This window comes from Eschscholzia californica, unplaced genomic scaffold (genome assembly GCF_041429995.1).
Source record: "Eschscholzia californica isolate CP2 unplaced genomic scaffold, dmEscCali1.0.p SCAF_2, whole genome shotgun sequence".
Classification (NCBI taxonomy): domain Eukaryota; kingdom Viridiplantae; phylum Streptophyta; class Magnoliopsida; order Ranunculales; family Papaveraceae; genus Eschscholzia; species Eschscholzia californica.
The window spans coordinates 42,699,601-42,771,689 of NW_028238309.1; the positions used below are offsets into that span (position 1 = coordinate 42,699,601).

A 72,089-nucleotide genomic window follows, 5' to 3' on the forward strand; every position below is an offset into this window, starting at 1 on the left:
ATGTTATTTTCTTTTGTGACAAATCTATGTGTACAATTTCAAATGAAAAATTGTCGTCATGTGCACATCAGATAATTGATTTGACTTTTGGAACAAAATACAAGAGACGAAAAGATTTGGAGTTTACTGTCAGAGATGAGGTCATGATGATAGTGTCGTCTATGAAAGGTGTCTTACGTTTCAGTAAGAAAGTATATAAAGCTTTAAGCAAATACATCTTATGAGGACAAACCCGTTCGCCTTTGTTGTGCCCAATCGGGGTTAATGTGAACAATACGAGTAATCAAAGACAAGCAATAGGAATAGTAAAGAACAGAACACAGAGATTTACGTGGTTCGGTTGGTGAGACCTACTCCACGGCGATAACGGCGCGATGATTTCCACTATGATAAGCAAAAAGTTTACACAAGAGATTCGTGAGATTGTGTCTTACTGATATCTCCTTAGGGTTTAGTTTATATAGCCACTAAACCCTAATCCCACCGCCTCACCGACTCTCTCTTTACAACCGACATTATACACGAATAACACTAATCACCGACATAAGCCTAGCTTCGCATTCCAGCTCTGTCTCGGAGTCCAGCTTTGCCTCAGAGCACTGCTTCGCATACCAGCTCTGTCTCAGTAATCAGCTCCGCTAATGGGTCCAAGCTTCGGTAAGTTTAACCGGGTTCGATACCAATCCATATTCGAGTCACTTTTAACAATTCTCCACCTTGACTTGAATATGCTCCTCTTGACTTAGATCTGCCACCATCATAGCTCAGCACCTCTGAGCCATCGTCGCTCCAGCCCTGCTAGGGCTAACATATGGGAATCCCAATCAAGTCTAAGCAATGCTTAAACTTGAAAGTTGTAACTGCCTTGGTCAGCATATCCGCTGGATTCTCTGCCGTAGAAACCTTCTTCATCGTGATCTTCCCTTGTTCAATCACGTCCTTGACAAAGTGATATCTAACGTCAATGTGTTTAGTTCTCCAGTGATACATTTGATTTTTGGTCAAATGAATAGCACTCTGGTTGTCGCAGTAGACCTCTGTCACCTCCTGCTTCAAGCCCAAATCCCGAACTAAACCACTCAGCCATATTGCCTCCTTCACCGCCTCTGTTGCTTCCATGTACTCAGCTTCCGTTGTAGACAGCTCTACCACCAATTGCAGCACTGCTCTCTAACTAATGGCACTCCCGCAGAGTGTGAACGTATAGCCCGTCAGCGACCTCTTCCTATCAAAATCTCCCAAAAAATCTGAGTCTACAAATCCAACTACCGAACCAGAAGTGTCAGCCCTTCTGTCGTAAACCAGACCAAACTCTGCAGTTCCTCTCAGATATCCCAGTATCCATTTCACAGCCTGCCAATGACCTTTCCCAAGTATGCCCATGTATCTGCTTACTACACTAACAGTATGTGAAATATGAAGCATTGTGCACACCATAGCATACATAATGCTACCTACTGCTTTAGCATAAGGCACCCGAGACATGTACTCCGTCTCATCATCAGTTGTTGGTGATAGTTCCCCCGAAAGCTTGAAGTGTGCTGCCAATGGAGTACCGACAGGTTTTGCCTCAGTCATACCAAAAAGTTCCAACACCTTCTCGATGTACGTTTTCTGAGACAAGAACAGTTTCCCAGCAGATCTGTCTCTCCGTATCTCCATGCCCAATATCTTCCTTGAGGTACCCAAGTCTTTCATCTCAAACTCACCCTTTAACTGACCTTTAACATGTGGATTCCGACTTACCGTTGCAAGCTATCAGCATGTCATCCACATATAGGAGTAGATACAAATAAGAACCATCAGATAGTTTCTGTGGTACACACAACTATCATACCTGTTTCTGTCATAGCCGTTTTTAACCATAAACGTGTCAAAACGATTATACCACTGCCTAGGAGACTGTTTCAGTCCAAACAAAGACTTCTTCAGCAAACATACCTGGTCTTCTTTCCCCAGAATCTCAAACCCTTCTGGCTGACGCATATAGATTTGTTCCTCCAACTCTCCATGTAAGAACACTGTCTTAACATCAAGCTGCTCCAATTCCATATCATACAAAGCAACCAAAGCAAGTATCACTCTAATAGAGCTATGTTTGACAACAGGAGAAAATACCTCATTGAAGTCTATTCCTTCTCGTTGTGTAAACCCCTTAGCTACTAACCGTGCCTTGTAACGTGCATCTTCCACCCCTGGGATTCCTTCCTTCTTCTTGAAAACCCATTTGCTACCAACGATCTTCTAACCCTTAGGCAGCTCGGCTGATTCACAGACTTGGTTCTTCCGAACAGACTCAATCTCTTCATTCATGGCAATAGACCACTGTCGTGAATCATCGCTCCTCATAGGTTCTTCATAGGTGCATGGCTCACCTCCATCTATGCTTTCTCCCACACTAAGTGCAAATGTAACCATATCTGCCATCCCATACCTTTCTGGTGCCCGGATGTCTCTCCTTCCCCTGTTCCTCGCAACGCTGTACTGAACCAGCTCTGGTTCAGCTTCCTCAGCTTGTTCATCTACCTGAGGCCGAACCTCTGGCGGAGTATCTATCTCAACCTCCACCTGCTCTCCATGATCTTCCTGCTCCACCTGTTTACCAACACCCTTCCGAGTATCTACAGGCGTTACCTTCTGAGTTACCATGGCTAACTCATCAAAAGTAACATCTCTACTTATGAGAAACTTCTTCAATTTTCCATCCGGATTCCACAATCGATAACCCTTAACTCCAGGCTCATATCCAAGAAATATACATTTCTTAGTCCTCAGATCAAGTTTACCTTCTTTAACATGTGCATAAGCCGAACAACCAAAGATCCTCAAGTTCTCATAATTACAGGGATAACCAAACCACACCTCATTAGGAGTTTTACGCTCTATAGATGTACAGGGTGAAATATTCATCAAATACGCTGCCCTGTTCACTGCTTCAGCCCAGAACACCTCCGGCAGCCCTGCATTCGAAAGCATACAACGAGCTCGTTCCAATAGAGTTCTGTTCATACGTTCCGCCACCCCATTCTGTTGTGGAGTCTTTATGACCGTATGGTGTCTCACTATCCCTTCGTCTACACAGAACCTATTAAACTCGTTTTCACAAAATTCCATGCCATTATCAGTCCTCAAGCGTTTGATCGATTTTCCAGTCTGCTTCTCGATCAAGGTCTTCCACTGCTTGAACTTGACGAATTCCTCATCTTTGCGTTTCAGTATGTAGACCCATACTTTCCTGGAAAAATCATCTATCAAGGTTAACATGTATCTACCCCCACTATGTGAGGTAACCTGAGAGGGACCCCAAAGATCTGAATGGATGTAATCCAGAGTTCCTTTGGTATTGTGAACCTCTGTACTGAACTTTACACGACACTGCTTCTCGAAGACGCAATGTTCATAGAATTCCAGTTTTCCAACCTTCTGCCTACAAAGTAAACCCTGCTTGCTCAGTATAGTCATCCCCCTTTCACTCATATTCCCTAACCGCATATGCCATAGCTTGGTAGTCTCAACTTCCTTGTCTGATGATGATACCGCTACAGATCCGGTAATTGTGTTACCCTGTAGCACATATAAACCATTCTTTTTCAACCCCTTCATAACTGTAAGACTCTCCTTAAAAATCCGAAGAACACCACCTTCACCAACATATTTGCAACCATTATCATCCAGAGTTCCCAAAGAGAGTAGATTCTTCTTCAAATCTAGAACATGTCTGATGTCTGTTATAGTTCTCACAACACCATCATGCATCTTGATCTGAATAGTACCTATTCCAACCACCTTACAAGGAGCGTTGTTTCCCATTAACACCTTACCGCCATTAATGACTGTGTAAGTGGAAAACCATTCCTTACGGGGACATACATGGAATGTACAACCAGTATCCAAAATCCACTTATCTTCTGCGAAGCAGACATTGATCGCCTGAACCATAGCTTCATCACATTCTTCAATGATTGCCAAGACACTACCATCATCTTCTTCGATGACTGCTGCCTCTGCTGGCTTCTTCCTAAGCTCAGGACAATTCCTTTTGAAGTGCCCCTCCTTCTTACAGTTAAAGCATCTGCACTTCTTAGGTTTCGATTTAGACCGTGACGGTCCTTCCCATCGACCAAATGCTGCGACCTTCTCCTTACCACCAAACCATCACCTGAGCTGCTTTCTTCCATTGACCTCCGTCTCAACTCCTTCGAATTCAATGCTGCTTTAACATCCTCAAAGGTTGTAGTTGTTTTTCCAGACATAGAAGAATCAACAAAGCTCTCATATGATGGTGGCAGGGATGCAAGCAATAGTACTGCCTTATCTTCTTCGAATTTGACATCTATGTTTGCCAAATCTAAGACTACTCGGTCGAGTTCATCCATATGGTCTTTCAACGATTCCCCTTCTAACATCTGTAAACTAAATAATTTCTTCTTTAGATACAATCGATTAGTTAGAGATTTCGTCATATACCTTGTCTCCAGCTTACTCCATAGCCCATCGGCTGTAGTTTCCGTCGCTACTTCCCGCAAGACCTCATTGCTCAAACAGAGGAGAATCTGACCATCAGCTCTCTCCATGAGATCTTCCTTCTTTGTTTCTGAAGTGATTCAACGAGTGTGGCCTTCCCATTCAACGTCTTCAACATACCCTGTTGAAATAATACTGCTCGCATCTTAATCTTCCAAAGATTAAAATCGTTACTTCCATCGAACTTCTCTATCTCGTATTTCGCCATCACAGAAACTTCAAAACCAGAGCTCTGATACCAGTTTGTTGTGCCCAATCGGGGTTAATGTGAACAATATGAGTAATCCAAGACAAGCAATAGGAATTGTAAAGAACAATCAAGAACATAACACAGAGATTTACGTGATTTGGTTGGTGAGACCTACTCCACGGCGACAACGGCGCAATGATTTCCACTATGATAAGCAAACAAGTTTACACTAGAGATTCATGAGATTGTGTCTTACTGATATCTCCTTAGGGTTTAGTTTATATAGCCACTAAACCCTAATCCCACCGCCTCACCTACTCTGTCTTACAACTGATATTATACACGAATAACACTAATCACCAACAGCATTGTTGACCGTAGAGAGAGTGTAATCCATATTCAAGTCACTTCTAACAGCATTGTTGACCGTAGAGAGCATGTGACTATTCACACGGTCAAGGTTCGGTGGCATCATCAAATAATAGGAAGCTACTCGTGAGCATGAGGATGATGTGCAATTTCGTTATCCTCATATTTTCCTATCGTCGGGTACACTCAATTTCGATGAGGAAATCCCCTCCAAAGATTTACATCCAAAACATATTCCCATAGACCTGCGTACTCACATAAATTCACAAACCTCTGGCACACTCCCATAAATTCAAAAATCTATGTGAACATATGTTTTGATTTATGAATTTAACATGAAGTTAGATAGGTGAATTTATTATGTGAACATATTTTGATTAAGTTCAAAAGCCTGCATATTCACATAAAAATAAATAACTTATTTTGATCTTCTAGGTGGAGGCGTCCGTAGTAGTGGAAATACTGGGTTTGCTGGGTAAATTTAGGTCGCGAATTTGGAGAATGACAGTTTTGTAAATGGAGCATCCAAGATTTTTCGACACAAAATCTTGGATGCTCTTATTCTCTTTACGTTGGAGAAGGGTCATCGGCAGACTGTCATTGTTGTGACCCTTAAAGAAATCTTTCTCCCCTTTCTATCGTCTTCTTTCTCCTCCGCCCATCACCACCAGTAAGGTGAGCAAAAATTGAACCAACCGGCCGAACCAAACCAAGTCGAAGACCGATCGATTTTTAGACTGAACCGATCACTGTTCGACTCGGCTCAGTCAAAAAATCAATCAACCCAAACTGGTTTGCTTTGGTTCGGCTTGGGTTTCTAGAAAATGCCTTAGCCGAACCGACCGAATACTAAGGGTTTTATCATAATAAAATATTTTATATAAGGAGTAGAGAGTAAGAAATACTAAAATCTAGTATTAAGTTTCAAATTATCCTTGTTATCTTAAGTTAATAATAATTTAATGAAGTTTTAAAGTGTTAAACTAAAACAAATTTTCTTTTAATAAAAAAACAAGGAATTTAATCCTTATTCAATGAAATGAATACCAATATTTTAACATTTTCTCTAAATTGTGTTCGGCTAAACCGATCAACCGAGCCAAATGAAACTGGGCCGAACCATGTCGGCCGACCGAATGATCGGTTCGGTTTCGGTCAACGATTTAGTCAAACCGCCGCTTATTGGTTCGGCTTCGACTCGAGCTAAAATAAATAAATAAAAAACCGACAGTCGCTCACCCCTAACCACCGACAGACTGTCGTAAACGACCTTATAAAAAATCTTTTCTTTCCTCTCTCTCCTCCAACCACCGCTATTTTCTCCCCTCTCTCTCTCTCTCTCTCTCTCTTTCATCTAATTATCCGGTTAAGGGATATGAGTTCCCATTGTCGGAACCCCCTTTGTCTCAGATGAAGGGAAAGAATTTCAAGAAAAACCGTCATGGAAGGTTCCAATTGAAACCCTAAAATCCTTTTCAAAATCTTTTATTGATGGTCGAAAACAATCGATTGAGGGTCTAAAACACTTGGTCGAAGGTCTGAAACCTCTAGGTACAAAAGAGAACCATTCCCTTCGCTGGAACAGTGAGAGGAGAGACAGACGGTTAGCATCCATTATTTTCCCGCTCTATATTTGGATTCCCCAGTTACAAAACGTTATTCCTGAAAGGTGCAAAATAAATTTAACTTTTTTATCTTTTTCAACAAGACTAAGTTATTCGATTATTGTTAAATATTATTTTTAACATTAAGTCCTTAACTGTTTTATGAATAAACTAGGCACAACCCCCGCTCTACGGGCGGGGGAATGCCATTTACGCACGACAAAAGAATAGACATACAAAATACGATCTTAAAAGTTTCCGGAACATATTTAATTAACATTTTTTTAAACTAATTAATGACCTAAATAAAAAATATCTAAACTTGATAAAAGTGACACTTGAAATTAAAAAATATGTATAGCACAAAAATTTGTAATGACGAAGTCAATATAAAATCAATAATATAGAAAAATAAAATGATGTTTGCCATTTTCGGATGCAAATAACTATATACTAATTACTAAATTGTGTTACTAAAGAGAATTTAATTTAGAAATAGTTCCAGAACCTTGTCATTAAACCAGAAAAATAGAGAAAGCATCTACCTTCTTCACTACCGACAAGTACCTCGCACTTTGAGGTCACTAAACATTAACCTGTTTGAAGAACCATTCACTACTATAATAATTAAATTAGAAAGGCATTCAACAACGATTTTGAGGTTTGTAAAAACGCTTTCTCCAGCTGCAGTGGTAAGGAATATATTGCCTGATTTATATTCTTCTCAAAAGAGACATCAAGAGCTAGACGCCTTACCACATCAGGAGAACCGGTTCTTGTAGTATCTTGCCTTGGCCATAGGAATGTGTAAAACAAACAAACAAATAAATATAAATAATTTAGTTTCTTGTTTCAGTAGAAGATGATTGATATCCATTGCACGCTTGGCAATCCGCACAATCACTGGCTTCCTTTTGTTGTTCTAGTCGTAGTCGTGCATCATTCGCGTGTCTCATAACATGTATGGGAGACATAGGTAGCATACTTTGATGCATTAATCATGACGTAATCGGCTAGAGATATATCACTGACCTAAAAGACAAACAGAAGAAAACATAACATTAGGATTTACCGAACCCCAAAAGAATTTGGAAAAAAAGTACACAAAAGAAAGTAAACCGATTTCTTAGTCCTGAAGACAAACATATTTGACCCGAAATTCTCTTACACAATGCTACCAAATAATAATATTACTGGAGAAGATGTATGGATCTTTAGACTATACGAAACTGAAGCAGCTAGCTTATTGTACTTCTATTATTTATTAACTACTAAACATAAACACATAAACCTAAAAATTAATTCATGACTATACGAAACTGACGCAGCTAGCTTATTGTACTTATATGATTTATTAACTTCTAAACATAAACACATAAACATAAAAATTAATTCATGACTCATCAATGTGTCATAGGTTCATGTGTTTGACAAAACACTGGCCGAAGAATACTTGACCACGGTTTAAACTAACATAAACTAACAAAAAATAATCACGAGCCCACAACATAAATCTCACCCTGTTACAACAAAATATCATCTTCTTGACACCAAGGGAATGAACGTGTGCACGGGTGTGTCCATCCTTACAAGTACCGACCTCAATACCTCAAGTGGTGGAGTGAATGATAAGGGAAGTACACTCCACTTGAGAGGTACCAGAAATCACGGTCTTGATAAAGTTAAGATGTCCGAGAGCATCAACAACCATACATTAAAACTTGGTGGTCTCAAACTTCCACAAAGTAATGTCGACGGTACCACCGCGCTCGCGCTCAACCTTGAGATTGTCAAGAACCAAAGAGACTTGAATGACCTCTTAAAAATCTAAGGAGACTCATTCTGGAACCTCTCGACAACACAGTTTCCAATGTCTCCCAACTTGTAAATCAAGTGACCAACGGTGGTCGAATTTCCAAAGTTGTTGTGTCCAATGTCAGTGATACTGATACAACTCTTTTCTTAACCCATGTTTGTTTCGTCATATAATCAAATAATATTTCAATAAATCTATTGTAAGCCTAAATAATTAAAAAAATAATTTGGCATCTAGTAATCAACAACAAACACTTTAAGTAAGCAAATACGCATAACATCGTAGTACGTTCAACGCGTTTATGATTCCCTGAATGTAATTAATGTTATTGCACAACATTGTATAAAACTTCTTAAATAAAAATAAATAAAACTAAAACTTACCCAATAATATATAATGAAGAAGATGACCCTCTAAGAACGTTTATAACCCCGAAAATAACACCTATTAACAAAATAAATAAATTTGAAAAATGGATTAATACCTAGTAAGAGAAGAAGAATTTAGAACATATAAGAACATATATTTTCTTTGGAACCTTGAATGGAAATATATTAAAAATAAGATTTTGGCACGATAACCAAAGAAGTATTATAGTGATGGTTGTCGGACACTGGAGCATAAGGCATGGAAAGTAGAAAAACTGAATTGTAGCTTTCAGTGTTACAGACATCCGATTTGCAAAATATTCAACTAAGATGGCAATTGATGTTTTCAATACTATACCACTCACAATCGTAGTTAACTAAATGATTATGTTCCAATCATTACTTTTAGTACATTTGAGTAGGTCGCAGAACAGATGATTAACATGACATTGTTGTTTCAATAATCTGACTTTTTTATATTTACGGATGTTGGAAAAAACAAATTGTACTTAGGAGTTGGCGTTTCATATAAACCAACTCCATCCATGCTAAAATATGACCTTCTCGAGGCTGAGTGAACATCATTTATATTGTCTGGACATAATAATGAATCAATGATTGAGTTAAAAGTAGTCTAATCACAACCATTAATAAGTACATATTGTGCAAATTATTTTACTGCAAAGTTTTTTACCTCTCCAAAGTTTATCATCAACCCAAGGCTATATAGGAACAATGTTTTTTGATAAAGAAGTTGAATTCCTAGAGGATTTACTTTTGGGTCTGTTAGCAGACACAACATAGTGTTTGGTGTTTAAGACCATCTCTTCTTGTTCTTCGATTACTATGATTTAAATCTGTAACAAAAAAATGATATTAAAAAGAACTGAGCGAGAAATTAAGACTAACTATCCAATCTATTCAGTCTGGGAATGAGAAGGATACCTTTAAAGATCAACTTGGCTTGTCCTTGGATCTATACATTTGGTTCTAATTATGGGGGACTAATTTAAACTAAGAGACTGACTTTAATACTTGAATTTATCAAGAAAAAAATGATATTAATTACCTCAATTGGATTGGCTTGACAATCTGGGAGGTACCAACCTCGTCAACAAAGTCACTAATTTTGCTTGATAATTTACTATATATATATGAAAAATCCATCATTCAAATCATACCTAACAAATAACGAGAAGGCACTGTCCTTTAAAAAGACAACTATTGTTTTTGTTTTTTCTCTTTTCCTATTCATTTTCAATCTTCAATTGATTTAATTTTTTTTTTTAACACGGGTGAATTTTTTTTTTCATATTCTCATGAGTTTAAATTCAATGTAAGTCTTGATTAGATTTTATAAGCCTTGATTAGATGTAGTTCTTAATCTCTCAACTATAACAAAAAAGTATATCATGTGATGAGTTTAGTTAGACATTTTATCGAACAGTTAGTGTGTGCCAAATGTTTGCATCATTACCGATAATAGTAACAACGAAATGAGTTTAGCTAATCGGTGATTAAAGATTTTCTCATAAGACTTTATAATGCGAAAATGGGTACTAATTGTTCACGAAATTTACATGAAAGGAAACCCAATGAATATATTTTTTGTGAAGAACCGCTTACCTTTTCTGTTCGACTTCCTTCTCTGTCAACCACTTCTTGAGCTTCTCAACCTTGCTGAGAACCTGAAAAATCGAGCCACAATTGTTAATTATAAGCTTTTGTACTTAAAGCCGAGTAACAAGTCAGGCAGATGATTGTTGAAGTACCTCATTAGTTCTGTCTTTAGGAATCCAAGGTTTGCTTTTCTCCCAATCACTTATAATCTACAGAAGTCTCGAAGACGTTAAACTAAAAACTACTCGAGGAAAAAAATACCAACTGGTTCCACACAACCACAAGTTACTGTTGAGCATATTTCCAATTTAAAATAGTAAGTAATAACTCATGGTAGATTTGTTGTGTTAATAACCCAAAATACATCAAGATAACTCCATAAATGACACCATAAAAGTAAAGATAGGAAGCAAGCAAAATACAATTGGGTGACAGATAAGGAAATACCTGGGTAAGTATAGGCGAGAGATACCACAAATTGCAACAATAATCTAGATTACAAAGAACAATAACAATTACAGAGAAGAAACATAAGTTAATTAGAGACGGATCAGAGAGAAGAGTGAGTACCTTGAACCAGTAAAGTATTCATAGAGCTTCCCTTTAGTAGAGAAGAGAAGCTCAACTCCTTTAACAAGCTCAGGCCTTTCGGGGCCAAATTGGCAAGACCTGTCCGAGTTTTTGGTTTTATAAATCATGTCTTCGTTAAAAGTCTGGCAGACTTCAACCTATTCTTATAAAACGTCATTTGATTAATGATTCAGAGTATACAACATTAAAAGGTTGATACTATAGAAATAAAAATACAACTGCTCATATTTCACTGTAGGAATCCTATTTTTTGTGTCTTTCTATACTGAATAAGAACGAAATGGGAATACTGAGTTCATCCAGTCAGGTGCTATTCAAATGATTCTGGCTCATCTCCATGAATCATTCTGCAGTCGAAGTGGGTTGTAAGAGGAGATTTTTACATTTATGTTAGAAGAAAACAGTATAACATACCTGCAAGAATATCGAAATGATTTAGAAATTTTCTAACTTGTTATCCAATAGAGCTACATAGACATGGCTTATGGGTTTTCTTCATGAACCCCAATTTTGAATATTGGTTGTTGCTTCATTCACCATTCTCACAAGAGTCACCTGCAAGAAAATGTTAATTTTGAATTAATTTTTGCTTTACTTCTGCTTTGTATTGGTCAGTGTGCCTCGAATATCGGTGTTGCTTCATTCACCCTTATTTAACACTCGAGCACCAAAATATAGAGAAGAATTCGATACGAAGAAACCTCAATAGAGATGGGAAAGATTAACTCTCCTATGGAATCTTTTACTCTGTAGGTCCGATCTCCCACTCATGGTCGTTTCTTTCGTATAACTTACAGGGCGATCACTTCACATACCACCGAAAAAGTGGAAGCACATAGAATGGAGTTTTTATGAAGTTCTAGAGCACAACACGCTGGCAAAGACGCCATGAGCTTTGAAAATACTTCAATTTCTCGTTTACAACCATAAAATACTACTCTAATTGATATATGCAACTTCATATCGCTACAATAAAGGACTTAATAGTTAACACCGTTATATATTTCTAACTCCATAATTCTTTTTCCACTCATTGTATGAGTCTTCATACCGGTAAAGGATAGCAGTATGGCTTATTTCATGTTCTTGGTTGCACCTATATGTAGTAAAACTCAGACAAATAGTTCTACAAGATGAAGAAACATACAACACTTTCTGGTATACCGGGGGGAGGCATTGGAAGATTTTTTCAGGGTGGGGTTCGATCATATGATCTTTTGTCGAATCTCTATTCTCCAATTTTCCCATATCTTACCCTAGAATCACAACATGGAATGTTCATTTCAATCATCACAGACCAAGAGAAAAGCATAAAGAAGCAAATTATGGACCATTGGGTGATACCTTCATGTCATAGTCGCATCCATAAGTATAATGAATTATGAACTTCTTCCCAATTTCCCATGGAGGCTTTATATCGAACAGGAAACCAATCATAGTTAGTTCATGATAACCAGAAAAAAAAAATTGGTAAATTAAACATGAAAATTTTAGAAACTTGAAGTATGAGGTTAAGGATTTTTTTTGGAAACGGTAACATTCGAACTCGAGTCTCTCCAGTGGAGAGCCATACATGTTACTACTCAACCAATGCAAGCTTCATACGAGTTCTGTATTGGTTGAGCTCTTTCGTGAAACTTCATTTAGTTCTTTTTTACTTTTAGAGTTTCAGTAGACTAAAATAGTTCCTTCTTGTTTCATAAGGAAAACAAAACGACAAACTTATTAGAACTAAAACATGAAATCCTTGTACAAGATGTTACCCACACTGTGGAGAGCAGATGAAACAGCATAAGCATACCTAGATATCAATTCAGAAAAACGAAAAGGAGTATAAGAAAATGGTGACGAGTGTGTTAGAAGACGATTAAAAGTTCAGTTAATGAGGGAAAGTACGCACATCTCAAGCACCCAACCGAAAGCTTTATTTGCCTTAGGGTTCTTCTTCATTGCCAAAGAAACATTCATCCATATGGGAGCGATATTTCTGAGAGATTCCTACACCCATTCGATGAAATAAGAATACAAACTGGACACTCACGTATACAGCATGGAAAGCACATTCTTTTTTTCAACATTATTCTATCCAAACAATTAGGGTCCAAACTGCATCATAATTGAGTCCTTGAAATACTTCTTCAAGGAGGATGTATTTGTGTGAAAGAGAAACCTAGATAATTTATACCCAGGAAAAAAAAGTACCTTAAATAACCACTAATGAAGAGTAGGAACCAAAGTTAGTATCTATAGTAGTAAGAAAGAAACAATCAAAAGCCTCCAACAAACTGCGAATCATCAGAATAAAATTACTTGAGAAAACGAAAAGAAACAGCGCAACTTTGGACTTCTTTGTCAGCTAGAAGAAGACGCCTTTCTGCCAGGATCAGAAACATTAGGGGCCATCATCAACTTTAGGTCTATACATATACCATATATATAAACATGTAAAAAAAAGATGGATAGAAAACTAAGAATAAAAATCTCATTATCATTTATCATTAATTTTGTTCGTTCGTACAAAGTAAAAGGAAGGTAAGATTAGTTAGACTAAAACTATAAATTTCTAACCCAAAATTGTGATTTTTGAACTGCAATTAGAACACTTAAAATCAATCAAAGTAACAAGTTTCAATTTTATGATGTGCTCGACGGAAAGTTTTCTTTTTCCCTCCTTTTGATAAACTTCTTAGAAGAAAAACAAAAATAATTATAGAAGCAAAAAAAGAATTTAAAAGAGAATACCAAACAATTGACTTCAAACCTCTAAGAGACATAAAGTTAGTGGTAAAAAACGAAACAATCTGATTGATTTTAACACCTTGAGACATAAACTCAAGTTGAATATCCGTTCTTTCACCTGGGAAAGGAGAAAAGAAAAAAACTTATCAGTTTTGCAAATAATCAAATCTGTGACAACTGCAAACAATGAAATCAAATAGACATAAAAAGTAAGCAATAGATTCAATTCCAAACCAATTAACAAAAAACCCTCTAATGTGAACTACAAAGTCAGGATACCTTTTATCAAATAAACATATAAATGGAAGTTAAGGAACCGAATGATTATTAGCCCTAATTGATTGAGCCTTTAAGACTTCGATTTCTACAAACAAAATTAGAACCTATCTTAGGAAGTGTTCGAACTATATGAAAAATCTATTTTCCATTAAAACTCACTGAACTATTAGTTTTCTTATTAAGTATCTATGAAATCACGCAGGTTGATTCGAATTGAGTATCAATGTGATTTGTTTCTGGTGATTCGCCATGAGTAAATTGATTTGTGGATACTCTTTGATTTTTCAATGTGATTTACCTTCAGTGTGTTGGAGAGAGAGAGAAGAAAAAAATTGTAGAAAGAAAGGGAAAATAGAGGGTCTGACGTTATGAAATAATGGAAAATAGCAAGTGAAGGGACATCGAAGAATGAACGGACATATTTGGTCTTAGAAGAGAAAATGGATGGTTGGATTTGTTTTTGTCCAGTGGTTGTCCTACTTGGCTGAAAAATGTATTAATTTATCCTAGTCAGATTGCCAAGTCACATTCATTTACATTAATTTTGTCCTAGTCACAAGTATCTGTTTTGTATAATAGACTAGGCATGACCCGTGCCTCTGGCACGGATGATTTCATATAGGATTGTATGGTAGTCACAAACCCAAAAATAGGAAACAAGAATCAACAAAAAAAAAGGTCAGGCCAAATGACAATTACAAAACGTAGGTACAGATTTATAACTATGTCTATACAATACTTCTTAGATTATCAAGTACTATAACATGGAGTTACTAAGTGTTTATACAGTTCTGCAAACATTTTATCAGGTATCAACCAATGTTTCGACCAATCGCAATTTCAGTGAGTTAATAAATGAATACATTTCAACCATAACTTTCATCACCTTTGAGTAGGTCATGTAAGAGAAACTGGAATAGTTTGCAGTTTCAATGATTTGAATTTTTTATACTTACCGAAGTTGGATGAAACGAATGGAACCTAGGGGTTGGCCTTCCATCTGAACCAGCTCCATCAATGTTAAAAATATGACCTCCGCTGATTGAGCATCATCTTTATCGCCTATATAATGTAAATTGAGTCAAAATAAGTATAATGATAACCATTCAGACATACACTTTTTGCAGGTTATATTGCTTCTTTAGTTTCTTTTACCTCTCGACAACATATCATCAACCAAAGGTGTTTGCTGTAACAACTTCTCTGCAAATACAAAAAACAAAGCATTAAGAACAAAAATTGTTGATAGTACATGGTTAGAGCAGCGTAATCGTCATAATGCATAGCACATTATCATCTCCTAGTCTCGCTCCCAATGTCAAAGGTAAAACTCGATATTTAGCCATATAGATAGAAAAGTCAGTATTTATAAATTATAAATATTATCTCATTGTATCTATTAAAACTAAGAAAAAATTATTGATTTAGCGGATCGACTCTTCTGATATGTTTCAATCCCGTAATTTCTATCTTACTTGATATAAACTTAACCAGTGATTAATCATTCATTACCCACAAAGAGATCGAACTTACCCACAAAGAGATCAAACTATTACTAATTAACCATGACACTACCAGGAATGTTACACTGACCACACTTACATAAGATTTTCATGTGAAGTTTCCGCCAGCGGCCTAAAGTTGTATGCATTTTATCTCGCACTATTAATCTGCATTCTTTCTCAACATAAAGAAAGATAGAAATGAGAAAAAATTTAGAGGTAGTTACCCATTACCTTCAAATCACCCATAAATATAAAAAGGCAAACTTTAGTATACTTTGACCTTCCCATAGTAATAATCAGAAAAAGTCCATCATAAGCCACATTATATGAATCACTATAAGGGTTTTATACATCAAGACAGCATTAAAGTCAACTAAATCCAAACAAAACAAATTGTAAGGGACGACAAAACCCATTCATGAATAACTCTCTAAACAGGACTTCTCATGAAATACGGTGCCTTAATATTCAATGAGAACAATGTACTGTAACATAACAATAATAAGGATATAACAAATTAACAATTAACAATAACTAAAATGAGCAATGGATGTACAAAACAGTTCCGCGGATATGGCTACATAGGTAAATTAATAAGGAAGACGCCTTATTTGTAAGTAAAACACGGGAAAGAGACCATCCAGAATTCCTAAGTTTTATATATGATTCAAACGAAAACTACATGTATCTATAAGAAGCTCTATACTTATAACAGTGTCTAACTCTGATGGAAAATAAAGAATTTGAATTCTGATATACATACCCATATATCTATATGTTTGAGGTTGTCGCGTGCAAATGCCACTAATGCATTTACATCCTCCCATTTTCTAACATCACAGGTAGTACCCTGAAAAAGAAAGCAATAGATCATTTCTCAAGTAAGTCACAAACCAAACTGAATAACTGGCAAAACATTCAAACAACTGAAAAACTAAGCATAAAAGATATACGATAACAGAGACGAAAGGGGTACCCACACACGTTGGTCCCCAAACGCTTCCCTTAGACCATCAACTGCAGATTCCACCCTTTCAGCTGATAATAACAGATAGAGAAGTATTTGACATAAAACACAACCTCCAAACTCCACTAAATTTATCTCTCTATATCTCATCTTTTCCTCCCATTGACTCTGTTTACTTTCTCATAGATTTGTTCTCCATGTAATATCAAGAAAAGTAAAATAAAATAAAGTAAACGGTGAATCAGAAGTCGATGATCGAGATAATACATGATCTTGAATATATTAGTACATTGTCAATTGCTTTCAGAAACTCCCTAGTAAGGGCATATCCAATACCTAAATAGAAAAAAGTTGAAAGTAAAATGAAATCCAGAATTGTATTATTAAGTAGGCCTCTTAAGATTGATTAAGGATCTAGGTTTCTACTCTCAAGCAGTATTAATCTAACCTCACAATGTGCTCTGAGAACAAATTCCAAAGGCTTAGAGAAAATTCACCAACCATTAAAGAAAAGAAGGATGCATTTGAATATTTGATTATGAAACATGACTCAATTTGTTAAGAGTACAAACTGAAAATAAATTGCAACAAAAAGTGTTTCTTTTTTGAAACATACCTCTCCCCAAAACTAATTATAAAACTATTACAAAGATAAACTGAGAGTCATGAAAAATATGAAGAAGGCGAAAAGAAATAGGATGGATTGAAACAGACCTATCTTGAAATAGGACTTGTCTAACGCATTTTTCAGGCACCTATAAACAAAGGGAAGGAAGTAAGGTGAAAAGAAATATCGTAATAGGGAAGAAAGTTTAAATGAAACACACCGATCTTGAATTCGTCGAAATGTAACATGTTTTTGATGATCTTGTAAGGGATTGGTTAGATCTGTTCTTTCCTTTAGAATATTGGTTTATAATTCATGTGTTTCCTTTATAAGATCATCGACTACATTGACTGAACTTTGTTATCGAGGTACAAAAAGGGAGTTAATTGAGTGAATATTGGCTTGAGTACTCTAAAATAAAGAGACTAATTTCTCAAACTGGTGAGTTAATTGATTGTCCGGGAAGCAAACAGTGAGCTATTTGTTGCGATAAGAACAGTTAGTCAAAATTCTACAATCCAACTAAAACTAATTTTTTTATGAATGAACTTTCTAAACCTAAAAATAAATTCTTCTTTATGTTTCACAACCTTGTAGAGAGACACAGCAGTAACTTTCTCTTAGAAATTGTTTGAGAATTTAGAAAAGATGTAACTAAATGAAAGATAACTTATGTAGGTAGTAATGATCCATTTGAGTTCAATGGTAGAGTTGAATGATCTTACAAACAGGAACAACTCATAGATGCACTTAGTTTGTGATGTCCAAATTTAAGCTCCAACGGTGGTGCAAGTACTGATGGAATCCATATCGCTGAATCAATCGATGCTTTGAAAACTGCAAAATAGGAACAAGTAGTAGGCCATAATAACTAACATTTGCATACAAAATATTATACAAACAATCAGTAAAATGACCATTTAGGAAATTAATCGAACACATTACACTCAAAAAAAAATATATAAAACAACTTCACCTTGTGAGTATTTAGTTCTTCAATTTTCGATTAAGTTTCAGAGAAATTGGGAACATGCAGTGTTGTGTTCAATAGGGTTGGAGCTAAAATCCCAAAACCAGAAGAAGCACAAAACCTGCAATAGAACACAGAACCCCAACAATAGACGATTTATAAATGAAAATCTGCAGACGCGGAAGTGGAAAGGCAGACGCAAGAAGAAAGATAATTGACGAACAAAATCGAAAATCAGTTGTTTTTTTAACATGACCTGAATCTCCGAGGAAGCCCTAAACTTGTGCCTGAGTGGACAATTCTAGAACAGCTGGTCGTATGATTTCTGTGGGAAATTTTACCCAGTTTCAGGTTATTCTGAATGCCTCAGCTCCGTGAAACCACTCAAGACTCATTTAAAACTTGGAAATCCAATCCCTTTTCTTCACAGGAAAAAAATGGAGATAATTTGTTCTCTCTCTCTTCATGAAATTGGGTTTTTCATCTACACTTTTAGCTTCAATTGTGATCTTCGTCTTCTCTTCTTTCTCTGGCAGATATGAATTCTCCTGAATTTACAGATTTCAAACTCCCAGAAGAAAGTCCTAGAGATTGAAGAAATTAAAAATTTTAACGTCCTTAAAGATTGAAGAGTCACCCGGGTGTTAATGAGAGAAGGTGTAGGGTTGTATTGTTCTCAATCGTTGGATCAAATAATGGAGGGTGAAAACAACAATCCAGTTGGCTTTTTTTTGTTGGCAATTGTTTTTTATTTTTGTCCTAGTCAGCTTGTCCTAGTCACAACTTTTGTGTTTTGTTATATAGATGAATCTCCATGGATGTGTATTATTTAAATCATTTCACATGTTAACAAACATATGAATGGGCACAATCAAGTTTTGTGCTTGTATTTTTTGTGATATGTAGGATTCGTGTACGATGTTTATGAATTTATATGAGTATGCAGGTTCATGTGAAATATATTTTTATGAATATAAACAGGGTTTTCATCTTTATTTTGAGAGTCTTTGTTGTTGCAAAACTAGTGTTAAGGGCACCTGAATTTCCAAACTTAGTGTTTCGGACATCAAAAGTAAAAACATATTAGTGTTCGGGGCATCTCATGTTTTTGGACGAAGCAAAAAATTAACTAATGTTATAGGCTACTAAATGCAGTTACTTGTTGGATGGTAAAATTAGTCCAAGCCCTAAACAAAAAGAATCTTCATGCCCCAAAATCACCACCGGATACTTATGATTGCTCCATTCTCAAAAAGAACTCTTAGAACAAAGCAATTGTTAATGTGGAAAAAAATGAAACAAGAAATGGAAGAGGGCCATAAGTGAGTGGACAGACGGACCCTTTGACTCGGGTAAATCAACTTTGACAGTGAGCTCTATTAGCTCCTAAATCTTTCTGCCCTCGGAGTGTCCTATCTTAGAGCATGCTTACTCTCGCAGGCAGGTTAGTTAGAGAGCTCAGTCTGAGCTCACTACCGGATTCGGACACTATGCTTAGTTTCTCAGAATCTAGTGAAGATTTTGGAAGAAAAATTGAACTAAAAATGAAGAGAGGAGAAGACGAAGAAAAAGTCACGAGGCGTTGGGTGCTTAGACTGTCGGCTGGTAGCACTTTTACAAAGAGATATGAGAACCATCATCTATGTTTCCCGGATACCTTTAGCAGCACCCAAGATGGAAAGCCAACCAATAAGTTAACAGAATAACATCTTTAACAAGTTGATGGGACATATCAGTATATTATAGAATTCGATCACTAGCCATATTTTTTCTATATTTAATAAAAAAAATGATCACTAATAGTATTATTCTTAGGGTTTTTCAAGAATTTAGGTGACTTTTATATAAAAGGAAAAATGTTGGGGTTCCCCTACTTTAGTCCAACAAAATCAATAGTTAACGCGGCTTCTTTAGCTGCAACTTGGGAAGAAGTTCAAAACGTGATATGGGATTGAATAATATAACTTCTAGAAGTTCCCCAAACACTGCAAGATAACACCAAAATTGACCTTCTAGATATCTTTCTTATTTTGCCCTCTTTTCAGACCAACTAATAGTTCATAAACTCTAAAGTTTAATTAAGTTGTTATTTATAAATTAATAAGAACAAATAATTCAGATAGAAATACTATTAGGAGAGAAAAGAAAGTGTCTTTCATCTCTTGATTTGGAGAGTAAATATAACAATTTATAGTTACACATACGTCTGTCGGTCTGCGTAAACTTAAGATGACTACTTCGAAATGGTATCCAGCTTAAAAGAAATCGTTTGAATTTCTTGAAAATATTTACCATAAGTGACGCAGCGGAAAACTAATAAAAGAGTCTTAGATCTTCTTCTAAAGACTATAGAACCGAAATTGATAACAAGATTACTAAAATACTGAATTTTATTGATTGAATGAATGACTGAAACAACTTCTAAGTCCTCTTTATATAGACCTAGGGTTTCCTAATCTTGGTCAAACTCCAATAGCAACTCCTAATAAAATAAAATACTAGAATAGTAGTAATCCTAAACTGATAACAATTCCAAAAATAGAAAAAAACTAGTAAAAGTTCGTTTTGAGGCCCTAAACGATGGAATTTGCCCCTCAAAGTGGTTCCGTTGTGGCAAAGCGACAACAAATGACCGGAACGCTATTTCGCACCATCCCTCAAAATTTCGTCCAATTCCGACACCCGTAGCTTCGGTTTTGGCCGTTTTAGTCTGTCACCTTTGAATTTAGCCGCTTCTATTTCATCCATGTATTTCTCGGCCAATTCCTCTACATCAGTCTCCTCCACTTGAAAAGAACTCGACCTCGAGTTATGGTTATGGTAAAGTGGTACATCTGGGTAGAAGGTATAGATATCAGCAACATTGAAGGTATTTGAAATTCCCATGTCTTCAGGAAGATCCACCACATAAGCATTGTCATTGATTTTCTTCAGAATCTTGAATGGACCATACTTTTTAGGTTTCAACTTATTATAGGTGCCTGCGGCAACACGTTCTTTTCGTAGGAAGATCATCACTTCCTCACCCTCTTCATATACCTTCTTCCGACGATGTTTATCGGCAGCTGCTTTGTTATTGGCATTAGTCTCCTCGGGACGGAGTCTCACTTCGTCGTGCATTGTTTGAATTTGTTCTGCCATGTTTTCTGCTGCTAAACTAACTCCTATTCCTTTAGGTAACCTCGCTAGATCCACAGCGTGATTAGGAGCTTTCATGTAAACGACAGAAAATGGAGTTCTTCCAGTAGCACTATGCACTGTGTTGTTGTAGGCGAATTCTGCTTGAGGTAATGCATGATCCCATTGCTTGGGTTTATCTCCACATATACATCGAATCATGTTACCTAAAGTTCGATTTGTCACCTCCGTCTGTCCATCTGTTTGGGGATGAGCTGTAGTACTTCTATTTAAAGAAGTGTCAAACATCTTCCATAAAGTGACCCAAAAATGGCTAAGAAACTTTGAATCCCGATCAGAAGTAATCGATTTAGGTACTCCATGTAGCTTGACTACTTCACGAAAAAATAATTTTGCTATATGGGTAGCATCCGAAGTCTTCCTACACGGAATAAAGTGAACCATCTTCGAAAACCTGTCAACAACCACAAAAACCGAGTCTACTCCCCTTTGTGTTCGAGGAAGTTCTAACACAAAGTCCATGGATAAATCCTCCCAAATAGTTGCTGGAATGGGGAGGGGCATGTAAAGACCCGTATTTTGCGCCTGTCCCTTTGAAACTTGACAGACATAGCACTTTTGAACGTAATTCCCCACATCTCTCTTCAACTTTGGCCAAAAATATCGACTTGATAAACTAAGAACGGTTTTATCTCTTCCGAGATGTGCGTCTAATCCACTAGCGTGTAACTCGCGGATCAAACTTTCCCTTAAGGATGTTTTGGGAATACATAAGCTGCTGCCCTTAAATAGATAGCCCTCCGAAATAAGGTAATCTGACACTGGTTGACCCTCCTTACACTTTGCCCAGATTTCTTTGAAGTCGTCATCGTCTTCGTACAATTCCTTTAGTACTTCAAAACCCACAACTTCTTGTGTTAACGTTACCAACAGTGTGGCACGCCTACTAAGGGCGTCAGCGACTCTATTCGTTGCTCCAGATTTGTGCCTAATAACAAAGTTGAATTTTTGAATAAAAGTGGCCCACCTGATGTGCATCTTGTCTACTTGCTTCTGACTGTTGATGAACTTTAGGGCCTGATGGTCTGAGTACAAGACAAACTCATTTTGGTACAAATATACCTCCCAACGTTGTAATGCTCGAACTACTGCATAAAACTCTTGATCATAAGTACTCCACTTTTGTCGGACTTCATTCAATTTCTCACTAAAGAAGGCTACAGGTCGCTTTTTCTTGTGATAAGACTGCTCCAATTCCCACCCCACTAGCATCACACTCAACTTCGAATGGTTTATCAAAGTTGGGTAAAGCTAAGACCGGTGCATTGCATAATTTCTGCTTAATAATGGAAAAGGCTTTGTCAGCTTCAATCCCCCATTCAAACTTTCCTTTCTTCATGCACTCACTGATGGGTGCCATGATAGTGCTGAAATCCCGAATAAATCGTCGATAAAAAGTGGCTAAGCCATGAAAACTGCGAACTTCAGTGACTGTCTTAGGAGTCGGCCACTCCTGGATAGCTTGTACCTTCTCGTTGTCTACATGAATTCCTTCTGAACTTATTACAAAGCCCAGAAATATGAAACTAGGTGTGAGGAAGGTACACTTCTTCAGATTCAGGTGTAATTCATTCTCCTGCAGAACTATTAATACCTTTCGTAGGTGGACCAGGTGTTCCTCCTCAGTTTTACTGAAAATAAGGATATCATCGAAATAAACAACAACGAATTTTCCAGTAATACAAGGTTCTAGTACATGGTTCATTACACGCATAAAGGTGCTGGGAGCATTGCTAAGGCCGAAGGGCATGACCAACCATTCATATAGCCCATCTTTACTTTTGAACGCCGTCTTCCATTCATCTCCTGGTCGGATTCTGATTTGATGATATCCACTCCTCAAATCAATTTTAGAAAAGATTTGGGATCCTTCTAATTTATCCAACATATCATCTAGTCGCGGGATTGGAAAACGGTACTTGACAGTTATTTTGTTGATAGCTCGACTGTCCACACACATTCTCCAACTTCCATCTTTTTTTGGAATCAACAAAGCGGGGACAGCACAAGGACTCATGCTTGGACGGATGAACCCTTTGCTGAGTAACTCTTCAATCTTCTCTTTTAAAATCTCATCTTCCTTCGGACTCATACGGTAATGGCGCATGTTAGGTAAGCTTGCTCCCGGGATGAAATCGATATGATGTTGAACGTTTCTAAGAGGTGGTAACTTTTCAGGTAAATCTTCAGCAATGATTTCCTGAAACTCTCCTAATATTTTCTTTGCCGGTTTTGGAATTTGGATTGGCGGTTTAGGGGCTCCTTCTTCTACTGCTGCTTTAACGACTATGGCATAAACTCCTTGCGCCTCCTTTACATCAACAAAGACTTAGTCCTCTGACCTGCTCAAAGTAAGAAAAGTTTCTTTAGGTGGGGGGGTAGGTGAAATACTTTTAACCTTACTTCCGTGGGGCACCATGAGAATTTTGTGTCCCTTCCAGTCGAATGTATAAGTGTTGGCTCGCCCTCTGAATGTACAATCGGTATCCCATTGCCATGGTCGTCCGAGGAGGATATGACTAGCATCCATATCTGTTACATCACATACGACTTCTTGTTTGTAGTACTTTCCGATAGAGATAGGAACTCGACACGATTTGACTATTTTCTTAACATGTCCGGGCTCTATCCAACCAATGTTATATGGTGAGGGGTTGTCCTCTACGGGTAACTGTAGATACTCAACAAGTTTTCTCGAAATAAAATTCTCGAAACTTGCGGAGTCAATAATTAACGAACACACCTTCCCTTTGATGGTACATTCAGATCGGAAGATCTTTCTCCGTTGACTACGATCTTCCTTCATTGGCGTGAGTAAAACAGGATGAATCATGCAAGCTACTCGTTCACCTTCTTCTTCGGCATACTCATAACCATCGTATTCTTCACCATTCTCTCCGTCTTCTTCAGGTACCTTTTCTTCCCCATTCTCGTCTATGACATTCACTGTCCTCCTATTCCGTCCTTGAGGGCAATTGCTGGATGTGTGACCAATTTCTTGACAAGAGTAACACTTAGTACCACGGAATTTTGCATACGGATTTGGGTTGGTTCCTGTGTTCGTCGGGGGTCTCTGATTAGTATTACTGGGATTGGCCTTTGGTGCACTTCTTTGGATTTCAGTGTTTTCCCCGAGAGTTCCTTTGCCTCGTTCAGTATTTAGTCGGGGTTGTTCTTCTCTACGAAAACCAGAATTCCGACGATCTTTCTCCCAAGCTTCAGCCTTCAGTGCTAGGTTGTATGCATCCTGAATAGTCCAAACAGTAACTATTCCAATCTTTTCTCTCAGACTAAATTTTAGTTCGTTCAGAAAACGATCCACTAGAACATTATCTGATTCTGTCACGTTTTCCATGCTATTTCTCTGGGCCAATCTTGAAAATTCTTCGAAGTACTCACCCACCGAACGCAACCCTTGTCTACAATTCTGGTAGGTCCTAAACAAGTGTTGTTGATAATCAGGGGGTAAGAATCTCTCTCTCAGGATTTTTTTTATGGACGGCCAGTTATGGACGGGAGCCATTCCTTGTCCCACTCTTTGACGTTGCAACTGATCCCACCAAACAGCAGCACTACCCTTGAGTCTACATGCAATAATCTTCACCATCTGCTCGCTAGGAACAGTAAAAGAAATATCGACTTGTCGTTCAACCTCATGTATCCAATCAAGGAACTCTTCGATCGGTAAATAGCCATTAAAGATTGGTATTTCTGCCTTGATTTTATATTCATCATAGTCTCTACGTGGGTATATGTGGTTTTGATAATTGTTGCCTTCGTCTCCTTGGTTATTAGCATATTGATGGATTGGTGGTGCTCTTCCTTCGTGTCTATTAACAGCATGGTTGTGGGCGAATCCCTCAACACGTTCCCTGTTAATAGGTTGCCTAGGGTGTGCATTGACATTAAGGTTGTTAATCATCTCCACCAATCGGTCTAGTCGATGATTCAAACCGTCAATGGCTACCCAAACAGCATCAATACCTCGTTCTTCGTCGAGGTTGGTGTTTCTTGCATCGTCTTCTGCCATTAAGCCAGGAGAAACCTCGCTCTTGATGCCAACTGACGCAGCGAAAAACTAATAAAAGAGTCTTAGATCTTCGTCTAAAGACTATAGAACCGAAATTGATAACAAGATTACTAAAATACTGAATTTTATTGATTGAATGAATAACTGAAACAACTTCTAAGCCCTCTTTATATAGACCTAGGGTTTCCTAATCTTGGTCAAACTCCAATAGCAACTCCTAATAAAATAAAATACTAGAATAGTAGTAATCCTAAACTGATAACAATTCCAAAAATAGAAAAAAACTAGTAAAAGTTCGTTTTGAGGCCCTAAACGATGGAATTTGCCCCTCAAAGTGGTTCCGTTGTGGCAAAGCGACAACGAATGACCGGAACGCTATTTCGCACCATCCCTCAAAATTTCGTCCAATTCCGACACCCGTAGCTTCGGTTTTGGCCGTTTTAGTCTGTCACCTTTGAATTTAGCCGCTTCTATTTCATCCATGTATTTCTCGGCCAATTCCTCTACATCAATAAGTAGTACAAGAAAGCAAATGTTCTGAGTAGTGGAAGGCCGATCTCACATTGTATGACAGTGTAGCGTACGTAGTTAAGTAGCAAATTTAGAGAACTTCTAGCACACGATGAGATATATATTCCAATTCGAGTCATTTCCTTGTATACCGGCCATAGAACTATTGGGGTCATTGTTTAGACATCAAACTAATAGCTACACCAACTTCTATGCACTATTTGCATAGTTCTTTTTAAAGTACAAATAAACTATCAATTAATCAACTTTTTCTAAAGGAACCTAATTTTTCTGTTTTTTTTTTGTCAAAAGCAAATAAACATTATTCGCCTTTTTGTCCCCTTCCCAAATACAATGTCTCTTCATATCTTTAATTAATCGAACATATACTTAAATCATATTAAGATAATCAGAATACAAAATTCTAATTATTTCGTACTTAAAGAATTTCAACACGCTATTATAGAACAAACCAAAAAAAATAAAAAATAAAAATCAAATTCCAACAACATTGTGTGACTAATATCTTGACCATTATAAAAACAACCATTGGGGAATTCAACAAACAACTAAAACTAAGACCAAGTTTTTTGGAGTATATATAAAATCTGGACTCCCTCTTACGTTTTTGCAAAATCAGGAAAATGGCTTGTAAAACTTCTTGTAGTAAGTTGATGGCAACCTGTTGCTCTTCCAAGAAAACTGTCCTCGTTACGGGTGCTTCCGGTCTTACTGGTAATAATTTTCTCTTCATTTTAGTTTCTCATTCAATCTGTTCTTCTCTCTAAATCTTGGTCGTCCACGTTTGAGTGTCTGTCTGAAATTCGGAACAGAATATTATTTGATATTTTACTATGTCTGTGATTGATGATGAGACAGGTCAATTTGCTTTTAACAAGTTGAAAGAAAGATCAGACAAATTTGTTGTAAGGGGATTGGTAAGATCAGAAGGAAGTAAGAAGAAACTAGGTGGAGGGGATGAAATTTATATAGGAAATGTTATGGATCCTAAAACCCTTGAACCAGCCATGAAAGGAGTAGATGCTTTAATCATACTTACCAGTGCTATACCCAAGATGAAACCTGGTCAATTCCCTGAAAATAGTAATGGTGGTGGAAGAGCTGAAGATATGATTGATGGATCATTTGAAGGTCCAATGCCTGAATTCTACTTTGATGAAGGACAATTCCCAGAACAGGTTCTTTTCTCTTTCCTCCATGTCCACACTAGTGTTTGTTTTTTTTTTCTCAGGCGAATCAGACATCACGAATCAGATGAAAATAAACAATTTGAAATATGACTTGAGCAAATTTAGAGCTCGACCAAAACTTCAAATCTGACTAGGGGAAAAACAAACTCTACACATAAAACTACATATTGATGAAATTTTGTTTGGGTATGTTTATATTATTATTAGGTTGATTGGATTGGACAGAAGAATCAAATTGATGTAGCTAAAGCTTGTGGAGTTAAACATATTGTTTTGATTTCATCAATGGGTTCTGGTGACCCTAATCATCCTTTGAACAGTCTTGGTAATGGAAACATATTGGTAAGTTTTTGGTTTTGTAATAAGAAGAAATGATTTGTATTTTTTTCTTTTTTTCATTTTAAATGTTCCAAATAAGAAAATAAAATAGTAATTAAATGAGTTTGGTGTTTTTTACAGGCTTGGAAGAGGAAATCTGAAGAGTATTTATCTAATTGTGGTGTTCCATACACTATAATAAGGTGATCCATCTCTATTTGATTATCAGTTATTCAGTTACTTTATAATTTAGCAAGATTACTTATCCTTGTAAAAAAAAAAAAACTCTAATTTAGTCATGGGTTAGTTCGCCAACTTAGCGAAACATAAGTGGTCGATATCAGATTGTTCTGCAAATTAGCTACAAGATACGGTTGGAGATATATTGTCATCTAAACCAATATCAACAACTTAGGTTGGTAATCCTTTGACGACCCTGAAATGATCATAGAAACAAAATCATTAAACTTATCATCTAAACCAATAAGCGAATGAAATAGATTAGGGGCCAATTTCAGATGTCGGAATACATCTGTTGTCCCTGAAAAGCCCGTCTCTAAATCCTACACCCAATCGTGCCATTAAGACTTTGTATAGGTTCAGTGCTCACACAAGACTTGTTACCACCTTCAAATGAGATTATCTCTTGTGAAGTAACTAACTCAAAGAGGGAGGTTGAAGTATCAAACTTACAATTTCCGCATAGGTCGGCTAGCTTATGACCATCTTAAATGAGAGTCCTTGTGACGCGAATTCGTGTGGTGTGGCTCGACAATTGTTTGCCTGCGTATGTATATGGTACGAGTTGAAATGCACTAAAATTTATGAAATGGATGAAACAGAGCTGGAGGATTGGATAACAAAGATGGAGGGATTCGGCAGTTGTTGGTGGGGAAGAATGATGAACTTCTTCCTACTGAAAAAGGGTATATTGCTCGAGCAGATGTTGCAGAAGCTTGTGTTCAGGTATATATGGGTTTCATATGAACCCTAATTCATTCCCTGCTGTATTCCTTTTTATGCATCAAAGTAACAAGAACTCAATTCTGAATCAATTTACTGTGATGTTTGTGTTTTTCTTTCTTTTTTGGGATCTGAACAGGCGATACAGTTTGAGGAGCTAGTGAAGTTCAAAGCATTTGATTTAGGATCAATGCCAGAGGGAACTGGTACTCCTACAAAGGATTTCAAAGCTCTTTTCACCCCTATAACAGCTCGTTTTTGAGACCCTAAAACTTATTGCTATCTACTACTTTCATGTTCTTCCTTGTTGTTGTTGTTGTACTTGAGAATATTGGCTGATATGTGGTAATGTACTAAACGAGACATATCTGTTATACATATGATTTCTAATAATATTAGCACTATCTCACATCTTAGCATGTTTCTCTGAAATATACTCTTTCCCGAACCAATCTTGACCTCGGGTCGAAGTCGAAACTGACGCAAGCGATAAGCATCAGCCAGATAGATTTTCGCATAATATAGTAGAAAATTCCAGCGTCTAACTATATCACGTATAGATTGGCTAACCGCTTGAGTTCAAACATCTGATTTTGAGTTCAATCTCAGACAAATCATAACCATGATTAAGTAAACTCAAAGACAAACATCAGAGTTTTGGGTTGAAGTAACCTAATCAACTTTAAGAAGAGAATCAAGACAAATCAGTAAAAGTCTGTGGGGATACATACAATTGTTAATAATATATGCCATTATGGACCAACTAATCATATCGTATCTGGTTACCATCACCAAATTGGCATCTTTCTCTCTCCTTGCCCTACCACTCACAACCAATACTCCATAGAATAATCTCAGTAGTACGTCTTTTTGTCAGCAAGAACATTAACAGGTTAAGATATGCCAAAAGCACCATTTCATTAGCTTTTACTTTTGAACTAGTGTTTCAATGTCCCTACCCATGTCCCTACTGGCTATCGACTAATATTTCTGCAACAAAATTCAACAACAACAATGTTCGTCTAGAAATTTTATACAAGTTGTGCAACATTCCGATACCTAAGAACACAAATCCAATTTTAACATCATTTTTTGTTAGAACAAAAAGAATCGAAGACACCCATCAGAAAGGAAAACAAATCCCATATTCATTATCATCAAAACTTAACTTTTGTAAGCATTTATACTAGTACGAAAAATGACATGACATCCTCAAATTAATTGACTAACAAACAACATTGAATTATCTATAAATCATTAACTCGTTATTTCACAAAACCAAAGCAGGATTGAATAGAAACACTGTCGATTGCACAAAATAGTTGACGGATTCAAGTACAAGTACCTCTTCTCTGTAGTTTATCATCACAGTCCTGGTCCTGGCTAAGCAACTCAGTTTTCCCAAATCCCTATTGAGATAACTGAGAGATCATATACACCTGGTTGAAGTATAGATCACGAGAGTGGGAAGGTACCAATTTGTCAAATAGAAGACAAGCTTGTGTATTTTCAAGAGTTTTGGGCAGGTTTCCAGGAAGAGAGAGCATAGACAATCCTTCCCTTCCATCCTTGCAGCAACCATTGACTATCTTCATCAATAACAAAATCCTTGTGATAATTCGCTTTTACTTTTTCCTTTGCCTTCCGTACTACATCCATGTTCAAAGGGAGTTTTGTGAACCCAGCTCTCATATTCCGTACCTGCCACTGCTTATAAGTTTCTGGCCGCTCAACCCTCTCTGATCCTTCACAAGCTATGACATTCAAAGCCTCTCGTCCAAAGATATCCTTTTCAAGGAATATCCTCTCTGGATGCTCGCGGGGAACATTTGTCTCAAGCATATCAAATAAAGCAGAATAGTGGAAGAGAGCCTCACGAAACCTTGTAACAAAGAAAGGAGCACTATAAGCCCCATTCACAATTCCGTGAATGAAAACATCGGGATTTGTATTTCTTATAAGGTTTAGAACAGCATTTCTTGGACAATCTAACATGACCGTCTCATCAAGTAGGTTGCTTAATCGATTTACAGAGTTTACAACAAGAACTTCTCCCTTGTTGATCTTGAGATCTTCAATCTGAATGGTTTCCCATTTCTGAGCTATGGCATTATACTCAAAAGGAACATTGAAACTGTCAGCATAATTTGCCAACCGGCGGCCTGTTTCTTCCACCCTTTCTGCTGGACGAAATCCAGATTGAGGAAAATCTATCCCAGTAATCCGAAGCTTAGGAGGTCCACCAGGTGCTTTCGAAAGATGTTCGATAAGGCAGGGCCATTGAAAACCAAAGTAGATACCAAAATCTATAATATGGAGAGTTGTTCCATTTTTAGCCAGACGCATAATTGTATGATTTGTAAAGAAGTTTGTTACCTTCATGTATGGGCATGCAGCTAGATATAACTGGTAAGCTTTCAGGAATTCAGAAGCTGACGTTTTTTTGTTCATGATAGTTGCACAAATCTGACTCCCATTACCTGCTAACCGAGCTTCAAGCCCATCTGCAAAGCAATGGGCCAACCTTTGAAATCCATCCCCGAAAGGAGAAGAATGCTGTCTGAGTTGCTTCAGTAGTTCATTAGCACTTCTACGGTCATCAGCAGCAACAGATTGTGAACAGTGAACAAGAAGAGTTCTTAAATCAACCACGTCTTCTTTTCCCTTCTGTTTCTTACCACGAGACTTTCCACCAGCACCATTAGATACTTTTGAGTTCCCGTTTTGCTGCAAATTCTTTTCTGTTTCAGCTTTGACGGATTCACGGAGAATAATATTTGCGTTTAGATGCTCTTTTTGTCCCTTACACAACAATACCATATCAAACATAGCTGACCTAACACTCTCTTCAGAGAAAATTGCTGATTGCTTGTTACTCCTCCCTTCTTCTAAATCTTGATCATCCCTGTTAAGATTCTTCTTTCCCCTCGACCCATTTGGAGAGTTCTCTGTATCATCCTTCTTCCCCACTTCCGCTTCACGATGTAATGTCTCACTTCTCTCTAGATTAATGAATAAGTCATTATCATTTGGAAGAAACTTACTAGCTTCCTCGAGACCTCTATTGAATTGCCAAACAGGTTCGTTATTACAATACAAATCAGGATCCAAACCTTCCTCACCAAAATTGAGACTCTGGGGGGAGCTAAAAGAAGATTGAGGAGTTGCTTGGAAAGTATAATCAGTAGGAGAAGTATCGATGAGCGAAGATTTATACTCGCTGAGGTTGTCATCAATTGAGTTGGTATCTACTGTATTATTATTACTACTACTACTACTGGTAGAGGTAGTGTTGTTACTAAACGAACTACTGGAAGACGGATGTTTGTCAGCGAGGATTTCGTAAAATGGTTTTTCCGCAGCTTGAAGAGCCGAAGAATCCTGAAACAAAGAACTCTTCTCCTCCTCCATGTCCTCTTCCATAAGCATCTGATTTATGTACTGGAGAAGCGCATCAGAGAACTTACAATCTCCAGAAGAAACTTCATCAGGGCTAACACTCGATGATGGAGGAATTTTATTAGGGTTTTGATCAGGAGTAATAGGAAAATCCATGAAATTTTGATCTAAAGGTAGTCAGTCCCTTTGGGCTTTGAGGTTCAACAATCAGAAACAATCTTGATTTCAAAGTTAGATTTCTCAATGGAATCAATAGAACTTCCTAAGGGTGAATCCAAAACCATTACAAATCAGAGAACTTCTTAAATGCTGGTAGTTGACAATCAGCAACAATTAAGGAAAAGTCCTAACTAATCAGATATTCAAACTAGATTAGATATACTGATAAAAGAATTTAGGGTAAAAGAAAGAACCAAATCCTTCAACTGTTATATAGGAGAGAGAGAGAGAGAGAGAGAGATAATACCAGTAGATGAGAAAGTGCAGAAATGAGAGTGAGAAAATTGTAGAGAGTCAACATTTGAGGTTCTTCTTTTAAAGGAGAAGAGAAAACTGCTCTCTTCTTTTCACGGTAAAAACAGAAACAGGTGTAATCTGGGTCCGGCAACCGGCTATCACCGGGTACGTAATCACCACTGCGGTAAGGCCGCCCATTTGGAAACCAAATAAAAGTCAAACCTTACATCATTTTGCGGTTGATTTATATTTATGTCTGGAGTAGGTCTACTTTTGTTATCCTTTTATCACTTTTCAAAAAAAAAAATGTGTTATAAAAATTTAAGTAGTAAAATAATTTTGTTTCCCCTTGCTCTACCACCACTTATTTCTTCGCGCCAACATCCCTCGTAGAAGGATTGTCACCACCACTATCCAAATTTAACTGTTCTTCCTCTTCTCCTCCTACCACCTCCAACACCACCACATTCTCTCTCTCTCTCTCTCTCTCTCTCTCTCTCTCTCTCTCTCTCTCTCTTGCTCCCTCTCTTCTCTCTGTTTTGGCGAAAGAGAGTTCTTCGACGGAACTCGCATCTGGTTCGAGAAAGCCCAAACCACAATGTGATCTGGTTTGGGGGATTATCCTCAAATAAGACGTAAATTCTGGTGAAGGAAACCCGTTTAGTAATGGAATCAGTTATATTCACGTTATTTTTCACATGTGTGTTCACACTAAAAAAATTGACGAAGTTGCTTAGTTCACCTGTTTCTTCCTTCTCCTTCTACAAGACGAGGAAACTAAAGAACGAGAGGGAGTAAGTGAACTGGAAAAAAATAAAATTTCAGAGACTCAGTGTGAGTGGAAATTCCCCTCTCTTTACTCAACACAAGCGAGGAAGGGGAATAGTTCCTCTATTTCTTTCTCCAATTTGTTTCTCTCTTAACTTTCTTTTTGTTATCAATCTCTCTGCTTTGATTTCTCTTTACCGTATAGAGGAGGAAAAAGAAATATAATTTCTTCAAAATTTTGGTCGCTTGAAAAACTCGTGTAAAAATTGATATGTATCTAACTGAAGATGTTTCAACCAAAAAAAGAAGAACTTGAAGATGATAGTAAAAGGAAGCACCCAATTGGACATAGTGGTGAAGAGGTTAGCCTTAAAATATTCAACATAGAGATCCACATACTCAACAAATTCAATAATCAATCCTTAAAAATCTGAGATTCACACACTCCACAAATTTAATAATCAATCCTAAAAACCCTACTTTGAAATGTATTTTAATCTTAAGCTATCTTTCTAGGTTGTTTCTTAGGTTGACTAAACAAAATTCATGTTTCAGACTTGGTTACAAACTAATGAATATGTGAGTATGTCACAATTCCTCATAGTTTATTGAGAAATGTAGTAATTTCACATAGAAATTTAGTTTAGGAAGATACATCCCCTCCAAATGAAAACTTATTTTTATCTCGAACTTCCCAAAATTTACCTAAAATGAATATATCGAATCTTCAATTATTTAGTCACCAATAACCTTATTTTCTAGAGTTTCTGAAGTATTTTCTGCATTATTTAGCCACCAATAACCTTATTTCTGGAGTTTCTTAAGTATTTTCTGCACAGTATGATAGATTTTTACATTCACCAAAGCAATTCAACTTGTAGAGCCCTCTAAATTACAACATATTTATCCTAAATTTTGGGTACTTAGGACCCACCATCATACTTAAATTGCTTCATTATCTAAATCAATGTTTGCATTCATGCATTACTATTTTATATGCCATGAGATCCATTGAATATCCAATGATAGATGGTCATGAGAGATTTAGGTGCCCATATGATTTCCCTTTTCCAATTTTGAGGAATTTACATGTGCAAATCAAATTTTAACATCATTTTTTCTCAAGAACAAAAAGAACCAAAGATACCCATCAGAATGAAAAACAAATCCCATATTCATTATCATCAAAACTTTACTTATGTAAGCATTTATACTAGTAAGAAAAATGACATGACATTCTCAAATGAATTGACTAACAAACAGGTGACACCAAATATCCATAAATCATTAACTCGTTGTTATTCACAAAAACAAAGCAGGATTGAATAGAAACATTGTTGATTGCACAAAATAGTTGACGGAGTCAAGTACAAGTACCTCTTCTGTGTAGTTTATCGTCACAGCTCTGGTCCTGGATAAGCAACTCAGTTTTTTCCCGAATCCCGATTGAGATAATTGAGAGATCATTTAAACCTAGAAGACGAGCTTGTGCGTTTTCAAGAGTTTTTGGCAGGTTTCCAAGAAGAGAGAGCATAGACGATCCTTCCCTTCCATCCTTGCAGCAACCATTGACTATCTTCATCAATAACAAAATCCTTGTGATAATTCGCTTTTACTTTTTCTTTTGCGTTGTTTACTAGATCCATGTTCAGTGGGAGTTGTGTGAACCCAGCTCTCAGATTCCGTATCTGCCACTGCTTATAAGTTTCTGGCCGCTCAACCCTCTCTGATCCTTCACAAGCTATGACATTCAAAGCCTCTCGTCCAAAGATATCCTTTTCAATGAGTATCCTCTCTGGATGCTCGCGGGGAACATTTGTCTCAAGCATATCAAATAAAGCAGAATAGTGGAAGAGAGCCTCACGAAACCTTGTAACAAAGAAAGGAGCACTATAAGCCCCATTCACAATTCCGTGAATGAAAACATCGGGATTTGTCTTTCTTATGAGGTTTAGAACAGCATTTCTTGGACAATCTAGCATGACCGTCTCATCAAGTAGGTTCCTTAATCGATTTACAGAGTTTACAACACGAACCTCTCCTTTGTTGATCTTGAGATCTTCAACCTGAATGGTTTCCCATTTCTGAGCTATGGCATTATACTCAAACGGAACATTGAAACTGTCAGCATAATTTGCCAACCGGCGGCCTGTTCTTCAACCCTTTCTGCTGGACGAAATCCAGATTGAGGAAAATCTATCCCAGTAATCCGAAGCTTAGGAGGTCCACCAGGTGCTTTTGAAAGATGCTCGATAAGGCAGGGCCATTGAAAACCAAAGTAGATACCAAAATCTATAATATGGAGAGTTGTTCCATTTTTAGCCAGACGCATAATTGTCTGATTTGTAAAGAAGTTTGTAACCTTCATGTATGGGCATGCAGCTAGATATAACTGGTAAGCTTTCAGGAAATCAGAAGCTGATGTTCTTTTGTTCATGATAATTGCACAAATCTGACTTCCATTACCTGCTAACCGAGCTTCAAGCCCATCTGCAAAGCAATGGGCCAACCTTTGAGATCCATCCCCGAAAGGAGAAGAATGCTGTCTGAGTTGCTTCAGTAGTTCATTAGCACTTCTACGGTCATCGGCAGCAACAGCACCATTAGATACTTTTGAGTTGCCGTTTTGCTGCAAATTCTTTTCTGTTTCAGCTTTCAAGGATTCACGGAGAATAATATTTGCATTTAGATGCTCTTTTTGTCCCTTACACAACAATACCATATCAAACATAGCCGACCTAACACTCTCTTCAGAGAAAATTGCTGATTGCTTGTTACTTCTCCCTTCTTCTAAATCTTGATCATCCCTTTTAAGATTCTTCTTTCCCCTCGACCCGTTTGGAGAGTTCTCTGTATCATCCTTCTTCCCCACTTCCGCTTCATGATGTAACGTCCCGTTTCTCTCTAGATTAAGGAATAGGTCATTATCATTTGGAAGAAACTTACTAGCTTCCTCGACACCTCTATTGAACTGCCAAACAGGTTCGTTATCACAATACAAATCAGGAACCAAACTTTCTTCACCAAAATTGAGACTGGGGGGAGAGCTAAAAGAAGATTGGGGAGTTGCCTGGAAAGTATAATCAGTAGGAGAAGTATCGATGGGCGAAGATTTATACTCGCTGAGGTTGTCATCAATCGAGTCGGTATCTACTGTATTATTACTAATACTACTACTGGTAGAGGTAGTGTTGTTACTAAAGGAACTACTGGAAGACGGATGTTTGTCAGCGAGGATTTCGTAAAAGGGTTTTTCTGCAGCTTGAAGAGCCGAAGAATCCTGAAACGAAGAACTCTTCTCCTCCTCCATGTCCTCTTCCATAAGCATCTGATTTATGTACTTGAGAAGTGCATCAGAGAACTTATAATCTCCAGAAGAAACTCCATCAGGGCTAACACTTGATGATGGAGGAAATTCATTAGGGGTTTAGTCAGGAGTAATAGGAAAATCCATGAAATTTTGATCTAAAGGTAGTCAGTCCCTTTGGGCTTTGAGGTTCAACAATCAGAAACAATCTAAATTTCAAAATTAGATTTACCAGTGGAATCAATAGAACTTCCTAAAGGTGAATCCACAACCATTACAAATCAGAGAACTTCATAAATCTACACACCCAAAGACCAAAATACATAAAAAGTACAAATTCTAACTAATCAGAGATTCAAAATGAAAAGGAGAAAAGAATTTAGGGTAAAAGAAACAACCAAATCCTTGAACTAAGAGAGAGATAATACCAGTAGATGAGAAAGTGCAGAAATGAGAGTGAGAAAATTGTAGAGAGTCGAACTTTTGAGGTTCCTCTTTTAAAGGAGAAGAAAAAACTGCTTGCTCTCTTCTTTTTCACTGTAAAAACACAAACAGTAGTAGTCTGGGTCCGGCAACCGGCTATCACCCGGTAGGTAAACACTACTGCTAAAGGTAACTACTAAAACTAATCAGATCAAAAACTGAAAAATAAGGCCGCTCATTTGGAAACTTAATAAAAGTCAAAGCTTACATGAACAAAATCAAACTGTCTATGTTTTCTAGTTTAGGGTCCGTTTGTTACGTGAGAAAAGATTTGATGTGAGAATGAACTTTTTCTAATGGGAAAGAAAGTGACTTTAAAAGAAAACTATGAGTGCCTCTAAAAAAACTCTCGGTGCTTTTAGAATTTTTTGGTCTCATCTTCTTCATTCCGGAAAACACTCTCTCTCTCTTCTATTCTTTACCGAGGCCTGAAGAGAAAACGATGAAGTTTTCATTATGCAAGTGATATCATCACGATCAAGAAACACACAGTTTTAGTTTGTGATGCTTGAAATTCATTTCCTATTTCATATTTGGGTTGAGTTAATCCTAATTTGGCATTAGGGTTTCAAAACCATTAAAGATATGAGTATTCTTTAAATCCCTACGAAGAAGATTTGATAAAGATGAAGTGGATTTCGTTCAAGAGTCACGGATCTTCAACTGGTCTTAATTATTCAATAGAAGATTTGATGTCTTTAATTATGATAAAGATATTTGACATCATCCAATAATTGTAGCATTAGGCATTTAACTTCACCGTGGCTATAAGATTGCTTCATTGTCTCAATCAACCTTTAAAATCATGTTCTATGTGCTCCATAACCACAAAAATACTATCTAGGTTTCCTGTGTTTTTTAGGTTTTATTGGATCTTAGAGAGAGAAAGGAAGAAGAAGAGAGGAGTCTCCTAAAGAAAGGACCAAGGCAAAACGAGAGGGAGAGTTGTGCGGGAGGAGAGAGAGAGAGAGCGCAAAAAGATAAGGCCTTTGGTATAGGAAGAGCAATTTTTAGCAAAGGCAGTGCATTAGATAGGGAGAGCATTCTTTTTAGAATAGGAGAGATAAACACTATTTTCTAAAATATCTCAACTTTAAACTTTGGTCCCTCCCCTCAAACTATTTTCGACCAAAAGATAGAGATAAGAGAAAAATCATGTTCGAGCAAACACCTGTTCCTCGATCCAAAGGAGAGAAGAGAGATAAACACCCTTAAAACTTGTTCAACTAAAAAAAAAACTCTAAACCTGTTTGTTTCGATCAAAGAGAGAGATATAAAGATGGAAGCCGAAACTTTAGATGACTAACACAACACTCATCTCCAAAGAGGGGTTTGTAATTTTTGTTATTGCTTGATTTCTCCATAGATTTTTAGGATTTTAACAGTGATTAAAGTAACTATTGAAGATCCATAAAAGAAATTTCTCTTAGCATAAATAAATATTCATGAATGAAAATAATGAAAATTTTCATCTAGAACAACTAAAAATTTAAACAAATTTCGCCCAAAGCGGATGAAAAAACAGAACAATTTCAGCCGCCTCGGCCGAAATTTATTGTCTTTTTCAGCCATCCCGATTGAAATTTGTTGTCTTTTTCAGTCGACCCAATCGAAAATCCTTTACGAAACAAAAACGACCTAAAACCCTAAAATGTTTGTTCAACCATAGAGGAAAACAAGAAATGATTTTTCTTTACCTGAGACATATTATCTTCATTATATATGTCTTTGTTTCAGTCGATATCTTCGTTTAAGTCGATGCCCTCCTTTAAGTCGATGGTTTCGTTTAAGTCGATGTCTTCGTTTAAGTCAAATTACTCTTCTTTCTTGATGTAGGTGACCTCCTTCTTCATTAATGGTGGTTCCTCATCCATGAGATCTTGAGGCATCATTAAAAGCTCGAAACTAAGACTACAATGATGGTAAACTGGTAAACTTTGCAAGTTTTTTAAATACTCATGGTGATGTTGTTAGTACTGACGATATTAGGGTTGAGTTGTTTATGAGAGAGAAAACTACAAGTGAATGGAATATTAGATTTATTATTAATTTTTATCAAAGTCCTTATATTTTAGCGCTATTTATTAAATGATCCTTATGACGCTCTCCTTAAACTAATTTGGTAAAGGAAGAGCAAATGCATAAATTTACCTTTGTAACGCACTGTCTTTACTAAACATTGCTCTTCCTATACCAAAGGCCTAAAAAGGTGGGAAAACGATTTTCTCACTTTTTTATAGTAAAACGAGGGTGTAACTCGTGCTCGTGGGGCAAGGACAGTTCTTTCAAGTGCGTTATAGACTTGACAAACTATGTGGACGATCAAAAGTTACAACTGAATGACTGTTTCGGTATTTATTCGGCATATCGGTACACTGTTTGCCTACTTCAATTGCTAAATCTAATAATGACTTGCAATTAAAAGAGGTCGCATGTCTTCTTTAGAAAAATATCTCATGTTCATCCAAATGTCGCATTTACGGTACCTGAATATACAAAAATTAGTAACATATAACATCACACAATCTAAATGTAAAACCATCATCGTGAAAGATCTTAACAACACGTGATGTTATGATATTGCAATGTAGGCATGTAACCATATATTAACAACACGTGAGGTAATGATATTACCCACAAAGTGAGTTGATGTACAACTCTTAACACATAATATACTTTCTCTAACAAGATATTGCAATGAGACTATGTAACCATAACCTATCTTAGCAGGTAAAGAATCAAGTGTTACTATCATCTACTTGTTTCATGTAAGTAGCGAGAAAATAGTCGTGAAAACTAATACTTTTAATAAAGACATAATAGCATACGAATCTGTGGGAATATAGATGATGCAGGGAGATTTTTGAAAGATATATCAAGTATCTTGAATATCTTAAGATCTAGTTATTTTAGTGGTATAATATTTTTTTAGTAGAAAACTGTTAGTTTTGGCAGCTTTATATTTTTTAGGAAACCTTCTAGGTTTTGGATTCCAGTATTTTATTTATTTAAAAGTTGACATTAGAATTTGATAAGGTTTAGGAAACTAGTATTTTATTTATTAGAAATTGTTAATTAGAATCTGTTTAGGTTTAGGAAAATCCTAATGCCTATATAAAGGGGATTCAATAGTTGTTTAGTTCATCAAGTTGATCAATAAAATTCAGTAATGTAGTTTAATCTTGTTAATTTTTGTTATACAAGTCTTCAGACGGAGATCTAAAGGCTCTAGTCTAGGTTTTAAAAGTTTTAGACGAAATACTATTTTTTTTTGGAATTTTCCGCTGCGTCAGTTGGCATCAAGAGCGAGGATTTGCCTGGTTAGACATCAGCTATGCGAAAATCACTTTAGAACACATCGATGGATTTTCCAAAGATGCATCTAAAGTTGGTTTAAAAAAAATCAAAAAAAGATAAAAAGAATCACATTATTATATATTGTTATCAGTCAGTCAATATGGAGAAGTACTATCATGGTAACAGTTTTTCAGTTCAAGTGCACCCACATAGAGAGTATAATGGGTACAAGGTCAACAAAGAGATACCACTTTTCGATGGGTATAGAAGAGTTCTTCGATTGGCTAGATAAGGTTGAATGACAAGTCAATATGTGGGCTACTATTTCTAATGATCAAATAGTTAAAATCATTTCTTATAGACTTACAGGGAGTGCCGCATATTGGTGGGATCAGTTACAACTCCTAAGGATGAGACAAGGAAAGGCTCAAATTCAGAGTTGGTCGTCTATGAAAGAGAACTTGAGGGAGTGGTTCTTACCTCTTGATTATCAACAACAAATGTTCAGGTTATAACAGAACTGTAGACAAGGGTTGCGTTCAGTGGGTGAATATTACGAAGAGTTCTCAAAATTGGCTCAAAGAAACAGTATGGAAAATGTTACAGAACCTGATAATGTTCTAATAGATCGATTTCTGAACGGATTAAAATTTAGCTTGAGATGTAGTTTGAGAGAAAAGGTGAGGTTAGTTAATTTATGGACTATTCAAGATGCATACAATTTGGCCTTAAAAGCTGAAGCTTGGGAGCGAGACTATAGAAACTTTAGATTTCAGATGGAAGACAACCCCGCGTTAATACAAGAAACGTAAAAGAAGCTCCCTTAGAGAATGTTGAACCACCACAAATTGTGACTAAGGACAATCCGGATAATATTATTCATGAAGCAAAATCCGACGTTATTGTGTTCACAGAAAAATCTCATAATATCAATTTACACGATGAGAGATTTGTTTCCCAATAAGTTGTTCAAGAAATTGAAGTGGTTCAGAAAATTGAGTCAAAGGAAGTTGAATCAAAAAGTGAAAAACTTACCAAGTTAGACTTTAGTCCAATTGAAGTTCCTTCATACGAAGATCCGTTTTCAGAATTTTGTGAATCTCAAATTGTTTCACATGGATTAGTAAGTACTTTTATTGGAAAGTCTTCATCGAAGTTCATAGGTTTCAATCACTATACTCATGGTCTATATAAGTTTATTTTGGGGAGAATAGGGAGTTTAAGTCACATTACAATTATAGACAAAAAATTCTTTGTGACTAATAAAGTCTTCAATCAAATCTGAAAAATTGGTGGTTCCTATCCACAATTCACGAAAAGGCCATATCAAAGGAGTCCATTCAAGTCAATCTGTAAACTCGAGGCGAGTTTCTTTGAATTGGAGGAGACTGCTGCAGGAAGATTTTTGGAAGATATTCCAAGTATCTTGAATATCTTAAGATTTAGTAGTAAAATATTTTTTTAGTAGAAAACTGTTAGTTTTGGCAGCTTTATATTTTTAGGAAACCTTCTAGGTTTTAGATTCCAGTATTTTAGTTATTTAAAAGCTGATATTAGAATTTGATTAGGTTCAGAAAACTAGTATTTTATTTATTAGAAATTGTTAATTAGAATCTGTTTGGTTAGGAAAATCCTAGTGCCTATATAAAGGGGATTCAGTAGTTGTTTAGTTCATCAAGTTGATCAATAAAATTCAGTAATTTAGTTTAATCTTGTTAGTTTTGGTTCTACAAGTCTTAAGACGGAAATCTAAAGGCTGTTTTCTAGGTTTTAAAAGTTTTAGACGAAGATCTAATTCTTTTTCGGAATTTTTCGTTGCGTCAGTAATCAACGACATTTGTAGAAGTACTTACAGATTAAAGAATGAGCTCCGAAACCTGATTAGATGTCGTCTTTACAGTATACCATTATTGCTGATTAAAAGAATGAGCTCTAGATTAGTGAATTTTATAGTTTCTGCCTTTGGATAATAATATGAGGCACATACGTCAGTGAATGCGCATTCACTGGTGCTTATTCACAAAAGAGTAAGCACCTGTAGTTGTTGTAGCTTCTACCCTAGGATAATTCCTCATTCGCGAAAAAATTATATATATAAGACTTGAATACCATTACTACAGAAATTAAATAATTCTTCAAGCTACCATTTTTATACGCATTACTAAATTATAACATTCACTTAAGAAATGGAAGGGTTTCATCTTGGTTGGGTTTGTCACAACCAAAACTTAAAGTTCCTGCAACTTATGATTTGCCAACCAAAACTTATGATTTCACCCTAATTGAAAACCAAAAGAAAATAAAAATCAAAACTTATGATTTCACCCTAACTTATGATTTCAGGAAGAAAATCGACCATTACTTATGAGAAAATCAAACGAAAAACTTATGATTTCGCCCTAACTCAAAATCAAAAGAAAAAATAAAAACCAAAAACTCAAAGTTTCTATGATGACCATTACTTAAAGTTCCTGAAACCTATATTGCAAGTTAAAACTTTTCAAACATTGTAAAAGTCTTCTTAATACAAAGTTAAAAATAGTTTAGGAAGAGGGAAGGAAAGCTTCTCAACCTCCCAAGAGGGATTAAATCAAAATTATTTGTTACACCCTCGTTATACAAAGTTGAAAATATTATTTGTACCCTACGGGCACGGGTTACACCCTCGTTATATAGATAAGTGGAAATGAAAGAGAATAATTAAGTTATCATCGATAAGATATAGTACTCACGTAGTTTCGCAAAACCCAATTTCAGAGCAATGAATCCAATTGATGTTGAGAAAAACAAACAATTTGGGCGGATAAGCTATTATAGTTTAGTGTCATTTCTGGAATCGATGTAAGCGAAAGCAAAAATGATTTACATGAATTAAAATGAACCGACCCAAAAAAAAGTAAATAGTTTGTACCTGAATTTGAACAGTGTAGAATTACCAATCTTCCACTGAACTTTGTTAGGATAGGAGACCATACCCATCAGCATCCTCTCTGGTGAATCTTCCCAACTTTCAAAAGTTTTCGGATTAACCTGCGGAAAGGGGAAAAACTAATGAAAAATAACAAATCTACCCAAATAACCTAAACGAATTAAGAAGAAGAAAGCAAACAAAATGTTTGAGAAGGAGGAGGTTTGATCCGTTTCTGGAACTCATTTAAAAACCTAAACAACATAAATATATTTGTTCCTTTTTTTCAAGATCTGATTTCAGTGAGATAAGAAATCAATTGGGCTAAGAATTTCAGCGAAGATTGAACAATACCTGAGTGACTGTTCGACATGGTTATTGTTGTTGAGCAACATAAGATATTTCCCTGATCCACTAGCTTACTGTGTTTTGAATTCATAGTATCTTGTTGTTCTGTATGGTTTATTTATTGAACTTCTTTGAATAGATTAAACATAAAAACATAATCAAACACCTAAACCACAACTATTTCGAAAGCCAACACAGACATTCTTGACTCTATTTGCACCTTTACTGTTTTAAACTTTGATTTATTAAGATAAAAGTACCTGGAACGGTTACCCTTGAGCTAACGAACATGGGCAAACCCTACATTGAGAGATATGAAAACCCTTGAGTTGACTCCCGTGGAAAGAGATGAAACCCCTACATCGAAAAAGAGAAGTGGATAAAAACCCTACACCGAGAAACAGGAAGAGAATTAAAAGCATACATTGAGAGAAAGGAATAGGTTATGTGTGCGTGTGCGTGTGCGTGTGCGTGTGCGTGTTGTGCGTGTGCGTGTTTGTGCGTGTGTGTGTATGTGTGTGTGTGTGTGCGAGTGTGTGTGTGTGTGTTTGTGTGAGAGAGAGAGAGAGGGAGAAAGATAGAGTCGGACAACGAGCGACTATGCGTGAGGGACCGAGAAAGATAATCTAGCAATCAATAATATACTTCTAAATTTCGATCAAGTGAAAGGTAGTCAATATGAAGCCTATAACTCACTTCCAAAAATTTTGTCGAATGAGAATATTGCATCACTATGTACTCAAAATAAAGGGACATGTGAATGTATTATGAATCGGTTTCGTTAGTCGACCGTTCCAGACTGGTTTAGATTGAAATTGATTCTTCTGAACTTGAAAGACAGTCATAACTATAATTTAATTCCCAAATCTCAACCGCCCACAGTCCACCACAAAATTCATGTTATAGTTGTAGCAACCTAGTTATCTATAACACAACCCCACCAACGTAGCTATGATATAACAGAAAACGCAGGATTTGAAAAAACAACATGGAGAATACAAACCAAGATAAGTTAAGTAAGATCAAGACCAAACCAACAAAGTCATATTAGGAACAACAACGACCAAACGAAAAAACTCATTTGTCCCTTAATTTTTGTATGAATTTAGATAAAATGATTTACTTGCGACATGCATGGAGATATTATGTGCCATGGACCCTAGATTATTGTGTATTGAAAGTTATATTACCTTTGCAGAATGAGAGGGTGATAAAACTAAGGTTGGACAGGCTTGAAAATCGATTTAACCCTACGAAGAAACAAATCAAAACCCTAAATCAATTTCGAAGGGAACCCTAGATCAAAAAAATTAGAACAAATCAATGTAGAAAGAGATACCTGGGGGTGGTTTTGTTTAAGAGAGGGAGAGATAGTGTGATGGATCGATAGATGAAATGTTGGAACGATAGAGAGGCAGAGTGGGGGTTGCCGGCGAAAGAAGATAGTTTGTTCGAAAGTGAGAAGGGAGAAGTAGATATTTGGGGGGATACCATTGATTGGTTTGTATAACAAATCAATCAAATTTTGAGAGATTGAATCTCAGCTATAGAAGATAAACCTATAAGACTAAATAGTAATCTCACTCAAAATAGTAATAACAAAAATTTTACCCTACGTATAGAATACCCTCTTCCCTTATTATGTAAATCTTATTGAAAAAAGTAATCTCATTCAGGACTCTGAATCATAGTCAACAAATCATATAAAATAACAAAACTTTTACCTGTAAAAGTTGTAATGAAGGACGAAGCCGCAATAAACCTTAACAGACAAAAATTCCTCAAAACTGTAAAAGAGAAAGAGGCAAAAAGATTAGCGAACTATATAGAGATAGAAGTGACAGTACCCATTAGACTAATTTGGTACAAATAACAAAATTCATATTAACATAGTGAGATAGACTAACTATAAGATATCACCATCAGAATAAATTATTGTCTTTATCTATCACCCACAAACTAATTAGGTTAAACCTTAAAAACTTGGGGGTTTAGGATTTTAATTTGGGGGCTAGGGTTTTGAATTTTTGAGACAGATTGGAAATAATAAATGATTGAGCTAGTAGAGAGAACTTACTTGAGGTCTAGGTTAGGGTTTCTCTTAGTCTGAATTAAAGGTCCTTATAAACATCAATCACCATTAATCAAACTAAATCATGAACCCCTAAAATTCCCCTAAATCGGTTTCAGTCTCTCTCTCTCTCTCTAACCACTTCAGCTGAACCGAGTGTGTGTGTGTGTGTGAGAGAGGAAGAGACAAACATACAAAACGAGGGATAGATGGATACCTGCATCAGAGATCATGAGTGTGTGTGAGAGATCGACAGAAAGTGCGCTTGGGAAATCGATAGAGAGTGTGCATTAGAGAGAGAGAGAGTGTGTGTGTTCGTGAGAAAGAGAGAGAGAGAGAGAGATGCATACACGATGAGATGAGACGCGAAGATGAGAGAGCGGGGAGGAGATTTTTGAAATGAAGAGAGATGAGAGTAGAGATCAGAGAAGGTGCATGTTGTTTAAGAGGGGAGAGTGAAAAATGGCATCTCTTGAAAGATGTTCTTTTTCTTTCCCTTTTAAATTAAACCGTTAGATGGTTTCTATCCAATTCCCAACCATTAGATTTTGAGACAATAAATCTCAGCCACATGAGATAAACTTGGGAGATCAAATTTGAGTCATTGGGAAGAGGGGAAAAGATACCCTCCTCCCTTATTTTATAGATAGATATTTCAGACAATTTTCTAACTTTTTTTTCTCTTAAAAATCGATTTTCATACCTATTAATTCCAATTAAACAGTAGAAAAACGATTTTCTAACTCTGTTTTCACACCAATCAAACAAACCCTTAACTTTCTTTCAATTTGTTGATGGAATATTTCACCCTCATTATACGGCTGATTTCTATTTAGGTATAGAGTATGTCTATTTTTATAACCTACTAGGGTATATCCCTTGCCCTAGGGCACGAACAGTTCTATCAATCAAATTTGATGAAATTTTGACACAGTGATTCTATAGGCACCCCCATAGTACTGCTTTAGGCGCTATTCCCAAACATGCCGCCCGACTTTCCATATTTATTATTGATACATTCTGGATACCCTAACTTTTTGGTATTCAACTTATTATTTATTTATTTTATTTTAAATTAGTTGTTTTATTGAGAGTGAGAATTCAATTTCCTTTTTTTAGCCCTTGCAATTTTTTCTGTTTCTTTTTTTTCCAAAATTAGTTATTTTATTTCTAAGAAGGAAACGATTTTATTTAGAGAGAAATTTCAACTTCATTTTTTTAACCCTTTCAATTTCCTTTATTTCTTTTCTTCTTAAATTAGTTTTATTTCTCATGACTTGCACTCGCCCAGATATCTCATATGCCCTGAGCATGTGCAGCCGATACCAATTGGACATAGAGATGATTACCGATCACAGTCGGGACATGTTTTCTGTCTGAATGGAGGAGCAGTATGCTGGAAAAGCTCAAAGCAGACTACTGTAGCGGATTCTACCACAGAAGCAGAATACTTGGCCGCCTCAAAAGTAGCAAAGGAAGGAGTTTGGATCAAGAAGTTTATCTCCAAACTTGGTGTCGTTCCTAACATCGAAAAGGGGATTACTCTATATTGTGACATCAATTGAGCAATTGCCCAAGCCAAGGAACCAAGAGCACACCAGAAATCCAAACATATCCAAAGGAAATACCACGTGATTAGGGATATCACTGAGCGAAAGGATGTGGTGATTTGCAAAGTCCATACGGATGACAACATAGCCGATCCGTTAACTAAACCACTACCTCACCCCAAACATGAGAGTCATACAAAGGGGATGGGGATAAAGCACATCGAAGAATGGCTTTAAGTTGTAATCAGATTAATAAAAGGAGTTTTATGTAATTGATTAGCTACATTCAATAAAAGAAATAAACTAAGTTATTTCGTCATTAAATATTGGTTTAGTATTTAATTGACATTCCAAAATAGTGAACCTTACCAAGTAGGTTTATCAGATGCATGATCTGATAAATGAAACCCTACTAAGTGAACTTGGAAAGGATTCATTATCAAATCTCTAGTCCAGGTCATTGCATGGACAACAATGACTCAAGACGACTAGCATGTGAGATTGACTGATGGCGCTGTTTCATGGGCCATAGGAATATAGTATTCAAGTCAATTACATGGGTGTATGATTGGGGAATATACACTGGACAACCCAAAAATGGAGTTCTTCAATGAGTATTAAAACACGTCGGGAACTCTCATAAGACAAGATTGGAGAGATTCCTTAAACATGAGTACTCCACTCATCTTCTATAAGGAATGTCGAACTTTGGCACCGTTAGACGCCACGCCGTAAAAGGAGGTTATCAAGGCGGATTGCTGGGGGAGAAAGGAGAGATATGAAGTTAAGTGGGAGTACAAGAGTGAATTATGTCTTCCTAACTAGGTTAATTAGGAATAGTATCTCAAGGCCACTTGAGGAGAAGCAACTGAAATGTACGGTCGTACTCAAATGGATTAAAAGTTAATCATTTGGTTTGACAGTTGATCTCCAGATCAAGAAAGACTGAAAAGACATGGCGCATCAGATGAGATACGAAGTGACATGGGAATCGAGCATTGCACTTGTTCTAAGGACAAGTGGGAGACTGAAGGATATATCCGTTCGGTCTGAAGGAGATGTCCTTCCGTAGGAGTGTCCTTCGACCAAGATGAGAATGCGATCAATTTGTTACTTAGGATAACGATGAACTAGTTATGAAGATCATCCAATTCGGTTCAATTAGGGGTCGTATTGCTTTGCTAGAAGCCGCTTGCGATCGTCGAATCACTTTAGTGATTCGCGGCGAACATGGACCGGATCCTACAACGGGTTACACATAAGAGTGGTAACTTGATCGGAGAGATTTGACTAGATGGGAATAGGCTAAAGATGGATAGGATCCAACTAAATAGGCCAAAAGGGTTCGAATAGGGATTCGGAACAAGATAGAAAGAATGGGGCATAAAAGGGGGTGCCCCTAGCTAAGGCTCTTATAGCCGGCCATGAGATGGTTGCCTAGAGTAGTGGGCCGGCCATATAATGTCCATAGTGGGCTGATATGGCCGGCCACACTAATGGTTGCCCTAATTAGGGTAAAACCTTAATTAGGGAATCCCAGAGGACTGCAACTCCTTCATGCTTATTATTTCTGAAAGAGACTTTTTAGGATTCCTTATTTGAGTAGGACTCTATAAGGTAATGCCTATATAAAGCCTCATTAGTAGTTCAGAAAAGGTGTGGGATTTTCTCAAGAAGGAAAATTATACATCTCTCTCTCAATATACAGTTAGCGGAGAGAGAAGATTATTGAGAAAAGGTTCCCATTCTATCAATCTAGTCAAGAAGAAGCGTTCTTCTCAACCTTCTATTAAGTTCTAGCAGACATTAAAGAAGGGAGATCAAGTTAACCAACTCGGTGTCTCAAGTAGAGGAGCGACAATTGGAGCTCTCAATCTTCACACGCGAATTGGAATGGTTTGAGGGAAAAACGCGAAAACGTATTTATCCTTCTTCTAGTTCATTGATTAGTTCATGTATAAATCGATCCAGGATATTTAGTGTTAACATATAGATGTTTGAGATTCCGCAATAAACACTAGATAGTGTATTAGATACACACATAACCCTACATCTTTAACGTACCTCTTCAGGACGTCAAGGATGGCCTTGTTGGGCTTCTCTTTCACATTTTTTGTTCTAATCTTGTCAATGGTTAGGGCCTTGAAAAAGCACCCAAAAGGGGAGGCCCACATCAATATTTTCTGATCTTCGGTCATGGTCATGACCAGATCCTTCGCTTTATCATAAGTGAGTCTCAATGTACATTTGTACTATACATTGGTTTTTTTTCTTATCTCCGACCACTGGCACTGGAACATCCACCTCCTCCTGGAGTGGCCTTTTGGTTTTTGATGCAACAGTTCGATGCTACATAAAGACAATAATACATATGTTAGTAATTGTTTCAAAATTGTTGCAAACATTTCAAAATTTATGCAAACACTCGAAAAAATGCACAGAAAACTATCAATAATGCTGAGAACATTTTGCAAAATGTTTTGATAACATGTATGCTGCTAGTAACAGTTTCAGATGTTTTAACTTTACACATAACATTTATGCCTAAACATTTTACAAAGGTGGCTTTGGGGAATAAAGAATAATCTCGAGGGAATCCGTATTTTTTTGCATATTCTCTGGGGAATATTTTATTTTAGTCCAAAAACTAACTTGATCAAACATTGCTCCCTAATCTTCATCTTCTTTATCACCTTCACCACCACAACTTCCGACCACCATTGTCACCTCTTATTCTTCCTCTATTCTCCTCTCTGACTAACTATTACCCTCACTCTCTCTTGTTGCTCTCTCTCTCTATTCCTTCTTTCTCTCTCTCTACAAGTCTTCTTAAGATGAGAACTATATGCAACCAAAACGTGGAATCCTCAGAGAATACAACACAGTCGAACACGTTTCATCTCCAAGCCCTAAACGAAGATCATATCGAAAGCACAAGTCTTCAAAGGAATTATAAGCGATTATAAGCAGAAACTTTTTGAGAATCATATGTCTTCAGGAACAGTTTCCACAAAAGCGTTCCTGGCTTATAAGCAGAAAAGGAATTATTGCGAAAGATCTGAGACATGGGTAGTGGAAGAATTATAAGCAGAAAGGATGTGAGAGAAGGGAATGCGACAAAAGGAAAAAAGAATGGCGGACATCCTATTGATTTATTTTAGGGTTTACATTCTCACACTAGTAAGTTGTGTTGACCAAAAACTACACCTGGGCCCTCGACGATAAAATGTCCATTGAGACGTCAAGCCCAACTCGGCTCGCTTGTCCTTGTTTGGGCCCAGCCCAGAAGTCTCTTAATGGGCCCTCGTCGACTAGACCCTAAAACTCGTGTCAAAGCCCAATCACGTGCAAAGAGTTTCGACATGCACAAAACTCCACACGCCCGAATCTTCACACGTCTGGCGCTCGACACGTCTATATCTCCACGCACCACGTGTAAGAGATTACTTAATGAAGAGATCTTCTACATGTCAAATATATCCATAATGACAAAGATCTCAGACTTGGTCAACGTAACTCTAGCAACGAATATCCCCCCATTGATGAAAGGCATAACATGGTAACGTCTCACATAAATAATGAGACCATGTACATGCACACTGAGAGTCATTACCAGAGAACATGCACAACCGTTGTGCATGTACAACTCGTGCACACGTCACCACATCCCAGGTATCTTGCCATGCATTTACTCTGTAACGGTCAAGCCTTTACTCCCCCCAACGGATCACTCCTCAAGCCTATATAAAGAGGAGCACTTTCATTTCTCAGGACATCGAAAGCAGAGCAAAGCAACTCATACTACTTCTTCTTCTCCACTCGTTCTCTGTTCTTCGACTGTCCTTGAGACATTTTGCATACAAGTTCACCTGGTTCTGGTCGTCGACACTACTAGACGCCTCGAGGGTGTTAAAGCTTATCCTTGCTCGACGCTTCCTGTTCGACGTTTCCTGCTCGACGCTTCCTGCTCGACGCTTCCTGCTCGACGCTTCCTGTTCGACGCTTCCGGCTCGATGCTTCCAGACGTCTTCGAGGAGATCACAACCTTCTTCTTGCTCGACGCTACTGGTAGCATCTACTCTCATACTTCTGATCATTTTACTCCCGTATATTTGAACTCTGGTCATTCTACGAGTCTAGCCACTCTCCAATTATACATCAACGGTTATACCCTCGGCTTTTCATTTGTTATTCATTGTAATACTTTGCTGACTTGACCGTCGGAGGGCCCTTGGCAGGCACCATCCCAGTGTCCCCCAAGTCTTCACGGGTTTGTTCATGTTTGTTCGCTTTCTTTTGCAGGTTTCTTCTAGACGTTGTTGGTGCCCATCAATCAAGAATTCGACGTTCGGAATTCCAGAAGACGTTCACGCTTCCGACCTTCTGACTTCCGACCCGTAGACTTCTCACCGTCTACATAAGTGCTGGATATTATTTCTCTCACCAACTAGAACATATGCTCTCTTCTTTCTCTCTCTAGATTTCAAAAACTAGAACTCTTCTTCTACCATCTCAGATTTGAACATTTCACTCAGAAAGCATCTCCACTGGTAAGTACTGTTTATCACTTACTCTACAGTGTTCTAGATTCTTTGTCTACTTTACTAGAACGGAAGTTCTGTATGATGAAATTTGTATAATTTGTTGTTTTGGATCTGGGTTTTGTTTTATTTTAGTGTTTGATGAGTTATTTGAAATGGGTTGTTAAAGAAGTAGCTATTCATGGCCATTAATGGAGTTTCTGCAGCTTGTGTTCTATGTTACCTTTTTATATCTTTGATTTTGATCTTCTATTTATAATGTTAATGTAGAAATATTAATGGCAATTTGATGAAGTAAGAAAAGGGGACAAGATCAGAATCCACTATTTCTCTGTTTGGTTTCAGTTGTTTTTAGTGTCGCAGATCCTAATGACCTAAAAATTTTGATTGATTTCAATGGTTCCTCTTTCTCTCTCTACAAGTCTTCAAAGGAACCACATGTTTCGAATCTTTTTCCCTGTTCTCACATTCCTTTTTCTCTAATCCACTTAAGAAGAAACTTTTGTGGAAACTGTTCTTGAAAACAGTGTTCTTGGATCTTGCGGTACCGGCGTTCGGGTAAATTTTGGAAACCCTAATAATCGATCTTTTTATGTAGAAATTTGTGTGAAATGATGGATTGGACTATTTTTCTTGATTTGATATAATTGGTTCTGACACTGATGTCTAGGGTTTTTATGCCTATTATTGGTGAAATTGAAATTGGGAGAGAGAAGATGAAGATAAGGGGTAATGTTTGATCGAGTCGATGTTTGGACTAAAAAAAAATAATTCGTAAATCAATATTTATTAACTAAATCTTTATTCCCTAGAGAATTTTTTTTATTCCCCAAAGCCGCTGCCTTTACAAAATGCTAACGTCACTACTCCATTTGTAACCATCACAGACATAAGTTTATGTTATTTTGAAAACTTATTAAAACATTACAAATATGCATGTAAACGTTACTCAATCTTAATAGGTAATTATGTAGAATGCTCATAACATTATGCAAAATGTTTAGGAACTCATTTCAGTCAATTCTATTTATGCCAAAACATTATACAAAATGCTAATGTCACTACTACCTTTGCAACCACACAAACATATGTCATGTCATTTTGTAAACTTTCTGAATCATTTCAAATATTAATGTAAACATTACTTAAACTTACTTGGTAATTTTGTAAAATGCTAAGAACATTATGCAGAATGCTTAGAAATTTATTTATGTCATTTCAATTTATGTCAAAACATTATACAAAATGTTTATGTATCAACTAAAAATTCTCTGAATACTGGTACTAGTGCCCACTAATTTTATTTTTTTTCAGAATGCCTACAGAATCCAATCCAAACACCTAACCCCTCTACCAAAACATTATTCAAAATGTTCCCATAGTAAAAGAAAATGCTCGGGACACTTGTACTAGTGCAAACATTTTTTTACCAGAAATACATTTGTTCCATACAGATCCAAAACAAATTCTTTTTTTACACCAACATTTCACTAAATGTTTACGTAATTTGTCAGATAAGATGAGAATTTGTTCATATGCCCCCACTAGTGAAATAGATGTTTACCAGTGTTAAGAAAATTTTACAGAAATACCAAATCAAGACACCTAACCTCTTTACCAAAACATTATTCAGAATGTTTATGTTAAAATTAAAAATGTTTGGAACAATTTTGCGAGTGCAAAGAAATAGTCTAACTCCAAATGCATAAAAAACCCATTTACCCAAACACCTTACTTTCTTAAACTAACATTTCAAAAAAATGCTTAGGTAACTTTTTCAGTTCGTCATAAACTTGTATAAATGCAAACAAATATTCTTACCTGGGTCGTGGATCTTGTCACTACCAATTTACTTTTGCCTTTTTTGGCAGCCACTTCACTAGTTTCCTCACTAGCCCTCTTTCGAGGGCTAGATATCTGAACTAGTTCCGTTGTTGCTTTTGATGAGGTTGGTTTCTTTGTTGCTGCGGATTTCACCATTTTTTTAAAGCATTTGCAGATAAGGAAATGTTTAGATCTGGAATGAAATGCTTTAAGCAAAACACTAAATGTCTTCAACAAAACTGTAAATGTTTCCCAAACCGCCCCCCCCCCCCCCCCCCCCCCCCCCCCAAAAAAAAAATAATGCTTAACGAAGAACATCACTGTAATAATCAAGAGTTTCCCCCAAAAATTGACTTCATTTATCAACAAACCCCTAAATGTAAAAAAACAAAACCTTCAATGTTTGAAACAGAACCCTAAATGTTAAAAAAAACCCTAGATTTAGAAACAAAACCTTAGATTTAGAAAAGAAACAGAAAAATTTAACTTACAAATATCCGCACATAATACTCTTGCTTCTGTGAAAAAAAAAATTAAGAACCCTAATGATCCCTTTATACCTAACGAATCAGAAAATCACAATCCTATATTGTTCGATTTTTTGTTTAAGACGCACATTTTGGTTCTTAAATGAAACGATTCACTGCTTCAAACGTTAACCCTTTTTGATTTTGGAGAGAGAATTAGAAGAAGATAATCGAAATTTCAGATGTTTGGAGGAAACTTTCGAATGTAGCGAGAAAAGAAGAAGAAATGGTAGAGCGAGAAAGAGTGTTTAGAAATGAAAGAGATGCTTGAGTTTCCGAGTAATGAATAGAGGGAAAAGAAAAAGTGGGTTTAAACGTCACTTTTCGACTGACCTGCGTGTCTCGTTTCTCCGAAATCCGGTTGCCGAAATTTTGAGCGGGAAATTGATGAGGGATATAAGAGATAGGTCAATTCTCTTATGAGGCTAATAAAGTTTTTTCAACTTTTGAGTTTTTTTTAGATATTATACCGGGTTGGGCTTGGTTTGATATTACGGGCCGAATTTTAGGCCTTAGATTTTTTGCTCTCAATTATATTTCCATGAAATACCCTAGTTCTAATTCTTTGCTCCCCCTAAGAATTAACTTTCAGGGAAAGTCTACAATCAAAAAGAAAATTTATATTAGTAAATTTGGATACGTGAAACTTAATATTTATCTTCATAATGTTTAAAATGACATTTTTACCCATCAATATCAGCAAATTGCACTTTTTACCTGTATATCTGCAAATGACATTTTTACCATTATAAAATACCGAAATTACATGTTTACCCTTATGCGTTCAAACTGTCATTTTAGCCATTGCAAAATTACAATTGTACCCTTTTATAATACCAAACTAAAATATTACCCTAATGTTTTCAAAATGACATTCTTATCTTCTAGTACCGAAATGACAACATAATGATAAAAATGTCGATTTTGAAAATAAAAGGATAAAAATGTCATTTGGGTGGCATAAGGAGAAAATGTCATTTTCGGAACATAGGATAACACACCATAACAATGTTATTTGACTTGTACAAAAAACACTGAATATCCAATGGTAAAGCTAAAACTCTAGTTACCTGGCCAGTGGTTGAGGTGCATCCCTTGGACCAAAAGATGGAGGATCTTTGAGGCAGATAGAGGCGGGAGAGTTTGCTTGGTTAGGCTCCAGAGCAAAACCCAAAAAACCCAGCTTATCATCCTCACATATTCCTGTTTGCAGCAGAGTTTTGCAGTCATCCTCGATCTTTCCCCCCTCATAAAGTATACCAACATGTAATCCTTCGCGGAGTATAACGGCCACAGCTTCCATCACTGTTCTCTGTACTAATATTTCTGCAACAAAATTCAACAGTAACAATGTTCGTCCAGAAATTTTATACAAGTTGTACAAGATTCTGCTACCTAAGAACACAAATTCAATTTTAACATCATTTTCTCTCAAGAACAAAAAGAACCAAAGACACGCATCAGACAGGAAAACAAATCCCATATTCATTATCATCAAAACTTATCTAAGCATTTATACGTATAAGAAAAATGACATGACAATCTCAAGTTAATTGACTAACAAACAGGTGACATTGAATTATCCATAAATCATTAACTCATCGTTATTTCACAAAACCAAAGAAGGATTGAATAGAAAGGTTGTTGATTGCACAAAATAGTTGACGAATTCAAGTACAAGTACCTCTTCTCTGTAGTGTACCATCACAGTCCAGGTCCTGGAGAAGCAACTCAGTTTTTCCCGAATCCCGATTGAGATAATTGAGATAATTGAGAGATCATTTAGACCTGGTTGAAGTATAGATCATGAGAGTGGGAAGGTACCAATTGGGAAAATAGAAGACGAGCTTGTGCGTTTTCAAGAGTTTTTGGCAGGTTTCCAAGAAGAGAGAGCATAGACGATCCTTCCCTTCCATCCTTGCAGCAACCATTGACTATCTTCATCAATAACAAAATCCTTGTGATAATTCGCTTTTACTTTTTCTTTTGCGTTGTTTACTAGATCCATGTTCAGTGGGAGTTGTGTGAACCCAGCTCTCAGATTCCGTATCTGCCACTGCTTATAAGTTTCTGGCCGCTCAACCCTCTCTGATCCTTCACAAGCTATGACATTCAAAGCCTCTCGTCCAAAGATATCCTTTTCAATGATTATCCTCTCTGGATGCTCGCGTGGAACATTTGTCTCAAGCATATCAAATAAAGCAGAATAGTGGAAGAGAGCCTCACGAAACCTTGTAACAAAGAACGGAGCACTAAAAGCCCCATTCACAATTCCGTGAATGAAAATATCGGGATTTGTCGTTCTTATAAGGTTTAAAACAGCATTTCTTGGACAATCTAACATGACCGTCTCATCAAGTAGGTTCCTTAATCGATTTACACAATTTACAACAAGAACTTCTCCCTTGTTGATCTTGAGATCTTCAATATGAATGGTTTCCCATTTCTGAGCTATGGCATTATACTCAAAAGGAACATTGAAACTGGCAGCATAATTTGCCAACCTGCGGCCTGTTTCTTCAACCCTTTCTGCTGGACGAAATCCAGATTGAGGGAAATCAATCCCAGTAATCCGAAGCTTAGGAGGTCCACCAGGTGCTTTTGAAAGTTGTTCGATAATGCAGGGCCATTGAAAACCAAAGTAGATACCAAAATCTATAATATGGAGAGTTGTTGCATTTTTAGCCACACGCATGATTGTAAAATTTGCATAGAAGTTTGTTACCTTCATGTATGGGCATGCAGCTTGATATAACTGGTAAGCTTTCAGGAATTCAGAAGCTGACGTTTTTTTGTTCATGATAGTTGCACAAATCTGACTTCCATTACCTGCTAACCGAGCTTCAAGCCCATCTGCAAAGCAATGGGCCAACCTTTGAGATCCATCCCCAAAAGGAGAAGAATGCTGTCTGAGTTGCTTCAGTAGTTCATTAGCACTTCTGCGGTCATCGGCAGCAACAGATTGTGAACACTGAACAAGAAGAATCCTTAAATCAACAACGTCTTTTTTTCCCCTTTGTTTCTTACCACGAGACTTTCCACCAACACCATGAGATACTTTTGAGTTCCCGTTTAGCTGCAAATTCTTTTCTGTTTCAGCTTTCACGGATTCACGGAGAATAATATTTGCATTTAGATGCTCTTTTTGTCCCTTACACAACAGTACCATATCAAACATAGCCGACCTAAGACTCTCTTCAGAGAAAATAGCTGATTGCTTGTTACTCCTCCCTTCTTCTAAATCTTGATCATCCCTGTTAAGATTCTTCCTTCCCCTCGACCCGTTTGGAGAGTTCTCTGTATCATCCTTCTTCCCCACTCCCGCTTCGTGATGTAATGTCCCGTTTCTCTCTAGATTAAGGAGTAGGTCATTATCATTTGGAAGAAACTTACTAGCTTCCTCGACACCTCTATTGAATTGCCAAACAGGTTCATTCTCACAAAACAAATCAGGAACCAACCCTTCCTCGCCAAAATTGAGACTCTGGGGGGAGCTAAAAGAAGATTGAGGAGTTGCTTGGAAAGTATAATCAGTAGGAGAAGTATCGATGAGCGAAGATTTATACTTGCTGAGGTTGTCATCAATTGAGTTGGTATCTGCTGTATTATTACTACTACTACTGGTAGAGGTAGTGTTGTTACTAAAGGAACTACTGGAAGACGGGTGTTTGTCAGCGAGGATTTCGTAAAAGGGTTTTTCCGCAGCTTGAAGAGCCGAAGAATCCTGAAACAAAGAACTCTTCTCCTCCATGTCCTCTTCCATAAGCATTTGATTTATGTACTTGAGAAGTGCATCCGAGAACTTATAATCCCCAGAAGAAACTTCATCAGGGCTAACACTCGATGATGGAGAAAAGTTATTAGGGTTTTGATCAGGAGTAATAGGAAAATCCATGAAATTTTGATCTAAAGGTAGTCAGTCCCTTTGGGCTTTGAGGTTCAACAATCAGAAACAATCTTGATTTCAAAGTTAGATTTCTCAACGGAATCAATAGAACTTCCTAAAGGTGAATCCACAACCATTACAAATCAGAGAACTTCATAAATGCTGTAAATCTACAATAACTACGGACAAGTTCTAACTAATCAGAGATTCAAACGAAACAGCCAAATCTTTCAACTGTTATGTAAGAGAGAGAGAGAGAGAGAGAATACCAGTAGATGAGAAAGTGTATGAATTCTAGTTTAGGGTCTGAAGTTTTGAGGTTCCTCTTTTAAAGGAGAAGAAAAAACTGCTCTCTTCTTTTCACTGTAAAAACACAAATCAGATGAAAAACTGAAAAATAAAAGTCAAAGCTTACATGAACAAAATCAAACTGTCTATGTATTCTAGTTTAGGGTCCGTTTGTTACGTGAGAAAAGATTTCATGTGAAAATGAACTTTTTCTAATGGGAAAGAAAGTGGCTTTAAAAGAAAACTCTGAGTGCCTTCAAAAAAACACTCGGTGCTTTTAGAATTTTTTGGTCTCATCTTCTTCATTCCGGAAAACACTCTCTGTTATTCTTTACCAAGGCCTGAAGAGAAAACGATGAAGTTTCCATTATGCAAGTGATATCTTCATGATCAAGAAACACGCAGTTTTAGGTTGTGATGCTTGAAATTCATTTCCAATGTCACAGGTCTTCAACTTGCCTTAATTATTCAATAGAAGATTTGGTGTCTTTAAATCCGTATGAAGAACCCAATTTATAATGAAGATATTTGACATCATCCAATATTTGTATCATTAGGCATTTAACTTCACCGTGGCTATAAGGCTGCTTCATTCTCTCAATCAAACCTTTAAGATCATGTTCCAAGTGCTCCATAACCACAAAACTACAATCTAGGTTTTCTATGTTTTCTAGGTTTTATTGGATCTTAGAGAGAGAAAGGAAGAAGAAGAGAGGAGTCGGCTAAAAAAATGGAAAACGAGAGGGAGAGTTGTGCGGGAAGAGAGGGCGCAAAAAAATAAAGGTGGGAAAATAATTTTCTCACCTATTTTGTAGTAAAACGAGGGTGTAACCCGTGCCCGTAGGGCACAGACAGTTCCTTCAAATGCGTTACAGACTTGACAAACTATGTGGACGATCATAAGTTACAACTGAATGACTGTTTCTGTATTTATTCGTCATATCAGTACACTGTTTACCTACTTCAATAGCTAAATCTAGTAAGGACTTGCAATTAAAAGAGGTCGCAGGTCTTCTTTAGAAAAATATCTCATGTTCATCTAAATTGTCGCATTTACGAAACCTGAATAACATTACAGAAATTAATAACATATAACATCACACACTCTCAATGTAAAATCATCATCGTGAAAGATCTTAACAACAAATGAGATAATGATATTGCAACGTTAGCATGTAGCCATATCATTACCCCACAAAGTGAGTTGATGTACAACTCTGGTACATAACATACTTTCTCTAAAAAGATATTGCAATGAGAGCATGTAACCATAACCTATCTTAGCAGGTAAAGAATCAAGTGTTACTGTCATCTACTAGTTTCATGTAACTAGCGAGAAAATAGTCCTGAAAACTAATACTTTTAATAAAGACACAATAGCATACGAATATGTGAGAATATAGATGATCCAGTCTAACGGATGCTCAGTGCAATTATACTCATTTGGTACAACACATAAACATAATATAGATTCTAAATAGATAGTAAACAGAAGCAGTAAAATTACATAAACACTCAAATATGACACAGAAATCAACGACATTTGTAGAAGTACTTACAGATAAAAGAATGAGCTCCGAACCTGATTAGATGTCGTCTTTACGGAACACCATTGTTGCTAATTAAAAGAATGAGCTCTAGATCAGTGCATGTTATAATTTATGTCTTTGGATAATAATATGAAACACAGACGTCAGTGAATGCGCATTCACCGGTGCTCATTCACAAAAGAATAAGCACCTGTAGTTGTTGCAGCTTCTACCCTTGGATAATTCCCCATTCGCGAAATAAATTTTATATAGATAAGACTTGAATACTGTAGCGCCCTGACCTCCGAGTCGGAGAATCAGACGAGTTGGATCGTCGAACAAAGCTAGCAATTTTCAATAGTTGGTTTCGAGTATTTATTTCAGTCGATTCATAGACCCATTGGATATATCTCGAGAAATAATAGATTTTGACTAGCCACATGTAAAGAGCGGACGTTGTTTGGCTATTGTTCTGTACTCGTTAGTTTTCTTTGTGATCCGGTTAGTAGGGTCATATAATTTCTTCATGGTTGGTTGTGGGAGGAAAAGGAAATAAAAGGTTAAATTAAGGTTCATAAGGTAATTAGTGGAGGTTGAATTAGAGGGATATTAATATAATGGGACTTTCTTGTGAAGTAGGTATAAATGGAGGACTTAAAATAGATTAAATGTCATGGCCACTTCACTAAACGACATGTGGCACCCAATTTCCTTACTTTCCAACGCCACCCCATTGGATGCTTACACGTGACAATCAATTGCCACCCATAACCCCACCTGCCTATTTCTCATTTTCATTCTTTTCCCCAAACCCATTAACAAACTTCAGAAAAGATAGTAATAATTGGGAATTAGGGCTTCGAGGGACAGAAACTTCATTCGTTAATTAATTTGCATTTGACCGTCCGAATTCAATGAAATTTGTTCCAGGTAATTCTATTCGACTCGTTCTACATATTTATCTGTTCCGAACTTTCAATTTCGTCCGTATTTGGTGGGTTTATGATAGTTATTTCGATAACTGTATAGTTGATCTAATTTCTTTTGGGATCATGATTTGAAGCAGTTATTCTTTAGTTACTTCGAATGATTTATGTTCAGGATCATGTATAGAATATTATGGACTATTTTGGGGTGTCTATATATAGACGGGTTGATGCCGAATTATTTTACGGTTCGAATTTCATATTTGGGCTAGTTTTGGGAATGAATTGGAATAGAGATGGTTACCCGAACTTTGTCGTATTTCACATAAATTGACAGTTTGAGTCATAGATTCATTTTACTGGACTTGTTATATGGTTTGTCAGCTCATGAAGACTAGGAAATGTAAAATAGAGTTCATGGTTTGTTGGTTGGTTCATAAGGTGTATCAGTTGTTTGATGAGACGTCTCAGTGAATTGTATAGCGCCAATAGGACATTCCTAGTGTAGTTTCATTCGTTTTATGCATTCTTGCTCTGCAAGAGGACTCTTGACAGTTATGTAACTGTCAAATGATCGTTATGCCCTTTCATATTTCAGTAGGACTAATGAACTGCAATAGAGAGCTCGAGGAAAAGTGGAGCTTAGTCAGGAGTATCATTGGAAGCGCAAAAAGAGGTAGGATCCTATGAATCTTACTTGGAGCACGGGTATTCCCCGTTTCACCATTATATATATAGTCATTTTCTTCTTTTTATAGTTCTCTAGTTCAATTTATGATACGATATGATATGATATGTATGTATGTGGTGGGCTCTATGTTATGCATGTTTTTCTTTTCAAAACAAATTGGTTTTTCTGAATAATAATCACATGGAGGCGGAATCGCTTGATCTGTGTGATCGTTTTGTGTGAATTGTAAACACGTGGTGGCGGAATCGCTTGAGCTGCGTGTATAACATGAAGGCGGAATCGCTTGATCTGTGTTATGTGTAATGGTTGTTTTCCGACGGGCATTGGTTGGTCCCCTTGTTTATTTTATGTTATGGATTAGCCATGGATTATGTCAAGGGTTACACTCGGTGCGTGGCCAGCCGTTTGGTAACGACCATTCTAGTTTACCCGGAATGGGGTCCGGAGAGGATGGGAGTTGGGGTATTCCGACCCTTGGAGTGATTAGGGGACTGACCCAATGTCATGCTTGTTTATTTATTCTGCTAAACCACTGGTGTGTTTGGTTTGAATTCTGTTGTGATTGATACTTACAATGTTTTCACCGAAATGAGAAAGGGTGTTTTACCCGAGTTTTCTTAATAAGAAAATACTAATTCCCTGAAAGTGGACACTTGTAAAAGCTTGGCTTTAAACAGGGTTTACCCTACCTTGAGACATGAGAACGTTCTTCTCCTTTGGATTGATGGGACCTTTAGGAGGGCTCTGTTCTTGTAGCTTTGGGAGCCTATCAGATCATTTAATACTATTATAGGTTCATGCATATGTTTGGATATTCTTCGAATGGTCAATGAGTTACCTTGCGAGGAAGCGTCAGATCTGGCCGGAGATAGGACGCGCCTCAAGATGAGATAATTGTATCTCCGTGGGTATATGGCTCTGCTACACGACGATGCTCTTATTGTCGTCTGGGTAAGTCATGACATATTCTAAGCGTATCATTGTTTGGGTGAGATTTACTATTCGATGCGTATTAAGATCACAAGCCAGCCCGATGGGCGATGATGACGAAGGGAGAGTTACGGAAGCTCTTACCGGGGTATTACGTGGATCCATGTGTACACTGCAGTAGTCAAACGTTTGATAAGGCGCCGCCTGCCTACGCACTAACAAAGGCCGAACGGTTCTTCCTAGCCGAATAGTAGGTGACCCCGAATGAGGGCGTATTCAGTCGTGATCTTGGTAAGCTAGAAGAATTATCTTGCTATATTGCTTTGCTTCGTGTGCATATTGATATCTCTGTATATATTTGTATATATGTAACACTTATAACTATTAATGTATTAAAATGTTAATGTGTGTGGTGCGTGTAGGATGTCTAGGTATCCTACTGAGCTGACCTTCGTGTTATCTCATTCTTATTTGTTGTTGTTCAGTTGCAGGTATTGGTGACCCGGAGTGACATAGTTTACTTCGACGGTTCACATTATGTAAGATTATAATTTCTATTATATTTTCAACATAATCACAACATTTATATTATATATGTATCATCTAGAATAGTTAGGATCGTTCTCTCACTTGTTTGTGATTGTACACATGTAAATAGTATGCACATTATCACTTTTTATTTGATGTTATTGCTATTTAGAAGTTTGTGAGATATGTATGAATGTTGACAGGTTTTTCAGGTTTGATATGTTCAATTTATAGAGGAGACTCTGCCCAAATTCAATCTCTTCTGTGAATTGTTCATATAAATGAATTCAAATTGTTTTTATCTTTATGAAAAACTATTTTTGGGTTACATATATTTTCCGAGCATATTTTCGAAAGGTTTAAACTATATTTAATTTTCCGCTGTGTTTGTTCTCGATTTGTAACCCCTGATTAGATTTTTGGCTTGGGTTTATATTTGAAACTAGTTTGAGTTAGTATTAGACCGAGTTTCTTTTATAAACTGCCTGGCAAACCGTGATTCGGAACACGGGGCGTCACAGTTGGTATCAGAGCATGAGTAGGTGCATCGGGCCGACTGGCATCAGAATATACTTCTGTGCAATAATGGGTGAGGCAACTAAAAGTACCAAGGCTTGTTAAATTCGTAAAAGCTTCAAGATAAAATATGAAAAAATAATAATATTGTTGATTTTCTTTTGTTTTATATTTGAGATTTTAAGATTTTGATTTTATCTTTGCCGACTTTTATGTGCTCAGCACATCTGAGTTTGGCCTACGTGAAGGTCCCACTCAGATATCATAATGTGAGTAAGGTTCCTTTAACGGTATGTCACTTACATTGTGATTTTGTTATGCGAGCACATTGCCTGCAGAAGATAGTGGTGACGATCAACCAAGCATTACTGAGGTATGAATTGCATTCATACTAGGTTTAGGTTCATTTCATTAAATGGTTGTGGATGGACTCCTGTTACTTCGAGTTACTCGGAAAAAGGAATACTTGGTGGACGATTTATGTTGGTTGGTTCCTTCCTTGTTGTTGTGCAAGGTGGTATAAGAGGTCAAGAGTTCATAAGCGGCTTTAGTAGAAGATTATGGGTAAGGGCGACATATTGATGTTTTGGAAGTATTAAAGACAAAAGTGTCTGAGAAAGTTAAGTGTAGTTTACCTTTGATAGTATACAAGTTCGCAAAGATCGACAACTGGGAAATGTTAAGAATTTACAAAACGAACATTGACATATCGGTTGATTTAGGACAAGGTAGTGAAAGTAACCAAATCTCCATAGTAGGACAATTTGGAAATCTTCAACGACTCAGAGGAACCAAAGCAGCAAATGGTGTTAACGACAAAGTGTATAACGACAATAACTTTGGCAGCAAAGTTATGGATTAATATGTGTGGTCAACGTGTTCGATACAGATGGACTTGTGGTACAATTTTTTGAGCCTAAGTCACTCGAGCAGGTGATTCTCATATGAAGACATTGCCAGGAGTAATTAACCTAGGTGAATCGGTAATATGAGAAATGCCATCGAGTAATGAAGAAGCTGCAGACTGAACCACTAAAGAAGTATTCTGATCATAATGGTACGACCACAACGCTACGAAGGATTAACTAGATGAGAAGATGAGTCAGACCTTGTATTGTGGATATCGGGTAGTTGTACATATTCCTTCATCTATGATCTTCGAGCAGATCATTCACAGAGTTGAGGTTGACCTTGATCGATTTGTTTCGAGCATGTATTGTTTCAGTTTGACTACAGATAATGTATGGTCTGGTTGAGAGAGAGTTACATGATATAGACACATCTCTTTCTTGACTGTAGTTGTTAGTGGTGAGATTCTGGGGCATCAAGCACAAACCCAAACCCTTTCCAATAGATACTGCTTCATAGAATGGTAATTAGACACATACAAATTATGTATGTGTTAGACTTCAGATTTATAGATGTGGCACAATGTTGGTTATGTCGGGGTTTCCACGGATGTCAGAGTATAACTGGGGAGACGGATAGTTTTCAGACTTCAATTGTTACCAGTCACATATTTTCTTTTAGCTGCTAAATATGAGACAGTATTCTCAAAGTATGTATTGACTGTATATGATTTCGAGCCTGATCTTTTTGAAGAATGTATATCTTTTTATATAAGAGTATTATGGGTTTCATCGATAACTTCTATTTAAAGTTTCAGGAAATATGGTCTAGAAGGCTAATGTATGGGATTGAATTATGTTGGTTCAACGAGATACTTCGATATTAGAGGTCAGGGGCGGACCCACGTAGGGACCCGTGGGGGCACGTGCCCCCCTGGTCCAATGGTTTAGGGTTAAGGGCTGATTCCTAATAAACTTTATAAATAGAAAACACTCCAGTTTTCTGTCATCAGAGTGTAGTCAGCTCGTTGGTAGTACCCTAAGCTATCCGCCTGGTTCACCCAGGTTCGAGTCCTTCAAGCCTCCACTATTTATTTTAATTTTCCAATTGATTAAATTCTGATATGCCCCCTAGTTTGTAATTAGTTGTACTTTTAGCCCTATATTTCTTTATTTTGACCCCCTATTTACAGATCAGTTCACTTTTTAGTCTTTTTTCATTGTAAATTCAATGACTCCCATTAACATTGTTAGAGAGATAGATATTTTTCTCTATATCATTCTTACACTTTCTAAATATTTAATTTTCTTATACATATATATATATATATATATATATATATATATATACATATATGTGTTATTTTCTGACTATTTTTTCAAAATGAGTTTCTCCACCCTCGTTCCTTAACTTCTTCATATACAATTCGAATGTGTATAAGTTTACTTGCTTATATTGATTTCAGTCAAAATAACTCACAAGACAATAGTGGTTGAATTGAAGTCGAATGTAGCGATAATGTACAGAAATTACTCGCTTTCACATCACATTAAAAATTTGGACGATTTTTGTTCTAACTAAAAGTGCCCCCAGAAAGAAAATATCCTGGGTCCGCCACTGTTAGAGGTTATATTGATTGAGACATTGTTGGTTATTAGAAGCATCTGGAGTTCTCAGGTTATCGTAGAATGATTCTCGGGGGTTTGTTTCTTTATGACTTGTATAGATATTATACGGTCTTCTATTTTTCTTTTATCGTCTTATAGACAACAATCATATGTTTCTCAGATTATGATGTCAACGGCAATTTTGACTTCAATATATTATAGATATCTTCATTCTTTATTTTCCTATATTGTGGGCAACGGTATTTTCTTATGTTATCGAGAATGTTATTTTCTTTGAGGATGTGGAATTAACAACAATTCATTCTTATATAGAGATTATAGAGGCCTTCATTTTTTTTTATCTTTTTATATCGGGGATAGTTATTGTTATAGAACAGTCTCCGATCAGATGGTAAGATGGAAACTCGGTTTCATTATTCAGTTGTTTGATATTCTAGAATTTACTTCAGAGTATGAGGTTGATGTGGGAAGAAGATACATATGTGTCAGCTTATTCTATGGTTGCACATATTAGTGTTTAACCTCATTTTCACTTCATAATATTATAGTTTTATAGAAGAATTCAAAATATAAAGGGTTGGATCTAGTTTGTTTATAGAGTTTAGCCAGATTGGTTTTTGTTAGATGCAGTGAGTTGTTTTTCTTCAGAAATGATATAGTTTTTTTCTCAAGATCAGAGTTGGTATATAGAACTAAGGAGAAGAATAAAAGAGGTTGGTTAGTTGTCTTCTTAGCATATGGTCAGCTTCTTTAGTATCGTAGTCGTTGGTTAAAATGAGATCGAGAGATTACGTTTCAAGGATTCATTGCATTATATAATAAATTGTTTGATTCCTCAGATTTCAGTGGGACTACTTTGGATAAGAATTCGAGAGTTGTTTTGAATGGTGGAGTTATTTACAGAGCTGCTAGACTGAATTTTATATCCATTTCTCGACAGGTGTTTTACTAGAGTATATGTGATATGTCTTTTGTTCGAACCGACATAGTATTGTGGCGCAAGTATTTTCATGTGTTAGTGTTTTCTCACAACACCACCAAAACTCGGTTTATTCTCATCAGAATGGTGCCATTTGAGTTTTTGTTTGGTAGCTTTGTGTTTGTCATCATTTGCAAGTTTGAGTTGTAGATTATCTTGGTTCAGATTGGTAGAAGGGACAATGGAGTTTTGTTAATCATCGACAAAGTCTCTTAAGTGCTACGGAGAACTCTCTTCCTATGCAGAGTGTTATGATGGAATAGTTCATGAGATTCCTACTTCGGTGAGTATCACTAAGAATATCGGAAACCTTTCAAATTTACAAGTTACAGAAGTCTAATTTGGTATCGGAACTGGTTGTTCTTCAAGTTCGAGTTTTGTGGCAGATTGTGTTGACATTGGGAATTGTTGTTTCCATTTTACTCTATTCGAATTTCGAGGACGAAATTCCAATTAAGGGGGGTAGTATTGTAGCGCCCTGACCTCCGAGTCGGAGAATCGGACGAGTTGGATCGTCGAACAAAGCTAGCAATTTTCAATAGTTGGTTTCGAGTATTTATTTCAGTCGATTCATAGACCCATTGGATATATCTCGAGAAATAATAGATTTTGACTAGCCACATGTAAAGATCGGACTTTGTTTGGCTATTGTTCTGTATTCGTTAGTTTTCTTTGTGATCCGGTTAGTAGGGTCATATAATTTCTTCATGGTTGGTTGTGGGAGGAAAAGGAAATAAAAGGTTAAATTAAGGTTCATAAGGTAATTAGTGGAGGTTGAATTAGAGGAATATTAATATAATGGGACTTTCTTGTGAAGTAGATATAAATGGAGGACTTAAAATAGATTAAATGTCATGGCCACTTCACTAAACGACATGTGGCACCCAATTTCCTTACTTTCCAACGCCACCCCATTCCATGCTTACACGTGACAATCAATTGCCACCCATAACCCCACCTGCCTATTTCTCATTTTCATTCTTTTCCCCAAATCCATTAACAAACTTCAGAAAAGGTAGTAATAATTGGGAATTAGGGTTTCGAGGGACAGAAACTTCATTCGTTAATTAATTTGCATTTGACCGTCCGAATTCAATGAAATTTGTACCAGGTAATTCTATTCGACTCATTCTACATATTTAGTTGTTCCGAATTTTCAATTTCGTCCGTATTTGGTGGGTTTATGATAGTTATTTCGATAACTGTATAGTTGGTTCTAATTTCTTTTGGGTTCATGATTTTGAGCAGTTATTCTTTAGTTTCTTCGAATGATTTATGTTCAGGATCATGTATAGAATATTATGGACTATTTTGGGGTGTCTATATATAGACGGGTTGATGCCGAATTATTTTACTGTTCGAATTTCATATTTGGGCTAGTTTTGGGAATGAATTGGAATACAGATGGTTACCCGAACTTTGTCGTATTTCACATAAATTGACAGTTTGAGTCATAGATTCATTTTACTTGACTTGTTATATGGTTTGTCAGCTCATGAAGACTAGGAAATGTAAAATAGAGTTCATGGTTTGTTGGTTGGTTCATAAGGTGTATCAGTTGTTCGATGAGATGTCTCAGTGAATTGTATAGCGCCAATAGGACATTCCTAGTGTAGTTTCATTCGTTTTATGCATTCTTGCTCTGCAAGAGGACTCTTGACAGTTATGTAACTGTCAAATGATCGTTTTGCCCTTTCATATTTCAGTAGGACTAATGAACTGCAATAGAGAGCTCGAGGAGAAGTGGAGCTTAGTCAGGAGTATCATTGGAAGCGCAAGAAGAGGTAGGATCCTATGAATCTTACTTGGAGCACGGGTATTCCCCGTTTCACCATTATATATATAGTCATTTTCTTCTTTTTATAGTTCTCTAGTTCAATTTATGATACGATATGATATGATATGTATGTATGTGGTGGGCTCTATGTTATGGATGTTTTTCTTTTCAAAACAAATTGGTTTTTCTGAAAAATAATCACATGGAGGCGGAATCGCTTGATCTGTGTGATCGTTTTGTGTGAATTGTAAACACGTGGTGGCGGAATCGCTTGAGCTGCGTGTATAACATGGAGGCGGAATCGCTTGATCTGTGTTATGTGTAATGGTTGTTTTCCGACGGGCATTGGTTGGTCCCCTTGTTTATTTTATGTTATGGATTAGCCATGGACTATGTCAAGGGTTACACTCGGTGCGTGGCCAGCCGTTTGGTAACGACCATTCTAGTTTACCCGGAATGGGGTCCGGAGAGGATGGGAGTTGGGGTATTCCGACCCTTGGAGTGATTAAGGGACTGACCCAATGTCATGCTTGTTTATTTATTCTGCTAAACCACTGGTGTGTTTGGTTTGAATTCTGTTGTGATTGATACTTACAATGTTTTCACCGAAATGAGAAAGGGTGTTTTACCCGAGTTTTCTTAATAAGAAAATACTAATTCCCTGAAAGTGGACACTTGTAAAAGCTTGGCTTTAAACAGGGTTTACCCTACCTTGAGACATGAGAACGCTCTTCTCCTTTGGATTGATGGGACCTTTAGGAGGGCTCTGTTCTTGTAGCTTTGGGAGCCTATCAGATCATTTAATACTATTATAGGTTCATGCATATGTTTGGGTATTCTTTGAATGGTCAATGAGTTACCTTGCGAGGAAGCGTCAGATCTGGCCGGAGATAGGACGCGCCTCAAGATGAGATAATTGTATCGCCGTGGGTATATGGCTCTGCTACACGACGATGCTCTTATAGTCGTCTGGGTAAGTCATGACATATTCTAAGCGTATCATTGTTTGGGTGAGATTTACTATTCGATGCGTATTGAGATCACAAGCCAGCCCGATGGACGATGATGACGAAGGGAGAGTTACGGAAGCTCTTACCGGGGTATTACGTGGATCCAGGTGTACATTGCAGTAGTCAAACGTTCGATAAGGCGCCGTCTGCCTACGCACTAACAAAGGCCGAACGGTTCTTCCTAGCCGAATAGTAGGTGACCCCGACTGAGGGCGTATTCAGTCGTGATCTTGGTAAGCTAGAAGAATTATCTTGCTATATTGCTTTGCTTCGTGTGCATATTGATATCTTTGTATATATCTGTATATATGTAACACTTATAACTATTAATGTATTAAAATGTTGATGTGTGTGGTGCGGGTTGATGCACCCGAAAAGGTTGCACACCCAAGCGGAGGTATCAAGTAGTAATCCGGCAAAGCCGGGATCGATCCAAGGATAGGAAGGTAGTTTGGATATCGAAGGGTCTTATCCCTCGGTCTAGATATTAAACGCTAACTTAAACTAAAAAAGGAAAGGAAGAAACATTAATAAGGGGTTTTGATTGAATAAGCAATAAAGAAAACAAATAAAACTACTAAGCGATCAAAAGTAAAACGGGCGAGAGAGATTCGAGAGAAGAGTCGGAGGAACAAGAGTCGGGAGACGGTAAGACTCGGTTCGGGCAACAAATAAGCGAGAGAGGTATCGAAGTCCGGGAATCCATAATGATAATCCTACGACTACGTATGATCCAATCTAATGTGTCGAAGTATAATCGATGTTCGACTCCTAAAGTAGATGTTTCTAAGTACTACGTATATCCGGAGATCATACCTAGTCAAACAAACGCCTAATTCGGTTAATCCCGAGTCATCGAAAGTGTCGTCTAGTCGCCTAACTATGTGAAGTGCATGACAAGACACTTGAAAATATGACTTAGACTACGATCGATATCGAATACTTCGTTTCGTCTATTAACTATGCGAAGTGCTTGACAAGACACATGAAAATACGATCAAAACGATAATCGAAATGTATGAACATCAATTTATAATCGAAACATCAAATCATATTAAACATAATCACGAATTCATCACATTTCATCTCATATAATCGACACACTAAAGTTAGCTAAACATGGTGATTGAATAAGAAATGGAAAGGAAATGGTGAGAGAATCCCCCTTTTTCCGATGTGGTTCGAGGCTAGGTTCGTCGGAAAATTTGAGTTTTTACTTGCAGCCGATCTCCCCTTAGCAATTTTCTGGGTTCCCCATAGCGACCACCATCATCTTCTCCATTTAGAACACAACCTCCATTAAAGCTAACCCTAGCTTTCTCTCTCTAGCAATTTCTAACCAAAACCAAATCAAACCATATAGGAACCAAGCCAAGATGATGGGGAGTAAAAGCCCTAAAGTTTTGGATCAAGAAAGTGGCCGGAACACCATGAAAATTCCGGCCAAAGAATGGTCAAATCCGGCCAAATCATGGAATCCGACAACAAAAACTTAGATCCGGGCTAAAGGGAGCTTGCAGCCGCGTCTCGAGCTTCAGGTCGCGCCCAAGGATGCATCCCGAGCTCCCGTGCTGGCTGTGCGCGTCCAACTCGTGCAAGCTGCTGCTGCTTGCGCCGGAGCTTGCATGGTGCTGCTCCCGGTAGCTGCGTCTTGCTGCTGCGCCGGCCCGTGTTCTGTGCGTGCTTCCTCTCGGCTGCCACCTTGAAGACCCGAGCAGCAGCCACCTTCTTGTGCTCGTCCCGAGCTGCTGCCGGCCAAGGCTAGGCCGGCCTTAGTGCTGGCCGGCCTAGCTTGGCCGGATCTTCCTCCTTTCTTCTCTCTTTTCTCTTCAAACCCTAAAGCTTCAAGAACCCTCTTGCCTTTTTTTGTCTCTCTCTCTCTCCTTGGTTCAAGCTAGAAGATGCATGAAGAAGAAGATGAATAGTAACCTTTGACCCCTTTCTCTAACTTGAGTCAAACCCTAGACTTAGTCAAGGTTTGACTAAGTCTTTAGACCATTTCATCTTGGACCCTAAAGAGGTGCCTCTAAAATCTCTACTCCTTTCTTTCTTCTTCTTTTCATTGTGGGCTTGACTTTGATTCCCAACTAGAAACAAAGGAGAGTGCCTTCAAGAAAAGACCTTAGCTTCCATCTTTCACATCTTCCCCGTCCGAACTCCGAATTGAATTCCGTTTTCACCGTCGGACTCGTCATTAACTCCTCTTATCATTTGATTTGCTTGAAGTCTTTTTCTATCTTTTTCGACACATGAAATGATAGTGATGATTCGCTTTCTTTATTCCAAATTTCATGTTTATCTCCAAAATAGGTACCTAACATGAAAAACACATAAAATTATTATTAATAACACTCGAAAAGGACTAATTAGTCTAAGTTAGGCTCTCCAAATGTGACATTTTCGTGTCACATCACGGGTAGGATGTCTAGGTATCCTACTGAGCTGACCTTCGGGTTATCTCATTCCTATTTGTTGTTGTTCAGTTGCAGGTATTGGTGACCCGGAGTGACATAGTTTACTTCGACGGTTCACATTATGTAAGATTATAATTTCTATTATATTTTCAACATAATCACAACGTTTATATTATATATGTATCATCTAGAATAGTTAGGATCGTTCTCTCACTTGTTTGTGATTGTACACATGTAAATAGTATGCACATTATCACTTTTTATTTGATGTTATTGCTAT

General features: G+C 37.0%; 3 protein-coding genes and 3 pseudogenes across 7 annotated transcripts; 1 reads left to right on the forward strand and 5 right to left on the reverse strand.

The window, feature by feature from the left end:
* Positions 1-7,273: 7,273 nt before the first annotated feature.
* On the reverse strand, positions 7,274-18,955 carry LOC147558083 (chlorophyll(ide) b reductase NOL, chloroplastic-like). The gene is made up of 18 exons (XM_086659632.1): positions 18,406-18,955; positions 18,156-18,270; positions 17,905-18,016; positions 17,287-17,327; positions 16,582-16,643; positions 16,369-16,455; positions 15,703-15,770; positions 15,256-15,303; positions 15,057-15,162; positions 12,983-13,939; positions 12,427-12,883; positions 11,497-11,637; positions 11,062-11,160; positions 10,939-10,982; positions 10,644-10,700; positions 10,498-10,559; positions 8,887-8,947; positions 7,274-7,719 (listed from the first exon to the last, which is right to left on the reverse strand). Exons 3-7 carry the CDS (start codon positions 17,919-17,921, stop codon positions 15,753-15,755), a joined length of 225 nt encoding a protein of 74 aa, XP_086515758.1. The 5' UTR covers positions 17,922-18,016; positions 18,156-18,270; positions 18,406-18,955; the 3' UTR covers positions 7,274-7,719; positions 8,887-8,947; positions 10,498-10,559; positions 10,644-10,700; positions 10,939-10,982; positions 11,062-11,160; positions 11,497-11,637; positions 12,427-12,883; positions 12,983-13,939; positions 15,057-15,162; positions 15,256-15,303; positions 15,703-15,752.
* Positions 18,956-22,494: 3,539 nt separating this feature from the next.
* On the reverse strand, positions 22,495-25,377 carry LOC147558084 (uncharacterized; annotated as a pseudogene).
* Positions 25,378-26,289: 912 nt separating this feature from the next.
* LOC147558085 (sanguinarine reductase-like) lies at positions 26,290-28,788 on the forward strand. The gene is made up of 6 exons (XM_086659634.1): positions 26,290-26,622; positions 26,767-27,086; positions 27,306-27,440; positions 27,558-27,619; positions 28,259-28,382; positions 28,519-28,788. The coding sequence occupies exons 1-6, from the start codon at positions 26,532-26,534 to the stop codon at positions 28,639-28,641; spliced, it is 855 nt and encodes a 284-aa protein (XP_086515760.1). The 5' UTR covers positions 26,290-26,531; the 3' UTR covers positions 28,642-28,788.
* Positions 28,789-29,505: 717 nt separating this feature from the next.
* Positions 29,506-32,756, reverse strand: LOC147558086 (scarecrow-like protein 14 pseudogene; annotated as a pseudogene). Its single transcript, XR_015234251.1, has one exon. The product of XR_015234251.1 is annotated as a scarecrow-like protein 14 pseudogene (transcript).
* Positions 32,757-34,158: 1,402 nt separating this feature from the next.
* LOC147558087 (scarecrow-like protein 14 pseudogene) lies at positions 34,159-58,173 on the reverse strand (annotated as a pseudogene). Of its 3 annotated transcripts, XR_015234253.1 has the most exons (4): positions 55,543-58,173; positions 54,929-55,184; positions 53,329-53,471; positions 48,889-49,315 (listed from the first exon to the last, which is right to left on the reverse strand). The product of XR_015234253.1 is annotated as a scarecrow-like protein 14 pseudogene, transcript variant X2 (transcript). The 3 variants fall into 3 exon arrangements; XR_015234254.1 differs by lacking the exon at positions 53,329-53,471; XR_015234252.1 differs by lacking the exons at positions 48,889-49,315; positions 53,329-53,471; positions 54,929-55,184 and adding an exon at positions 34,159-34,475 and having other exon boundaries at positions 55,647-58,173.
* On the reverse strand, positions 34,483-36,461 carry LOC147558088 (scarecrow-like protein 14). The gene is given in 2 exon segments (XM_086659635.1): positions 34,483-35,157; positions 35,160-36,461. Coding segments are annotated over 2 exon segments (1,830 nt in total). The 5' UTR covers positions 36,331-36,461; the 3' UTR covers positions 34,483-34,498.
* Positions 58,174-72,089: the final 13,916 nt, after the last annotated feature.

Bases quoted from the DNA above. Each gene is read 5' to 3' on its own strand.
- LOC147558083 (XM_086659632.1), bottom strand. The intron at 16,644-17,286 runs GTCTGTTTCAAT...TGTTATTATCAG, and splicing joins CAAGTCCTATTTCAAGATAG to CTGAAAGGGTGGAATCTGCA. The intron at 16,456-16,581 runs GTACCCCTTTCG...TTTCTTTTTCAG, and splicing joins TTGGGGACCAACGTGTGTGG to GGTACTACCTGTGATGTTAG.
- LOC147558085 (XM_086659634.1), top strand. From the start codon at position 26,532: ATGGCTTGTAAAACTTCTTGTAGTAAGTTGATGGCAACCTGTTGCTCT. The intron at 26,623-26,766 runs GTAATAATTTTC...ATGATGAGACAG, and splicing joins GGGTGCTTCCGGTCTTACTG to GTCAATTTGCTTTTAACAAG. The intron at 27,087-27,305 runs GTTCTTTTCTCT...TATTATTATTAG, and splicing joins AAGGACAATTCCCAGAACAG to GTTGATTGGATTGGACAGAA.